Source organism: Pelecanus crispus, chromosome 1, assembly GCF_030463565.1.
Source record: "Pelecanus crispus isolate bPelCri1 chromosome 1, bPelCri1.pri, whole genome shotgun sequence".
NCBI classification, from domain to species: Eukaryota; Metazoa; Chordata; class Aves; order Pelecaniformes; family Pelecanidae; genus Pelecanus; species Pelecanus crispus.
The window spans coordinates 91550613-91622701 of NC_134643.1; the positions used below are offsets into that span (position 1 = coordinate 91550613).

General features: G+C 42.7%; 2 protein-coding genes across 3 annotated transcripts in view; one reads left to right on the plus strand and one right to left on the minus strand.

Moving 5' to 3' along the window:
• The first annotated feature begins 8807 nt into the window (after positions 1-8807).
• CLCN1 (chloride voltage-gated channel 1) lies at positions 8808-56013 on the plus strand. Its single transcript, XM_075709906.1, has 24 exons — positions 8808-8897; positions 11188-11430; positions 17631-17784; positions 18313-18444; positions 20064-20192; positions 20295-20428; positions 20785-20862; positions 27250-27328; positions 30099-30224; positions 38273-38357; positions 41460-41561; positions 42616-42700; positions 43106-43255; positions 45883-45952; positions 47561-47671; positions 47798-48011; positions 48753-48886; positions 49414-49640; positions 49763-49868; positions 51534-51616; positions 52376-52414; positions 53054-53158; positions 55072-55158; positions 55615-56013. Exons 1-24 carry the CDS (start codon positions 8808-8810, stop codon positions 56011-56013), a joined length of 3162 nt encoding a protein of 1053 aa, XP_075566021.1.
• A 15188-nt stretch (positions 56014-71201) lies between these two features.
• Positions 71202-72089, minus strand: part of FAM131B (family with sequence similarity 131 member B) — a 6501-nt gene continuing 5613 nt past the window's right edge. For both annotated transcript variants that reach the window (XM_075726259.1, XM_009491420.2), the window contains 2 exons: positions 71570-71746; positions 71202-71476 (listed from right to left, as the gene is read on the minus strand). In XM_075726259.1, coding sequence (XP_075582374.1) covers positions 71202-71476; positions 71570-71746 — 452 coding nt within the window. The remainder of the gene's footprint in view (positions 71477-71569; positions 71747-72089) is intronic.

Genomic DNA, 72089 nt, shown 5'->3' on the forward strand with positions numbered 1-72089 from the left:
TAACCACATTAAAGAAACACCACCCTTGAAGCATGAATCACAATGGTTTAAACATATGGAAAAGAAGGGGAAGGAATTCATATATCCTCAGTTGGTAGCGAGAGATTCACTGAGTATAGCTTGCTTATTACTTCTTGATGCGCTGTTTCTTCCAGTCTTGTTCGTTTTATATTCTACTCAGCCACCTAACTCCTGATACCTCATAGAACCTCATACCATTATAGAAAGTACATACTATAATGTTAGTGTAATGTATTAACAAAACACCCATAATTGAAACCACTGCTTCATAGTGACCACAATGTGCTTGGAGTAAATACCCCTGTGGAAGCAACAAGGGTCAAAAAACCTACTGGAATGGATCAAAGAGAAAACCACATAAAAATGAAGAAGCTTTTTAATCAATTAAGAGACATGACCAAAAAAATGAAACATTTCTAGAAGACATGGAGGTTACTGAAGGTCACCATATTGGTATCTAAAGAGAGCAGGTCCACATAGAAAGCCCTCAGTCCTTTCATCTGCTTCAGATCCTTAAAAGGAGTGCTGTCCTCTGCCAGGATGCAGATGATATGCTTCCTAGAACCCTCTTTTTCTCCAAGATGTAGAGGAAATATGTGGTATGATCTGTCTCCCAAAGGAGCTGCATGAATGACCAGAAAAAAACCCACACCAGGTCAAGCAAATTTCCAAATCCTACAGCTTATCCCGCTTCTCCCAACACTCACTGTAGAAAGATGGATCACAAGACAGGCAAACACCCATCCAGCTCCAAAACCTCCTGTTACAGCTCCCCTGTTGCCACATCCTTCTGCTGGCGGTCATCTCTATGTGTAGCTGTGGCAAGACAGCCAGGCACACACCATTTCCCAAAGCCTTTGGCCCTGTCTTTTCACAGGTCCTACAATGCCCGTATTAAAATGGCCAGTAGTTCAGCAAGAAGTGACAGCAGCCCTCACAGAGAGTAGATGGTTGTCTGGGAAGGACAACAGTTCAGTGTCAGAGGCTGTCTGTGAGATGTTCCAGTGCAAGATGCAGGTTCTGTCTAGTCAGGAGTGGCTCAGCCTGATCTCTTCCACTTGATAAGTTTTTAAACTAAACTAAAGGAGGATAGATTTAGACTGGATATGAGGAAGAAATTTTTTACAATGAGGGTGGTGAGGCACTGGAACAGGTTGTCCAGAGAGGTAATGGAGGCCCCATCCCTAGAAACATTCAAGGTCAGGTTGGATGGGTCTCTGAGCAACCTGATCGAGTTAAAGCTGTCCCTGCTCACTGCAGGGGGGTTGGGCTAGATGACCTCTAAATTCTGTGAAACATTCAAGGGTGTAGGTGAAAGAAGTACTATCTGGTTGGAGGTGGTACCAGGTACTCCTTTAGGGAGTGCTGGTCTCCTGCCTTCCAGATGATATAGGCCTCTTATTTCCAATGCAGCTCTGTGAGCAGGGCAGAAGCAAAATTCACAGCCAGGGCCAGACACTCCTGTGGACAGATACTGCTGAGGAAGGCATCCTGATAAAAATGACATTGCAGACCTGGTATCAGAACACAGATATTAAAGACATTAATACACTTCCAAGCAGATCTGAATGTGCAGCACCTGATTTAGTACAATGATCATGTTCCCCAGCATTCAAGACTAAGGGCGAGAGGACAGGGCTGTAACGGTAAGTGTGGCAAAACTCAGTATGAAATTGTATAGACAGGCATGTCTGTCCAAGTGGTCTTGCCACAAAGTACAATTAGATTGCCAAGGTGAAGGTCTTCTGCAAGAACACAATGGAGAACCCTCCTGCCCAAAGCAAAGAGAATACACAGCCCCTGCAGAGACATTCCCTCCATCCCATGGGGTTTAATGTTGGGATTTTGAGCTGTTTGACTTGGAGGGAGAGAGAAGGGGGGTGAGGAACCTGCTGGCCAGCAGTGGTGGTGGCAGTGGTACCAACAATGCTGTATACCAGCAAGTTCTATAGCCAGAGCTGTGGTCCCTGTGGTACAGGGAAGAGCTCTGCCCCCTGGGTTCCCTCCCCTCCTTGAATAGGGCCCTCACTGATGAAGATGAGGTTGTAGCCTGCCATGGCAAGGGTCATCTGCATCTTCTTCCCAGAACAATGAGTCTTCAGCAGGTGGCACAGCTTGTCTCTCAGCATGATGGGTCTGAGGAGCCTGCAGACTTGTGTGAGCCCATGGTCCTTGTAGTGCCCAAAAGCCTACGGACTGCGAGATTTCTGTCCCTCTCCTACTGAATAAAGGTCCCCAGCCCAGCCAGTCCACCTGGCAGAGAGCCAGCTCTGTCCATGATGCAAGGACAAGCAGCAGGGGGAGTGGAATTTGAAAAATTTCACAAGGACTGTCTCTGGGCTTTTTTTGTTTTCTGACTGATTCCTACCAAAATATGCTATAGACATAATACTACTTGTGGAATAGAATATGACTCTGATACAGATAGGCAAAAATTGAGTTACACCCCAGACCAAGGGCAGTGTCTGAACAACATGCCACAAATACTCTCGATGACTTTTGTTGACTCTGAACACCAAATAATGCACATGAGCAAGACTGTAAGCAATATTATTAAACACACAGACAGATCCAAAAATCAGTAATTTCTCATAAACAACCTGAGTTAGCAGCTTCTAGAACTTATTTCAGTTCTCAGGTTAAATGAAAGACAGCACAGTTTCCATCACTTATCCTCTGCACCTTCTTTTTCATTGGCCCATTATCCCTCCACCACTCCTGACTGGTCAATAGCTTCTAATGTTCATCTACAGCCACTCCCTGGATTCCTGTTCCAGGTTTAACATTTTTTGATGGCATAGACATTAAATGTCAGCCCTGGGACACAATGCTATTTGTGGGGCACTTCCCAAACTTTCTTCTGCTGACTTACCTTGTCCTGGGTTTGAAATACTAGGCTACCTGTCTCTTTGACTTCCAGAGACTGTTGCTCCCTCATGGCCCTGGGGTACTTTTTGCACCTTTTCCCCCTTTGTGACAGTCAAAATTGGATCTTGCTGGTAAGTATACAGCAGCTTTAGTTTAATGAGTTCCACAGAGAAGTCTTTCTGCAGCCTTCATGCCAAAGTGTGACCCAGTACTTCAACCTGGATGCACTTGCTCGATGCAGTCTTCCCTTCCCCCAACACTTTCCTACAAGTCAAAGCAGGGGGCTGATAAAAGGCGGAGGGAGTCCAGTGAATGTCCTGATGACTCTCACTATCATCCCTGTATCAGCAGCCAGTGATAAGAGGAAAGGTTATTGCCATAGGGAAATTGCTTTGCCCTTCTTTGTGATGGATTTATTATTATGGCTGCCAAGAGAACTAGTATCTTCCCTTTGTTTACCTTCATCTTTATCTCATATTACTACCAGGGATTGTTTTATGGGAAACAAGAGGCAAGACCTCTGCTGTGCGGGAGGGTTAGGTGTTTTTGTATGGGTATCTGCATTTGGGTGGGGGAAAAAGGAAAACAGGAAGCTTAGTCAAAGCTGTACAAGATTTACTAGTATAACTTTGATAGTAAATAAGGCATTTTAAAAATCTTTAATGGTAGTGATAACATGTCTGTGCTACAACTTTTATATTGACATCATTTATCTCAGCTGAGACAGGACAGGACACACTAGTACAGTCAGCAACTAGTACTTGGCAACCATGGAGTTCATATAAGTAGTTTATAGCATTTGCTGTAATAATGGTGAAAGTCTGAAATGTAAGCAAGACTCAAGTGTTACTGAGAAAAGATTTATGGTTGCTTATGTCTCCGCTGCAATCAGAAAACACAGTCTCTTTCTGCATTTCTAGGTGTGTTCCTGACCCCTTCTTTTCTAACATGAACTAACATTCATGTGGCCATGCATCAGCTGGAATGGAGAGCTGAGCTGGCTGAAAAATAATTTTTTGTTGCATCAAGCTTCTTGATCACTAGTTCCAATACCTAACAAATTAGGACTGTCCTTTTCAACCAGTCTGTTCCTTAAGTCCCCTAAACCAGTAGTGTGATCACCGTCTCAGAGAGATCAATAGATTCTAGGGCCTTGAAGGAGTGACTTTTCAAGCATTTGAAAGCTGAACATGTATCAGGAAAATGAAAAACCTTCACTTTTCAGCTCAGTCCAAATAATTTTGGTTCATAAGCCAGTCCTCCTCCTAAACTTTTCAGCCATGATCCCATTTTTCCTACTTATCCATGGCTTATATAAAAGGCAGCATTCTTCTCTTGAAATTAGCCAAGTCCAATACAAACCAGGAGCCCTAGCACAACCAGTGCCAGCCCAGTTCTACACAACTCATCACTGCATTTTCTTTCCACCCTTATGTCAGTCATGCTGCTGTGTAATTGCATGATTGACAGATTGAATGTGCAATTTGAATTATTAGTTTTACCTGTGCAACAAGCAATCTACAGGGAGAAGGGGAAGAAAGGTGCAAATTATCTACCAGGCACTGCCTAACATCTCTCAAGGATGATTTTAGCTGAAAACAAAATACAGGTCATGGTGCAGGTGACTTATTAGGGAACATTCACCATTTGGAATCAGAGCTCATCATTTAGATGCACAGGTAAAGAACAATTTCCCAGAGAGTCCATAGATTCTCTGTCTTAGAATAATAGCAAATTCACAAGCTTAGAAGTATCCCTAATATGTTTTGATCACTAGGGATGAATCTGTATTTCCTAGATGTTCCTTAGTCTCTTATACTAAAAATGTCTTCAAGCTGATTACTTCAGAGAATGTTGTGATGCAACACTATTCTCACAGAAAATAAGAAATCCACTGAACTGACTTCAAACAGTTCACTGAGTGCTTACTAGCTCTTAGCTGCTTTTGGATGCATAATGCAGTTATAAAAAGTCTTCTGCCTCTCAGCAGTCTAATTTTATTTTTTATCCCCCTTTTTTTTTCCACTTTAACTTTTTGATACTTGTATACACACTGTGCCTATTTGATTTGTTCTCAGTTTATTTTAAGACAAGACAATCAGATGTCCACCCCAACAGTAAGACACCTCTTCCTTTGGAAAGCCATTGAGCATATGCAAGGAAGAAATTATTTAATAGAGGCTATAGGGTGCTGTAGGATAAAGAGTCACTGAGGGAATTGAGGGTTGCTATTTAAGAAGAGGAACAGCTGTAGGAGGGGAGCCATCCAAGCTGTGGAGGTGCAGAAACAATCTCCTAGGCAATAGAGTGTAAGCACAAAATTGTAGCAGCTCAGAAGGTCACTGAGTTAATTGCAATCAAGGGCACAGTGGGTGGGGGACAGTTGTGTATAAACTACGTATTTATTTCTGTGCTTCCTGACTTATATGCTTGAAGTTTTCTCTATTTAAAGAAAATGAAAGAATCTTATTTTTATTCTAGTAAAGACTGTTCTATTTTGAGTTTTAAAGCCTGCTGGTCTTGACTGGAGAGCTCACCAGGACATCTAGTCAGAGCCACCTTAAAGTTCTGGATGAGCTGGGATCCATTTATAAAACCTGATTTTGCTATCTTCTCTTTCATCTGATTTTCTGTGTCTTGCTCTTGCTGCTGGGTTTCTTTAAGTTCTCTCTGCTTGTTCTTTTTGCTCTGTTCAAAACTGTGACCACACTGATCTAAGACAAGACAACCTCAAATTAAGAAGTAATTTACCTTAGGTACCAACATCAACATAGATATGGTTTTGTTTCCTTTGATTTTGGGGTGAATTCGCAAGGTGCTCTGTGCAGACTGTCACAGTTGGGTTGTTTCTGGAACTAGGACATAACCCCACCCCTTTAAAACTCATTTGGTTTTTGCCAAGTCATGGCATATCATAATGTCATATCGTGTCATACCACAATGTCATCATGTCATATCATGATCTGTTCAAGTTTCCTTCCAAGTTAATCTATTCCAACATCTACTTCAATGGCTCCTTCATGTCCCTGTGTTTCTAGAAGTATTTATCTGCTTTCAGTTGTGAGATCTATTTTTTTTCCATTCTGCCTCTCCTCTGATAACATCATCATCTTCCTACTTCAGTTATCAAAAGCTGATGATTCTTAAAATCTGCTCTGTTTCTGTCAATTCTGCTCTATTCAGTCTAGTATTAGTCAGTACATATCCTCTTGAATACCATCATATTATCTTGTTATTTCTCCATGATCACAGCCCTTAAACTTTCTGGACTTTTTATTTCTACTTTTTGCTGTGAACTCAACCCTTCTTTGAAGTGTTCTCTGAGAGTTCTCTGTCACCATCTCTCCATATTCAGCCTTGCTTGCAATGTACACCTGCACAGCTTAAATTTTTGTCTTTTGCTACTGTTCAAGCCTTAGTCCATGGTCTATTTCCTTCTTTCACTATAAAAACTGTTTCTCCCAGTCTCCTTCCCTCTTCCTAACCCTTTTCACAGCATTCTTTCTCTCCCAAAGCACCAATTGCCTCCTGTAGCTCTTTGAATTCTCCATGGGTATCTTGTCTAATAAAATGTCCCATTCAAGCACCTTGTTCTCACTTACAAGACGTTGTCTTATCTTATGCCTACTGAAGTCTTTTTCCTGCCTTTTCACTCTTCTTTTTTCTCCATCTGAATCTATTGTTTGAGTCAAGGTACACTTGCTGTGACTTCTTCCTGTCCTGCATCTCATCCCCTAATATCCTTCTGTGCATTCTTTGTCTCTTATTGCCTCTGTTTATCTCTTAGAGCCTCTGTTACTGTTAAGCAGTCCTCCTTTTGTCACCTTTCTCCTTTTCCTCCTTCAAAACTTCCTTTTTCCCTTTCACCTTTACAGTTTCTTTTGTCTTATAGCCTATCTTTTGTATTATCTCCTTCACAGCCTTATGGATCTCTTGGACTGAGTTTTCTTAAGCACAGAATATTATTTTTTCTTTATTCATAAATGACTGCTTTTCTCTTCTGCATGCATGATTCTGAGTAACAATAACTCTGCCTCCACAAATTCAACTCCTTTCAGTCTGGGGTGGTAGAGGGCTCTGCATTACCATCTGCTATAGTGTCTGTGTATGCAGTATTTGTGGCAGCTGAAAAATAGTTGTTATGTTTCATTCCAGAGGAGGCTGCAGTCTGGTGGTGGGCCATAAGGTTTGTATACAGTGACGTCATGAAGTGGTCTAGATGTTTTAGGATTAATCTGCTAGAGAAACCAAAAAAAAAAAAAAAAAAAACGCATAAGCACAAGGCTCAGAAGTTAGTATGATGTCTGATAATTGTGTGGGCAGGGCACATTAAGCTTGTCACTGTTGATTAATAGCACTGGGATTTCAGGTGATAAATCTCCTGAGACAGGACTATGGGAGAAGTGCCAGTCTTCAATCACCCCTCCCCCCATACTATCAGAGCCTTCACTATAAAGGCAGTAGGATGGGAAGGCTAGGAATTATATTTCTGCATCCTGAAAAGCATTCAGGAGGAAAAAATAAAGGCAGAGAAAGGGACGCCTGAGAGAAAACTGGGAAGAGGAGGGAGAAAGATAGATGGCTAACTGGAGGAGAGACCCATCTTGGGTGAGAGTTCTTCTAACTTCTATTGCTTTCTTTTTCCTCACCTAAGATCCTAATTTGGTCTGTAGCTGTAGTTTCATCTGTCATGAAGATGTCCTGCTTGAAGGAAGTACCACAGAAACACACTTTGGAGTCCCTCTAGGGCCTGTAATGCATAAAGAAAAAAATGATGTATGAGCAGGTTGTATACTTTTCCTCTTGTGTGCTGTGGGGCAGTCTAGAAACTTTTGTGAGCCCTTTCAAGAGGCTTAAGTGCACCTGAGCAGTCAAGCCATACGTACGGGTCATCTGTGTTTGTGGCTAGTGTAAGATGGTTATTACATCTTCCTCTTTTTTGACATCTTCCTCCACTTCTGTGCTAATCTCCTGAGTCTGTTGGTAACCTCTCAAGCAACAGCAGCACTACATTGCTATGTCCTGGTAGAAAGGCAGAGCAAGGCCCTGGTAGGACAGATGAGCAATAAAGAAAATATATAAAGAACTGTGGCAAGAAATTACAGGAAAAGTGATAGGAGAGATTTGGCAGCAGTTGCTGGGCAGCAGCAGTGCAGAAAGGCAGATCTTTTCAGGGTGTGCTCAGTAGTCTGTACTTTGGCACTCCACTGATCTGAAAACATGGACAAGACAATGGGTAGAGCTGGAACAATACCTTTCATTAGGTCAGCTGTGCCAGCTGGAAAAAGTGGACAAGCTGTTGAGTCTACAAGTTCTTCTTTGAGTCTGAAATAGAAGCAGCAGATCTCAAAGCAAATACAAGTTGAGAGTAGCTGCTTTGAATTTAATTAGACTAGTGTCAGCGAGGCTGTGACAAAAGATTATTGGCACCTTGTGGAATAGAGAGGATGTTAACAGTGCCCAGAGAGCTGACAAAGTGCTTTCCTCCTAGGGGAAAGAGAGAGACAGGTGATTTATAAGGTGTGGAGCATGATAAGATTAGCGTTCAGGACACAGGAAACAACATGACTTAAACTCAGTATCTCTACAGATAGCATATATTTTGTTATGCACTGGAATGGTGAATTTCAGTTCTCAGTCTTTTCCTTGGTGAACAATATCTGGGTATAGAGATCAGACATAGAGACATTGTTGATGAGAAGTGCTCTCCCACTGGCAATTAAATAAATGCCAGGTCCTTATCTGCAGATGTCCTTAGAGCTAGGTCCTTAGAGTGCACGCAAGTGCCACTGTGTGCATAATGATTGTTCAGTTTCATCTGTATAGTTATCAGTCTACCATTTGGTGCACTGGGTGAGGTGTATTACATTGTGGAAAGTATGAGTGAGGGTGTAGGGGTTTTGTGAGTTGTCTTCCTCATGAGGATAGTAAAGGTTTCTTGTTCGAGTAGCATCTACAGGCATTTGGTGAATGTTGGCCTTGGAGTCCTTCATGCTTTTATTGATGAGGTGAGTGAGGCTGGGGCCAATTTGGAGGCTGAGAGGGACAGTTCTTGGAAAATACCTTTCAGGGTAGGATCATATTATTTTAGGCTATAATTGTATAATTGTTTTCCATTGAAATTCCACAACAGTGTCATACAAGACAGACAGTAGGGTTTGATTAGCTGGCAGTAGGGGGTTCTTTTTTATACTGAAGCAATTTCTGATGTGCTATTCTTGTGCCTCTTGAAAAACAAGAGCTGGAAGAGTGCGCCTTTGGGTAAAGTTTCCCATCAGTTTCCTCCGGTGGCTGTGATGACTGTTCTTCTCCAGTAAATGTAATACTAACTGAAGATCTGGTGCTGTATTACAGTTTTGATGCTTGCTGGGGCTTACTGTGGTTGCTCTTTAGGTTTTCTATATACTTATATTCTATACACTTTTTTATGTTTTATACACTATATAGTATATGCTATGCATCATTTTTTAATGTAAGCCATAGTGACATTGGTCTTCCAAAAGCATCTCAGGTTGGGAGCAATTAATGCCTTCAAGATGGAAATCTATGAGGATATCCAAATGTTCTTCTCTGTATGGTCACTTCTCATGTATGACATGGTCACTTAGAAACTCTTCTTTAAGGTGGTTCATTACAAGTTTTGCCCTACTGATGGGCCACAGTCTTCCTCCAGGGAACATTGCTTATTGACAGTAGAGTGCAGGTGAGAATGAAACAGATGAGCCTATATGTTTTTAGGCAGCACTGATCTTGCTTTTTAAATATTCAGAGCTTGCCTGGCATGCCACCAGGTGTGGACTGTACAGACTAACAATATCCGTATGGATATTATTGCTAATGGATATCCATATGGATATTGTTAGCAGAAACATTGGAGGAGGTGGGGAGATGGTTTATGGAGGAAATCAAGTGTCTTCCTCTTGGAGACTGTCTTTTGTACCCTGCTCTGGAGGACCATGCAGGCTGAGAAACAGCAAAATGAACCTCCAGCAGAAATGTTTTATAGGGGGTTGCAGAATGAAATAATGAGACTACTGTTCTGGACCAAAAAAAGGGGTGTTTTGCCCCTCTCTCCCCCTCCCATCATGCCTGCAAATCTCTTATGCTGTAGTGTGAGAAGCTTGGAAACCATTATTCTGGAGAGGTGTTAGTGTGCAAGAGAAAGAAGAAGGAGTTAATAGCAGCTCTTTAGTGACTGTTTGAGGCACGTGGGGTTTTCTTTTCATGTACACAATTTCTAGGATCTTGAACCCACTGCTTTTCATTGATTAATAGCCATCAAAAGACATATGGTTACAGGCAGCACCTTGACAGCACTGGGAGGTGTCTCTAGATCATGTTGCTGGAACATGCTCATTCCTGTCACTGGCTGGTGGCTCACTGGTGTTGGCTGAGCTCACTGCTTTTTTGCCTGGCTGAGAAACAAGTGGTATAGTGGAGAGGAGAAGCTGTTGAATGCTCTAGCCTGTGGAAAAGTGAGCATCAAGAAGAATAAATTTCTGCATATACCCATAACTGAATACCCACAGAGAAGTTTGGTGACATTCTTCAAAAGTGTAAAGTGTTCCCCATAAGGGCACATGGAAATGCTGAGCTTAAGCTGTAATGCTCAGCAGTTTACAGGGATGCCTGACTTCTCCATTAGAGCTTGCTGCTTCTGTTGTGGACCACAGACTTAGAAAAAATTGTCTTGGGGCAGTGGGTGTGCACCCATCTTGTTCTATCTCACCATAGTTTCTGGCATCTTTATGACTATCACCCAGTCTTTTGGACACCTGGTATCTGGGGAGAGAAGGAGGAAGTCCACTGAATTTTGTTCTCATTGCAAATATGGCTTGGTCAGGAAGGGGAGGTGTGAAAGAAGAGATCTCCGGGATCATAATTTCTGCTTCCTCCTGTCTGCTTTCTGTCTCTGTACTTCTAGCTCTGTCTGTCTTACCACCTTCTTTTCTCCTTCCTCCCCTCCCCCTTCCTTCTCCTTCAGAAGTTCCCCTCTTGCCCACACCCGATATTCAATCCTGGCAGAGCTAGTGCCTTTTGCTGAGATCAGACACAGCACTGGGGAATCATGTGGCAGAGGAAGGTTGCTATAAATATAGTTAAACCCTGCAATCACTGCCTTTGTGCAGGAAGGGGAGAAAGTGAGAGAGTCACAAGGAGGAGGAGGAGGAGGGGTAGAGAGAAAGTGTGTGCAGGAACAGGACAAGTCAGAGTGGTTGGAGGAGAGAAAGAAAAGAAGGAGGGAGCAGAAGAAAGTGCGGAGGCCATGCTCTTGGCCAGAACTTGAGGTGGTTCTAGGAAAGGCCCAGAGGGGCAGCTCCATTACAACTGAGCGTGAGGAAGAGTAGAGGCATGGAGAGCTCAGAGACCATGACGCAGGAACCCAGATCAAGGTCAGCTTTGTGGGGGGGCACACCACAATACGACTATGTCTGCTTTGAGAAATGCACCCGTTACGGGATACCTTTGGAGGCAGGACGCGAGGCCGGGGGGACAGGGGACGACCCGCACTACCTGGAGAACTCCCTCAGCTACCCACAGGTAGGGCTGGACCACTGGGACATTTGTGGTAGCACAGGTCTCCCTGGGATCACATAGGCTCTTGGGGTTCCTAGAACGGTGCTGTAGAGCACACATCCCTCTCCATTCCCAATCCTACCAACTCTCCCCTTTGCTTGTTGACTTCCAGGTCAGGCACTGATTTTCATGGTTGTACTTATATCCAGGAGTGCTATAAGCATTTTGAGTCAGGGGTCATTTTTACCTGCCATGGACACAAAGAGAGTTAGAATGGTCAAGTTGGGATGGGGAAAATCAACCACACCATTAATGTATGTGTGACAGCAAAGAGAAAATGCAGCTGCCTTCAGCTGCATAGTGATATTAAGTAGAGCAGAAAAGTGAATAAAAGCAGAGAACAGTGACGTACATAGATGGGTATCTATCTGCACAGCTGTATAGATGAAGTCATGCAGAGCTCTGTTCTGACTTTGACCAAGAAGCAATTCATGGTCATAGACCCATATATGTATACTGGTTGTTTTGGTAGCTCTTAGGGGAGCTGTAAATGAGGGATTTTCTAACCCTTAAACTTGACCTGACTCTTGCTCTGGTTAATACAAGCAGCAGTTCAGAAAGATATCTGGGCCATAGATGTACTCTGGCTATGGCTTCTTGTTCCATTACCCTCTGTATCTCCTTTACTTCTCCTTTTGGGACAGCCTCCTGCAAAGGGGAGGTTTTACAGCAGAGTCCTGGTGTCTTATTTCCTACTGCTCAGCTTAGACTAAGCTGACGTAAGAGGGCTTTAGAGTAGTGAAGGATCCAGTCAAATAATGAGGGAGAGAGCATGTGAATGTGAAATTCATACAGAGTGGATGTTTCTCCTTACATGCATACGAATCTACTTATATGAATACTTAGATGAATGGTCAGGGGATGAGGGAGGGGATGCATTCATCATCTCCTGAGGGCTTTTGTGATTTACTGATAGGGAAAAAGCCACATTTGCCACCAAGAAAATCTCTTCCAGTAGATAGGCATCCCCGTGAGGATTATATGTGTCACATTGCAAAAGATTAGAGAATCAGTTCCATGACCATATTCAGGAATTTCTCTTCTGAAACTAAGACATGAGAGTGTGCAAATGTCTCCTCCACTAAACTCTTCCAAAACCACTCCCTGGCTGATTTGGAAGCAGCAGCCCAAGCAGGGAGGTGTCTGGACAGAGGTCTGACTGGAGCAGTTGATGCTTTATTTACACTAATGCAAGGCAATATTTTGGCTGCAAGCAGCCGTGCTAACGGGGAGAGCACGGGGTGGGACGGGACGGAGAGGTGCATGCACCCAGCTGGAGCTGAGCTCTGCCGGGATTCAGCCTTCGAATCGCTGCCCAGTGCCACATCCACCCAATTTACTGTTCCCACACGTCTAAAACCACTCTCACAAATGGATGACACAGTGAGGCAATACAACCTGCCTTCATGCTCCTGCTACCTGGCACTGGAGCGTCTTTGTTCTCAGCTCCAGAGGCACACTGGTCAGTGCATGTAGATAGACAACTTCATGCACAAACAAGCAGGCCATCAAACGCATTCCCGTGCGTATCTTCAGGGAGTAATATCCCCAGGCAAGCATGCATTTGTGAACACAATTTGCAGTCTTAAAAACAGACAGCCATATTCATAGATTTAATGAAAAATATGCCCTAGGAATACTTTTACATAAACAATCAAACATACATGTATGCATTTAGGTTTATGTATGAAACTTTGTATGCAGGCATATTCTGGCAAAACCAGGCTTGCTGTGCATATGCATATTTTGCTAGCCATTCATGCATATGCAACTAAAGTATAAATATGCATGCTAATGTACACATCTTGTACAAACATGCACACATGTTACTAGCATGAGAAACAACCTGCTGCACATGTTTTCATCCATTTCCATGCAGAGTAACCATTAAGTTTTCTTTCCCCACTGTCATGTGGAAAAACGGTTGGCAGAGAGGGATTTTGATTCTGTTGTGCCCTTTTCTTTTGCTAGCTGTTGCCTTCTGTTTTATATGTAGGTAGGAAGCCATTTCAGACTGGCTCTGTGATTTGATTGGGTTTACACAGGCCCCAGAACAGTGGAATCTGGGTCTTTGGCCTGGGACCTTCAGATAATTGATAGTTAAAAAACATATAGTGGTTAATAATAATAATAGTAGTAGAATAAGAATAGTAATATATAAATAATTTTGGACAATTAAGATAACAGTAGATATATGACAGATGATGTAATAATATACATTGATAAAAATATACATTCTCATACATTGTAGGATTTTGTGTTGTTTTCTTTCTGCATGAGAAACCAGCTCCAGCTGGTGAGGTATTTAGAACCTGTGTTATTCGTGACTATGGAAAGGGTGTTCATGGCAGGGAGCTCCCTCAGCAATACACAGATGGGTGTAGTGGGAGGGATGTGTAATGAGTAATTAGCAATGCAGTAATACAGAATAACAGACTCACAAAAAGATGTAGGTGGGAGGGGACCTCTGGAGGTCTCTAGCCCAACCCCATGCTCACAGCAGGGCTGACTCCAAAGCTAGGTCACGTTGCCCAGGGCCTTGTCCAGGCAAGTTCTGAACACCTCCAAGACTGAAGATTCCCAGCCCCTCTGGGTGGTTCCTGTGCTGAACCACCCTCAAGAGGGCTTGGATGGGGCCACGTTTTCCTTTTGCACAGCCTTTCCTTTCTTGCAAGTTACGCCTTTTTCCTTTCACTGTGTCCCTCTGAGAAGTCTCCCTCTGATGTTTCTCTCCAGCCTCCCTCTCCCTTCAGGTGGTAGGACTGCAGTAAGATCTCCCCTTTGCCTTCTGTTCTTCAGGAAGAACTATTATTTTGTTGCTGACACCCACTCCTTACATGTGCCTCATTGGCTCTATATCTAAGCAGTTGAGCCTAGACTTTTTATTGGCATTTAAATTTACTTAAGTGAGTTTTGGGAGGTTTCACCTTTGAGATCAAATATGGCTACTCTTTTGTGATCCATCAGAAAAAAAAAAAAACTTAAGGAAGATCATTTCAGGAACAGCAGGATGGCTACAAGGCAGGAGTGAGAGGGATGAGCAGTAGAGCCCAAGGCTGCCTCAATGGCCAGGAGCAGCAGATTAAAAACAGTATGCACTGGCAGCACTGGGGGAAGAGATTTCAGGGTTGGAGTATGCTGTGGAGAACTTATTGTTGAGTCTGAATGTCATAGGAAATAGCTTAGGCTTTGGACTGTGAGAGGAGGGCAGTTTTATGCAGATGCTGAGCTCTCAGAAAATAGCTCCCAGAAAATTCTTGAGATTGTGGTGCTGTACATATTTTTCCCCTGAGATTCCATGCAGCTTTTCCTCCATTACTCAAGCAATGAAACTTCCCCATCTTTTTTGGAAAAACAGACCCTGCTGGTTTACAGTTAATCATTAATAAATGCTTCCTCCCTGAAAATGAACTTTACCCCAGTTGTGCTTTCTCCCTGGATGTTTTTTTTTTAGGTTTCCAACCCCTGCCCCCCCTTAGCAGTATTTATACCTTCAGCTGGTTTTGCACCATTATCATGTTCTCACTCAGCATTTAGCCTAGGCATGATAGTACCTTTTCTGGCTCAACCCTTTAGGTGGTAATTGATATCTTTTAAAATTCTCTCCAGTTTTTCTGGTGCTCAGAAACCTTGTTTTAGAGTTCCTTGTGTTAGAGACGGAGCATCAGAAGAAGGAACAGTCTAAGTCCTACTGTGTTATATTTTTAGTTCTACATGTCTTCTAATGGAGTGAATATTTCTTAACTAACCCAATTTTGCTTTAAGGTCATTCTCTAATTTCCAGATTCTTTCTCTGCCCCACAATCTCCTACCATTTCAAATAGTGCCAGAGTCCTGGAGGAACAAAGCACATGTATGAAGTATTCTTTAAGTGAGTTGAGACTTAACTTTTTCTCCAGGACAGAACCTTCATTTTTGTGTCAGGAGACTAACTCCTTTTTTCCACATCCTGAGTGCCCCATTTTTCAGCCAGGTAGAAGCAGTGAACTAGAATGCCATATGAGGACTTTTACCATTCATACTATTATACTGTCATGCTGTTCCATCTGGGCAGAGGGAAGACTCTGATCTGAACATCAGACTTGGCACAGGTTTGAGTTCATAGTTTGAATTAAGCTGTATTTGATATAAATCCATCCCTCATGACCATGTAAAGGCAATGAAACATTAGCTGAGATGATGTGAAGATGCATTTGTCTAAAATCTATTAGTACTTGGCATTTCTGGCTGACATAGACATAGAGAAAAAAATGCTATTTAGGACTGGATTCTATGTGTGAGAGCTTACCTTGTGTATGAAGTCTGGCAAGTCCTTCATCCTGATGTTTCACTGTCCTGTGTGTATTATGGGGGTCAGAGCATGGCCATTCCTCACTGCAAAGAGCCTGCATTGCTTAATTTGCCTAGAGCACGTTGATAATCTCAGGGTTAATAACAACATTAAATTTGTCAGCTTCCAATACAGTGATGAATGGAAGAATACTTTCAGATGTTCAGGTAGGATCAATTTCTTTAAGAGACAGCAGGTAAACCACCTTAAGAACAGGATGATTTTAAAAAGCCTAGATGTGTGTTCTGTGAAAAAAACACTAGGGATTTCAAAGAGAGCTATTGCATATGGTTCAAGTGTCTCTTGAGGAATATATGCAAATAAATAAACTACTTAGGACCTTCAGTCATATTTGTTATGTGGAAATATGAATTGGTAGAGCACTGAAACAGGTGCTCAGGGAAGCTGGGGAATTTCCACCCGTGGAGATGTTTAGGAGTTGTCTAGACAAGGTCTTGAGCAGCCTGATCTGGCTTTGGAGTTTGCATGCTGTAAGCAGAGGCTTGGACTAGAAACCTCCAGAGGTGCCTTCCAGTATAAATCTTTCTGTGAGTCTCTGAATCTGTTTGACCACAAATTCTCTTACAAATAGGTCAGCTGCATTATCCCTATTGTACAGATGATGTTTCAGTTCATGGAGATCCCAAGGGAACAGGAGCAACTTCTTCTGTGCCACTTCGGAAGGAGGAGATGCAAAGCTGTCAAATAGAAATGTCTCCTAAGCGTGTGGTAGTGCTTTATATCTCTCTCATGTCTTGTCAGTCTCCAGCTAAAGTGTCTGATTTTGCTGATTGAAGCATTGCTCACTCTCCTCCTGCCACTCAGAAAATCTTAGAGAAGCAGATGTTGGACTGGGGAGGAAGCAAAGGGTCACATTCTCACAGGCGGGAAGTGCCAAGATCACAGGCCGTGCATCAGGTGGTAACCTGAACTTGAGTAAAGTCAAAGCTGGTTAATTGAAGGGCATGTGATTAGGAGAGGCTTATCCCCTGCTTCTCAAATGCACACCTTCCCCACCTATACTCTGAAAGAGTGAGGTAGGATAGCTGCTCTTGAGGGAATGTGATAAACAAGGGGGCACAGTCAGGATCCTTCAGGTTCCCCTGAGATCTAGTTGTTGACAAGATGGCACAACTGCCAAGTTTACTACAGATCTATGTGTGAAATGTCATTGGTAATCGCATTTCAAGATTAGTATCTGAAGACTAGATCAGGTAGTTAGGAAATTCACAGGAGCTGGAGATATGTGAGTACTTAGTATGATGATTTGGGTAAATAATGGGCTGCTTTTCCCCCCGCAGGCGCCATCCGTGGCTGTGTGCCCTGTTAAGCATTCCTTGGCAGCAGGACAAACAGATGCAGGACCTTCCTGCAGCCTGTTTGATAGTGTAATACCTCTCAAAACCTTCAGAGATGTTTCACAGTGCTGCTGAAGTCTATGAGACAGCCCTGAGGGTGGCAGCCTCATGTGAACTATTTTGACCTTCTTTTGTACCTCCAGAAAGCCTGCTCAATTTCTTCAGACCAGAGCCAGCTCTTTCTCAGGATGTTAGAATGAAATTAATACTCTGTGATCATATCTTCTACCCCCAAAAATGAGATGAAAAGATTTTTGAGAGATTGGGAAGAGGGAACCAGAAAGGAAAAAGAAAGAAAAAAAAAAAAAAAGCTGCATCTGTCTGAGAGTTTCTGTGTCTCTGTCTCCCTGCTTGGGTACATTTGGGCCTGCACCTCTGACTGTTAGTAGATCTGCCTTTTCATCTTTAATGCTATTTGTGAAGCAGCATTTGCCTTACCTTTTCCTTTTGATCTCTCTTTCTTTCTGCTCCTCTAGCTTTATGGACAATACACAGACCAGATAACCGACTTTGCAGAGAAGGAAGCAGGAAAACTACTGAATGAGAAGCAGGCCCAAAAGAACAATGAAAGACACCTGAAACGTGAGAGTCAAGTAGAGATCAAAGAAGAGCACTATTCCAAATGTCAAGGTAGGGACAATTCATCTTTCAGTTACCCTATGACCAGATATTCAGCAGGCCAGCCAGAGAGACAGAATTTAAGCAAGGCAAAAAGACAAGAAAATTGTGACTGGGGAGATGCAGAGAAGGAAGGAAAAGGAATCACAGTGGATCCAAAAGACTTTTTAATGCCAGCTTTCATCCTAGGAAGAGCTGAGATCTGTTTGGAAAAAAGACCAGTCCCAAGCTAATTATTTTTTCCACAATAGATCTCTGTAACAGGAGGAAAAAGCCTGAAAAGGACTTTCTTGTGTCAGAATTTTGCTGCTAGTGCACAAGATGTTAAATTCCCCCTTTCCTTTTTTTTTTTTTTTTTTTGAAACTGCGTCAGATTTTGCAGGACTCTGTAGGAGAGGGATGGCTGCCAGTCCTTCAACACTAAGCCAATGATGCTTCCAAATAAATACTTGTAGTTAGTTCTCAGCACAGGAGAGGAGAGACAGAAACAGCCTTCATCTACGTTCCCTCAGTTTTTCTGGTTCACTCTTCCCTCCACAGACTGTGCTAGACGCATCCAGAAATATGTTACCAAGAAGCTTGGAGAGGACTGGATTTTCTTGGTTCTGTTGGGTCTGGTCATGGCGTTGGTGAGCTGGGGAATGGATTATGCCAGTGCGAAGAGCCTACAGGGTGGGTACCATTCAGGTGTTGCAAAATCACACCGTAAATGGTATGAATGTTTTACAAAGCCCAGTGACCAATGTTCTTCCTCCTTTAACATCAGTGTCCCATCCTTGCTGCCTGGGAATTTTGAAGTATTTGCAACATAGTAGAGAAAAGGTTAACTAGGGAGAGGTTCTTTAAAGGGATGGCAGGGAAAAATTTGGATGTAAGCAGGCAGAAACAAAGGATATGTGTATGAGTCAAAGACAAACCATTATTTTGACTCCCTTCCCCTCCTGCTCTCTTGAATATGTAGGGGCACAGGGAAGTGGTACTTTGGTCCTTCCTGTTATACTGGTTCCCGTCCTCCCCAGGTCTATTGAGCACATGGGGGGTGGGGAGGGGAAGAGGCTTAGATACCCTCCTGACACTGTTTCTTCTTTTCACCTCATTATTCTTCTTTCAATTTTTTTTTATACAATGCCTTGCAGTTTCCTGCTATCTGGCCACATAGTGCTCTCCTTTGGCTCTTTCCACGAAGATCTAATCACTATCTTGTATCATAGAACCATAGAATCAGTTTGGGTTGGAAGAGACCTTTAAAGGTCATCTAGTCCAACCCCCCTGCAATGAGCAGGGACATCTTCCCTGCATTTTTCCTGTGGTCCCTCTCCCCTTTGCTAGCTATAAAAATTACAAGATCTTTCAGTCCGCCCGCCCCCCATCTCAGTGCACACAACATTGCCCGCATCCTGTTAACTGCACTGTTCTTTACCCTCAGTGTCCCAGTCCCTGACCCGCACACAAGCACCAATCCTTTCCTCTCAGTGCTCTTGGTTGCTGATGTCCACCAGGCACTGCATTTCCTCAAAGGTCCCAATATTCCTTCAGCCCAGTGTTCCTCCCTCTAGAGCTTCCCCATCTACCAGGCATCTGGCTTACCCTACCAGTCTCAGAGGACCCCTGTCCTTCATATTCCCTGCAGCTGAGTTCTTTTGGGTTTTTTTTTCTTTCCCTCCACCAAGTCTCAGCCTCCTGCTGTGTGGGGAGCCAGCTCAGGCAAGGAAGATGAACTGCACGGGAGCTGCAGTTCAGTTTGGATTCTTGGCAGCTTGTGCTGCTGTACCTGGCTGAGAAATGGTACCACTGCTGTTTCAACAGTTGGTACAGCTCCCTTTATACTGCTGTTCTAAAAGGAAAATCATAAGCAGAGCTTTTAAGCTAGTTGTTATGAAGGAACAATTTTTCATGTGATTGAGGTGGAGGAGAGGGCACTAGCTGTTGGTGGACCACTTTATTGTCCTTCAGAACCCACACAAGGCCCTCAGGCTGTCAAATGAAAAGACCCCATATGGTAATTCATCCTCACAACTGCATGTAACACACCTCTTCTTACACCACATTTGGGCTTAGGTATTAATAGAGTCTAAGAACAGAGTGCCACTTCTATCCATTCTTGCAGAATGCCTGTTTTATTTGGGAACTCATACTCAAAATGCAACAAGGCTTGTCTTAGAAAATGAGGATAGCATTTTTCAGGGAGATTTAGTATGGGCAGATTTAGCAAGTGTGTGATTCTTTGATGTCTACCAACATGTTTGGAGCAGCTGTGGTTACTAAAAACTTCTTTGTTTGTCTGCCTACAGCCTACAAGTGGATGTACAGAGAGCTGCACCCGAATGTTCCTATGCAGTATCTGGCGTGGGTCACATACCCACTTGTTCTTATTCTGTTTGCGGCCATTTTCTGCCACCTCGTCTCTCCACAGGCTGTTGGTGAGGGCAGAAGGCATGGCAAGATCTGTTTCTGTCTGTCTCTTTTTCTTATTCCATTTGCCTGTGGGTTTTGTTCATCCCCTGCTGTGCTGTTGTTTTCAGGGTCTGGGATCCCAGAGCTCAAGACCATTATGAGGGGAGTGGTCCTCAAGGAATATCTCACTCTCAAAGCTTTTGTGGCCAAAGTTGTGGGCCTCACAGCTGGGCTTGGAAGTGGCATGCCTGTAGGGAAAGAGGTAAATATCGCTGTTTTCATGTGCAGTAGTGGCCAGGGTCTGGGAGGTGAGAGGGAAGAAGTGTCTATAAATGTTTTCTTTCCTCTGCTACCATTCCTCTTCTCAAAGCTCTGCTCTTCCCAGCAACATTTGTCTTCTGTTGGCCATTTTCCTTCACTTTGAAAGGCTTGATATAGAAAACATCAAACAACTCAAGTCAGGTAGTCTTTAACAGGGGGGGGGGAAAAAAAAAAAGAGGGAAAAAAAAAAGACTGGCTGAGATAGCCAAAGAGAAATTACAAGATCTGCCATGGCTAAATGGTTGTCAGTAACCAGAGGGTATCCCTCTCTGATTTTCTTCTTCTCGTCTCTTGCAGGGTCCTTTTGTGCATATTGCCAGTATCTGTGCTGCAGTACTCAGCAAGTTCATGTCAATTTTCTGTGGTGTGTATGAGGTAAGGCACATGTCTCTGCATACAGCTCTTCCACAGGCTGAACTCCTAAGACACATAGGATAGGTAGTATTGGTAGGCCACAAAACACAGAGGAAACATATGGATTGAAGTTCACTGTACTACTGTAGAGCAATAAAATACAAGCCAAAGAAAATGGTAGTGGGAGGCCAGATATACAGTCAAATAACCATGCAGGACCACCAATGTTACCTACCAATTACACAGAGGCTGGTTAGGAATATACATCTGATAAGTTTTCAAACTTATGATGCTGATGATACCTTTGCACTGTGATCATTGTCTGTATAAAAAAGTAGCTGCAGATAAAGATCAATTTGTCTTTATGCCAAATTTATACAGCATTGCTAATTATAGACACTGACACTATCTCTAGGCTTTTGCTGTCACAGAACAGCCTCTGCAGGCTGATCACTGTATTGACTAGCTGTATAAAAAAATCTATTAACTGTATATATACCTAAGTGTAGGAACTGCTTTACATACAGGCTCCTAGCAGAAACAGGCTGTGCAATACAACAATGGGAAGTGCTGTTCTACTTGAGTAGATGCTGTCTGTGCATAAGGACCAGATGTCACTGCTGAAGACCAGCTGACAGTACTAAAGACTGCACTAAAGTGTGTAGAGCCTGCTATTGTAATAGCAATGGCTGAATCTGTTGCTGGCTGTCGCTTTGGTTCATTGTTCTGGATCCTAACCCCTTGGCTTTGCTCCCTCTAACCCCAGCATGCCTGTCTCTGGCTGCACTCTCTGTTCCAGAATGTGCATAGGCAGTTCGACCTCCTGGTGGCAGCTTGCGCAGTTGGAGTTGGATGTTGCTTCGGGGCTCCTCTTGGAGGCAAGTGTCTTCCTATATGTGACATTTAATGTACAACTCATTTAGCCTCTTGCTGTGAGATCTCCTGCTCTCAGGCAGGTTCTCCACACATACCTTTCCACTCTAGCACAAGAGTTCTTTCTTTTCTCATATAACCGGTGGCAGTGAAAGAAAGGGAAGGTCATAGGAAAAGTGACACCTATTAATGCGCTGATTTCTAATGGTACAGCTTGTTCAGTCCCTGCCAGCCATAGACATTGTTCAACCTGGAGAACACTAAGGTCTGTCCAGAAAATCAGTAAGGATTGAGTAGAGAACAGAAGTTAAAAAAAAGTCATGTAAGGAGCAACAATATCTAAGGGCAGGAGATGATGGCAAGCATGACAGGAAGTGATAATGTGAACAGGAAACTACTATACAAATACTTCATCAGTGGCCTGAGAACAGAAATATCAGTGTGTAAAGTTTTGGGTTCCTCATATAAGACATGCAAAAGGCCAATAACATGGTTGGGAGGCTGGAGTAATGGTATATGAGGAGAGGCTGAGGAGGCTGGGTTTGCTCAGTCTAAGGGAGAAAAGGCTAAAGGGGGATGGTCTAACTGATGTCATCAACCATCTAAAGGGGGGTTTTAGGGAAGATTGATCCAGGTTCTTTTCAGAGCGGCATAGTGTAAGAGGCAATGGGCACAACTTGCAACAAGGGGAATTCTGACTGTGCATGAGGAAAATATGTTCCCCTCCCCCAAGGGTGGTTTGGCACTGGCACAGATGCCCAGAGGGTCTGGGGAATCTCCACCCTTGGAGATGTTCAGGACTCATCTGGACAAGAACCTGATCTAGCCTTGGAATTAGCACAACTCTGAGCAGGGAGTTGGAGGAGACACCTCCAGTGGTCCCTTCCCACTTTTCTGTGATCCTGCTGTGAGGGAAAATGTGGAAATTTATCTCTGTCCCCTCACATTTGTACTAGTCATCTGATTCATGGAATTTCCTTAAAGAGCACATGTACCAGAGGCACGTGGTAACATCTTCCTAAAACAGTGGAAATGTATTCATAAATCATTTGTCTTAAAATGGTCTCCATTCTTTGTTGTGCCTTCATTTCACTTTCCCCCCATGCACTGCTCCAAACTTTTCTCCATGGTTATTGTGTCCAGAAGTTTAAGGTTTTTTGAAATGTGATGTTTTTTCTAAGTTGGCTTTATTTCTTCCATGTGCTACTTTCCTGTTAGTCTTCAAATGGATGAGTTAGCTGACAAATGCAGCATGGTGTTGCAAAATGATCTTTACTCTCATCTGCTATTAAATAAAGGAAGGAACATAGTTTATCAGCTACAAATTAGAGGCTCTTCAGTTGATAACCTGAGAAAAGATGTGCCAGGAAGAAAATCAGATCCAGCAAGAGAGAGGCTGAGAGCTGTGTATATGTGGGCAATAAAGCAAGTTGGAGACAGCCTGAGCTGAAGCCTGAGGCTTCAAGGCAAAACTTTTAAGTCTTATAAGCCACAAACTTGTAAGCCAAAAACCTTGAGAGAAAGAAGGTTCAGAACCAAGGATTAGACCATAGTCAGATGGAACCATTGGTAATATACAGGAGAACAGGATATCTCTCTTAATGGCAAAAAAACAATGCAAAAAACAAAACCAAAACACCTTCCATAACACAGTCTACAGTTCTTGTTTCTTTCTCTGTACCTGGAATTAATATAGTCTTAGATACTTCAGGACACATTAAACATAGTTCACTAGGAGAGACTAGAGAAGAAAAGAGAAGGCTAAAGGGGGATGGTTTAATTGCTGTCTTCTGTAGCTAAAGGAGGTGTTAGACAAAATAGCCAAACTCTTCTCAGAGAACAGTGAAAGGACAAGAGACAACAGGCACAACTTGCAACAAGCAAAATTCTTATTTATGCATTAAAAAAAAATTCAGGATAGCACAGGTGTTAAGAGAGGCTGGGGAATCTCCACCCTTGCAGGTGCTCAGGGCTCACCTGGACAAGATCCTGAGCACCCTGATCTAGCCTTGGAGTTGGCCCAGCTCTGAGCAGAGAGTTGGAGAAGAAGCCTCCAGAGGTACCTTCCAGACTAAAACTTGCTGTGAGTCTCTGATAACTTTCAGTTCGTTCCCATACCACAATGTTATCATAGCTTTTGTGGCCCTAGTTGGGTTCCTCTTATGGCTTCACACCAAATTGCCAAATGGAATTTCCATTACCTGGAGTCATGTAATCTTTAGATGACCTTAGTCCAGGATATAGTTTGCAACTTCAGATCATATCGCCCATGGTGTATAAATTCTTGGTGGTGTTGCTGGTGAACACCATTCTATGTATTAATGAGGAGCCCTCAAAATGGATTTGAAAAGCCAGTTTAGCCCATAACAAGCAAAAGGTGCCCGGCCTACGTTTTCTGAGTGCACTCTGGTACTCTATTTGTGTATTTGTTTTGGTCTATCTGGCTACTCCTGTGCTGCTAACACAGCACCAGCACTCTGACACAGTACTGGGTCCTGGGAGATGCTGTATGCCACAGGCTGTTCTCAGTGGTTGCTATAGGTGTGTGTCTCATACTGTTCTTCAACACTGTCCCATCAGGCTTTGCACCTTCAAACAACTCTACCTTTTGCCATACTGCAGGCCATGTCGCATATACCCTCAGTTTCAAGCTGTTAATCACCATGCTGGTGGGCTATAACACAACCCTCCCACTATTCCATGCACTTTGAACTGAAACATAGTGACAGAGGATGAGGAAAAGGCTGAGGTACTTAGTGCCTTCTTTGCCTCAGTCTTTAATAGTAAGACCAGTTGTTCTTGGGGTACCCAGCCCCCTGAGCTGGAAGACAGGGACAGGGAGCAGAATGAAGCCCCCATAATCCAAGGGGAAATGGTTAGCGACCTGCTACACCACTTAGACGCACACAAGTCTATGGGGCTGGATGGGATCCACCCAAGGGTACTGAGGGAGCTGGTGGAAGTGCTCACCAAGCCACTTCCCATTATTTATCATCAGTCCGGGCTAACCAGGGAGGTCCCAGTTGACTGGAGGTTAGCAAATGTGATACCCATCTACAAGAAGGGCCGAAAGAGGATCTGGGGAACTACAGGCCTGTCAGCATGACCTCGGTGCCAGGGAAGGTTATGGAGCAGATCCTGTTGAGTGTCATCACACGGCACATACAGGACAACCAGGTGATCAGGCCAGTCAGCACAGGTTTATGAAAGGCAGGTCCTGCTTGACTAACCTGATCTCCTTCTATGACAAGGTGACGTGCTTAGTGGATGAGGGAAAGGCTGTGCATATTGTCTACCTCAACTTTAGGAAACCCTTTGACACTGTTTCCCACAGCATTCTCCTGGAGCAAGTGGCTGCTCATGGCTTGGGTGGGTGTACTCTTCACTGGGTAAAAAACTAGCTGAATGGTTGGGCCCAAAGAGTTGTGGTGAATGGGCAGCTGGTCACAAGTGGTGTTGCCCAGGGCTCAGTACTGGGGCCATGTTCTGTTTAATATCTTTATCAATGATCTGGACAAGGGGATCGAGTGCACCCTCAGTAAGTTTGCAGACGACACCAAGTTGGGCAGGAGTGTTGATCTGCTTGAGGGTAGGAAGGCTCTTCAGAGGGTTCTGGACAGGCTGGATTGATGGGCCGAGGCCAACTGTATGAGGTTCAACAAGGCTAAGTGCCGGGTGCTGCTCTTGGGTCACAACAATCCCATGCAATGCTACAGGCTTGGGGAAGAGTGGCTGGAAAGCTGCCCGGTGGAAAAGGACCTGGGGTGTTGGTCAACAGCCAGCTGAATATGAGCCAGCAGTGTGCCCAGGTGGCCAAGAAGGCCAACAGCATCCTGGCTTGTATCAGAAATAGTGTGGCCAGCAGGAGCAGGGAAGTGATCATCCCCCTGTACTTGGCACTGTTCAGGCCGCACCTCAAATACTGTGTCCAGTTTTGGGCCCCTCGGTACAATAAAGACATTGAGGTGCTGGAGCACATCCAAAGAAGGGCAACAAAGCTGGTGAAGGATCTAGAGCACAAAGTTTTACAAGGAGCAGCTGAGGGAACTGGGCTTGTTTAGCCTGGAGAAAAGGAGGCTCGGGGAGACCTTATTGCGCTCTACAACTACGCCAAAGGAGGTTGTAGCGAGGTGGATGTTAGTCTGTTCTCCCAGGTAACAAATGATAGGACAAGAGGAGATGGCCTCAGGTTGCACCGGGGAGGTTTAGGTTGGATATTAGGAAAAATTTCTTCACAGAAAGGGTTGTCAAGCGTTGGAACAGGCTGCTCAGGGAAGTGGGTGAGTCACCATCCCTGGAGGTATTAAAAGGCATGTAGATGTGGTGCTTAGGGACATGGTTTAGTGGTGGACTTGGCAGTGTTAGGTTAATGGTTGGACTTGATGATCTTAAAGGTCTTTTCCAACCTAAACAATTCTATAATTCTATGAATCCCATCCCTGTTCTGGACATGATTATGTCTTAAGGCCACAAGGGGACTAATAGGGCCCAGAAGTTACCTAGGACAAAGCTGTGGATAAGAACACATTGTTCTGGGTCAGGAAATGGCCCTTTTTTGTTGGGCTGTGCAGAGATAGCCTTGAGACACCTCTTGGTTGAGGCTCTATCAAACACCTGTTCAGTTAAACAGGAATTCATGGCCTTCTGGCCTTAGAATTCAGCCTGGCTACTCAGATTCCCACCATAACACAAGATCACCCTTCTCAAAACTCTCACAGGAGATCTAACAGGCTACTTTGGGAACACGTGATAATAGAAAGTACCAAATACACAGGCTTTTAACACTGGTGTATTATACACCACCTAGGATTTAGACAAAAGAAAAGAAAACTTATCTGATCAACTTTCACCATCCTCAGACGTTTCAGGGCCAAATCTTGGAGAAAGAGTGGGAGAGTATTTTCTCCCTTTCAACAGCTCTATGTCTTCTAAAACTGTCTCAGGAGAGACTCTACCTTTTATACCTTCCATTTCCCTTTATTATCGTGACTGTTTTCACCAGGACAGCACAATCCTTTACTAGGTGATCTGTTACCCACTCATCTACCCATGGTGACAGGACCTTCAGCATCTGTCTACACTCATTTCTGGATATGCATGTGCTTTGTGCACACAAGCTCATGGGTTGGTTTTTTTGAGGCACTCTCTGGCACATGTGCATCCTGAGATTCCCTGCCAAAGTAAAAGAAATGGAGTAAAACATATATATGTGCCCTCCACCATCTGGAGGATTTTCCGTGAGGCATTTGTTCTACAGTGACAGAAATGTGCATGTTTCAATGAAAGATGAGATGCTGCTTTCTCCACATGTCTTGAAGATGTGACTCCAGGTATATGCCTATCTTGTGCCAGGTCTTGTCTTTTGGATATTTTGAAGCCATCCAGAAGGGAGAAGTAAGATAAATATAGCTGTAACTCTAAGACTGGTGACAGAGCTGGGTGACAGCATGTGGCCATACCTGCCAATTCTGTTACTCACTCTCTGCTTTCTTTCCTTTTTTCCTCCATTTGTCTGTCTGTCTCTTTCACCAGTAGCAGCCATATTATTACACAGATGTCCTGACCGTGGGTTGCGCTGTGGGGGTCGGCTGCTGCTTTGGGACACCACTTGGAGGCAAGTGGCTGTTCTGTTTCCTTTTTCTCAGGTACCTCCTTCCCAGTCCTCTTCTCCTCTCCCCCTTTCCGTATTTTTGATCTGTCATCTACCTTGAACAAAGAAGCTTACCTTTAATGTTACCAACCTCCCCAGCATCTCTGACACAACCTTTTTTCCACATATTGTCAGCCTTCTGGAGGCAAGAGGGGAAGGCTGTCTAGAACAGTGGTCTCCAAATTGGGGTGTGCATACCCTAGGCGGTGCACAAGATGATCCATTGGGGTGTGGGAAGAAAATATTGGAATTTCTATTTATTTTAATCTAAAAAAAATAAGAAATAAATTAAGCTTTACTAATGGCTCTGGTGCCCTCACTTGGTCCATATGTCAGATGGTCACTTGTCACATATAGTGCATGAGGTGTCCTGGGTTTAGAGTTGCTCACAACACGGAAGGTTGACAGTGGTGCCCTCACTCATTTGCTTGCTTTCAGCATATTGCAATGTATTGCAATCAATGTGTGCCCACTTAAGTGGTTTTACGGATTATATTATCTGGTGTTAACTAAACTAACCCTTATAAAATGGACAAGTGGCTTAAAAAGATTCCTGCAAAGAGGCCACAGATTGAAGATAAAACTAATAATGTGAGCACAGACAAATGACAAGAAGATGGCAGAGCTGACACTTCTCCTACTCCTGGTACAAGCTCTTAATCAGCCGCATTACAAGGTAAAAACAATGACAAGCTAATCCGGTCTGAAAAGAAGTTGGCCAAAAAAATAAAATTATCAAAGACTATTTGAAGTATGGATTTATATCTGCTATCATTAACAATGGACCTCACCCTAAGTGTATATTGTGCTTTGAGACGTTAGTGACACTGTGAAGCCATCAGAATTAGCAAGACATTTTAAAACTAAGCATCCAGAACATGAAGACAAACCTCTACATTTTTTTCAGCAATGTTTCAAGCTATGTGGTATTTGATCCAGTACTTTACAATATTTCACTGAACTTAATGATAAATGTTTAGAAGCCTCCTTTGAGGTTTCTTACTTCATAGCAAAAGGCAAAAAGCCACATACCACTGGGGAAACATCTGTTCTTCCTGCCACACTAAAAATGGCTGAAATAATACACAGAAAGCAATATGGAGGCAAACTAAAAGGCACTCCTTTGTCAGCAAACACTGTTGGAAGATGCCTTGCTGAAGATTTGAAGAAACAAGTATCAGTACAAATTACACAGTGTGAGAGGCTTGCTATGCAGCTGGATGAAAGTACAGATGTTTCTAATATGTCTCAGCTTATGGTATTTGCTAGATTCTGTTTCCATAGCGAAATACATGAAGAACCCCTTTCTGTGAGCCACTAAAGGGAAGATCTACCAGAGAAGCTATATTCTCAACAGTAAATTACTTCTATAATAAAAATGTTTTATGGAAAAGATGTGCAAGTGTAACGACCAGTGGAGCAGCTGCTTTGACTAAGAAAAGTACATAGATAGCACCACACCTGAAATTCATTCACTGCATTGTTCATAGGCAAGCTATTGCCACAAAGAAATGGGAGCCAGATGTGCGCAAAGTGCTACAGGATGTCATTGATATGGTTAATTTCATAAAAACAAGACCTTGAAACAGTAGAATCTTTACAATACTTCGTAATGAGATGGGGAGTGACCATGAAAATCCTTTGTAGCATACAAACATTTGCTGGTTATCTTGTGGCAATGGGCTTTTAAGAAAGTTGTAGAATTTAAAAACCAGTTACACTTTTTTCTTTTACAAAAAGACAAGTGTTCTGAATTTGCTGATCTTTTCTGTGATGACAAGCGTCTGTCAGTAGTAGGTTACCTAGCAGTTATTTTCAAAAAAATAAACACACTTAATGTATCCCTTCAAGGTGAAAGCGATGTTCTAACAGTGGGTGAGAAAGTAACTGCTTTTCAAAAGAAACTTGTGGAAATTTTGTGAATTTGTTGCCAAATACAATGTGTCACCTACAAAAACTCTCATACGTGTACACTTAAAAAACTTGCAAACAGAACTTTCTAACCTGTTTAAAAATCTTCCAGATTAAGAGTTTTAGTGGGTTTTGAACCCTTTTGTTCAAGAGATAAAAATTCAACACCTTCTGATTAGTTTGCAAGAACAACTGATTGGCAACAGGGAAGATGGAAATTTACTATCCAAATTTCAACAAAAATCTTTGCATAAGTGGTGGATGGGATTGAAAAAATAGTATCATGATTTAGAAAGCACAACCAATGATGCATTTCTTGCATTTGGATCTATGTATCTTTGTGAGATATCTTTTTCAGCTATGACAGCCATTAAGACCAAGTATCGAAACAAACTGAACATAGAACCCAGACCTTTGAATCGTCATATCACAAAGTGTTAAACCAAGATTTTCAAAAACAAAGAATACAAATATTTTAGTGAGAACAATTTTTTTTGTTCCATTAATAAACAAAACAAATTATTTTAAAAATTTTATCTCATCCTTTTTTAATTTCTATTTTTCGTGTATGTTTCATATTGTACATAATATATTATGTAGTATATGTATACTACATATTATGTAATATATAGTAGTACATGTATATAATTTTTAAATAAATATATATATATTGGGGGTTAGGTGCTCAAAAATTTTTATTGATAGGGGTGCACAATCAAAGAAGTTTGGAGACCACTGCTCTAGAAGACTATTTAGAAGCCTCTCTCATGCTAGAACATTACACTTCTGATTTTAACTTTGCTCCCTTTGCAACTCTTTCTAGGGGTCCTTTTCAGCATTGAGGTCACTTCTACATACTTTGCTGTGCGCAATTATTGGAGAGGTTTCTTTGCAGCTACCTTTAGTGCCTTCATTTTCCGAGTTCTTGCTGTTTGGAACAAGGATGCAGGTAAGCTAAGAACCATTCCTACTCTCTTTGTACAAAGGTTGCTCTATTAATTTATTATTTTCCATCTTCCTCAAAAGCACAACTTTGTTCAAAACTTCTGCCATGACATGTGACTTCCAATAGTACAGAAGGAAAGAGAAGGGGAAGTATCTTATGTCATCCATTGTACAACCCAGCCTATTCCTAGGTGTGCTGAGGATATGACTGAAAAATGACTAAATATGAGTCCTTGGCAAGTAAGAGAGCCCCTGAGGTGGGATTTTTGCCTCTACCCAGCATAATGTCAAGGCTGCAAACATAGAGGTATCCCATCACAGAGGATGTAATACATACTACAGTGCATGCTGCTGCGATCTGCTGGAAATGCCGTGGTCTGCTTTGGTCATCTTTTGACTACAAGCATAAAAACCAAATAGTCTAGAAAATGTAGATGGTAAAATGATTAGGATGCTACAGGATTGGTAGGGTGTGACTGAAGATCCTGAAAAAATAACTGTCTCAAGCAACTTGTCTCAAGCAACTGAAAAGCATGAGGGCAGAGAGAAATAGCACAGAACAAACTTGGTCAGGAGAGCATTAGCAGGACTACTAGTGTGGGAACAGTGACTTTCCATTTGCGGATGCTGAAATTGCAAGGGACCAGCTGTTTCAGCTGAATATTCTAAAGTCCCTGGGGCCTGATGGGATTCATCCCAGAACACTGAAGGAGACAGAGGATGTTATGGCAGGACCCCTGTTGATCATCCACCAAAGGCCTTGGGTGTCTCGGGTGGTTCCTACTCACTGGAAGCTAGCCAATGTTATTCCAGTCTGCAAAAAGGGCATGAGGGAAGACCTAGGGAACTACAGACCTGTTAGTCTAACCTCAGTTCCTAGAAAAATTGTGGAGAAGATTATACTGAGTCCTATTGAAAGGCATTTAAAGAACAATGCAATCGTCAGGCACAGCCAACATGAGTTCACAAAGGGAAAGTCCTGTTTAACTGATTTGATATCCTGCTATGATAAAGTCACCCACCTAGTGGATGAAGGGAAGGTAGTGGATGTAGTTTTTCTGGATTTTAGTAAGGCTTTTGATACTGTCCTTCACAGCATCCTTCTGGACAAGTTGTCCAACTGTGGGATGAGCATGTTCCAGGTGCACTGGGTGAAGAAATGGCTGAAGAGCAGAGCTCAAAGGGTTGTAGTGAATGGGGCTACATTTGGCTGGCAACTGGTCATGAGCAGTGTTCCTCAGGGCTCAATTCTAGGGCCAGTCCTGTTCAATATATTTATCAGCGATCTGCATGCAGGAGTTGAATGCACCATTACCAAGTTTGCCGATGATACCAAACTGGGAGGTGCTGTTGACTCTCCTGAGGGACAAGAGGCCTTGCAGAGGGATCTAGATAGATTGGAGCATTGGGCTATGATTAATAGGACAAAACTTAATAACTCCAAATGCCAGATTCTGCACCTGGATGGAGTAATGCCGGGCACAAGTATAAACTGGGAGAAGAGTGGCTGGAGAGCAGCCCTGCAGAAAGGGTGTGCTGGTCAACAGCAGGCTCAATATGAATCAGCAGTGTGCCCTGGCAGCCAAGAGGGAAAATGCATCCTGGGTTGCATCAAACACAGCACAGCCAGCCGGTCAAAAGAGGTGATTATCCTGCTGTATTCAGTGTTGTTGCGGCCTCACCTTGAATACTGTATGCAGTTCTGGGCCCCACAATTTAAGAAGCATGTGAAGGTTCTTGAACGCATCCAGAAGAGGGCAACAAAGCTGGTGAAAGGGCTGGAAGACATGTCCTATGAGGAACAGCTAAGGACTTTGGGCTCAGCTAGTTTGGAGAAAAGGAGGCTGAGGGGCAACCTCATTGCTCTCTACAGCTTCCTGAGGAGGGGAAGTGGAGAGGGAGGTGCTGATCTCTTCGCCCTGGTATCCAGTGATAAGACACATGGGAATGGTTCAAAGCCACGCCAGGGGAGGTTTAGGCTGGACATTAAGAAGCGCTTCTTTACCAAGAGGGTGGTCAAACACTGGAACTGGTTTCCTAGAAAGCTAGTCGATGCCCCATGACTGTCAGTGCTTAAGAGGCATTTGGACAATGCCCTTAATAATATGCTTTAACTTGGTCAGCCCTGAAATGATCAGGAAGTTGGGCTAGGTGATCTTTGTAGGTCCCTTCCAACTGAAATATTCTATTCTATTCTATTCTATTCTATTCTATTCTATTCTATTCTATTCTATTCTATTCTATTCTATTCTGTTCGATTCGATTTTAGATACTGTGGGAATGGCAGAAGGCTGCCATTTCTTTGTAAACTTCTTGCTTATCATGTCTTTATCTTTTATTCTTGGAGTTATATCTATTTTATTTATCTCAGCTCCATGTGGGCAGTTCCCTCTTATTTAAAACTGCTATAACTTATGTCTCTCGACTTCACAGGGCTGGATTTTTTTTGTGCTAAAACATTATTTGGCTTGAATATTCTCTTGAATGTAGAAGTGACTGCACTTTCTACTTGAATATAGAAAGTGACATCTTTGTCTGTGAAACACTACCTCATATTGAAGGGTATTCACCCATCAGATCTGTCACAAAAACCACACCTTTCTGTTCTTTCCAGAGGAAAATATAAGAAATTCAAAGACAGATGACAGGAGATAATCTCCTATCCTTCACTTTATCTACTTAGCTCCCTTGCTGATTTCTCAAATCATTAGAAATCAGCTTAATCCTGAAACATCTTAATTGCTGTTCCTTCTTCAAAATCATCCAGACAACTTTAACACCCACCTTAATGGCTCCTTACAGTCTGCTTCGTTGACTGTGTGGGTTAAAAAGTCCCATGATCAAATTGCCCATGAAAAATAGTTCCTTTTCATAGTTCTGAATTTTCTTTCTCTGTGTTGCCAGTCTCCTTGTCCTTGTATTAAGGAACTAGAAACTTTTGTCTAGCTACATCATTCATTATTTTATGATCCTTTATCATGCCTGCTCTAACTTATCTTTCATGTCTTTTCTTGCTCATTTCCTTCTGAAAGTTACAAGCCAGGTCTTTTCAGTCTTTGTTCATGCAAGGGTTTTTCTCAGGCTCCCTCTCTGATATCTTCACAGTCTCTAAAGTCTCGTCTACTCCCAGAAGTTATGCACTTGGTAGATAAGTGGGCGTCTTTGTGCTAGTTTCCTGTACGGCTGCTATTATCATGTAGTAAGAAAGCTTTTGTATGAGGTGGGTTAACGTACTTGAAAGTGGAAGAAACTGCTTCCCTTAATGTGCACTATGTACATCTACCTGTAATGTTCATGTGGAACATGTAAACTTGCAAATTCATACATAACATGTGAACTAAGTTTTCTGCTTAGGCAATCATTTACCATCTTCTTCTAGAATGTTTTTGAGACAAAATGATCAGAGTTCCAAGCAGATGTGGCTATCAAATGGATTTACTGGAAGGCATTACAATACTGCAATGCAATACTGTGCATTATAATACCATATTTATGCAGCTTTTACACATTTCTAGCAGCTGCAGTTAGGAAAAAGGTAAAAAGACCATTTTCTTTTTAGTACTGTCTACACTGATACAAATCTCTTTCTTGAAATACTATTGTTAAATTAGATTCCTTTCTAATGTATCAATAATCTTCCCCCACTGTATTACTTTGCATTTATCAACACAGAACATCGCCTTTCTCATGCAGTCCTCTCTGCTTCCAACCAGGGTAAACTGATTCAGTATCATGTTCAGATTTTGCTGTCTTCCTCAGAAATTCATAATCATAGAATCATAGAAAGATTTAATTTGGAAGAGACCCCTGGATCTCTCTACTCCAAACTCCTGCTTACAGCAGGGACAACTTTCCATTGCCTCTCTGGGCCTCTGGTCCAGTGTTGAACCATCTGTCCAAAAAGAAACATTTGCTCATTATATGTAGGTAAAATTCCTTTGTTGGAAGTTGTGTCTTCTTTCCTGCACTGTGTCATTCCACCTTCCCCATGAGGTAGGGGAGACTGCTGTTAGAACCCCCTTGGGCCTTCTCATTTCCAGGCTGAGTAAAGCTAGTTCCTGCAGCCTCTCCCTGTGCCTATGCCCTGGACCATCTCAGGGCTCGCCACTGAACTCTCTCCAGTTTTGTAACATTTCATTTGTACTGGGTTTTCTAGATGTGGCTTCTTCAGTGTCATATAGAAGGAAAGAATCACCACTGTCAACTAGCTGGTTGTGCTTTTGCTGATGTGGCCCAGTATGCGGTTAGCTTTCCTTGCCACAAGGGCACATATTAAGCATCGTATCCACCAGGATCCACTGGCATGACAGCAGAGCTTTTCCTGTTCACTAGGCCACCAAACTGTATTGATGCATGTGCCATTCCAGGTGCAGGACTAAATATTTGAATTTATGATGTTCTTCATGGTCAGCTACTCCAGTCTGTGGAGACCACTCTGAATGAAGCCCTCCAAGTGACAAACTTGTCTCCCTCCCCAGTTCAGTATTGTCACTGATGAGTGAGTTCCATCCTGTCATCCAGGACATTGATGCAGATGTTGAACAGAATCAGCTCCAATATTGACCTCTGAAGAAATCCATTCAACACCACAGGGCCCCAAGACAAAAATTAGCAACTCCTGCTACATGTATACTACGACATGTATCATTACATGTCTGAAATGATAAACTCACTTTTTTTCTCTCTCTGGGCTAGCTTCTGATCCATTCCTATTCCATCCAATATTTTGCCTTTTGCTGTTTGTGATCATTGGACCTCCACATGAGTCTCCACAGCCTCATGTGGGACCTCTCAATAATCTAAATAAATACCATTCCTCTTAATCTGGTTTTACTGTTTTATTAAACAAACTCCACATCACAAAGTTTTTATTAATTTGAATTATCCTTCTGAATTTTTTCTTTGGCTTTGAGGTTCAAAACATGTATTTCCAGTGTTGTGCTTGCTTTTAAAATCTATATGAATTTAACCGGTTTGCGAGGTGCTAATGCACAGCTCTCTTTATACTTTACCATCTTGCTCCACAACCTTCTTAAACACTTAAGCTACCCATTGGTCCCCCTCCAATCCCTGGAAGCCCTGATACTCATTAGAGAAGGTGAATTATTTTTTTAAATAGCTCATCCACTTCATTCCTAATCTGCCTCAGATCTTAATGCCTTTTAAGTCTGCAGCTTATTTAACACCTCTTTTATTGTCAATTTTTACATCCAAGCTGCATCATTGCTATCAAGCAGGTAGGGAAGCAATCACATCAGAGTAGATGGGTGCAAATAAGTTGTGTAGCATCTCACCAAAATTCTTTTCTTTCTTAGATCCACAAAATCTTTGCTGGCTTCTGGATATTGATGGCTTTGTTGGCTGGTTTTACACCATTATCTGTACTTTCCAAATAACATCTGGCCCATTCTGGTTGGCAGCTGCAACTTAGGCCCCTGTTTGCTAATCATGGAAGACTGGAGTTCTGCAATTTGCAGGATTTCTCTTTTACCAGACAGAGGAGAGGTGGGCCTGTGTGAACCTCATGAGGTTCAACAAGGCCAAGTGCAAGCTCCTGCACCTGGGACGGGGCAACCTCCGATATCAATACAGGCTGGGGCATGAAGGGATTAAGAGCAGCCCTGTGGAGAAGGACTTTGGGGTGCTGGTGGATGAAAAGCTGGACATGAGCCAACAATGTGCACTTGCAGCCCAGAAAGCCAACCGTATCCTGGGCTGCCTCAAAAGAAGCATGGCCAGCAGGTCGAGAGAGATAATTCTGCCCCTCTACTCTGCTCTGGTGAGACCTCACCTGGAGTACTGCGTCCAGCTCTGGAGCCCTCAGCACAAGAAGGACATGGACCTGTTGGAGCGGGTCCCGAAGAGGGCCACAAAAATTATTTGAGGGCTGGAGCACCTCTCCTATGAGGACAGGCTGAGAGAGTTGGGGTTGTTCAGCCTGGAGAAGAGAAGGCTGTGGGGAGACCTTATTGCGGCCTTTCCGTACTGAAAGGGGGCCTATAGGAAGGATGGGGACAATCTTTTTAGCAAGGCCTGTTGTGACAGGACAAGGAGTACTGGATTTAAACTAAAGAAGAATAGATTTAGGCTGGCTATAAGGAAGAAATTTTTTACAGTGAGGGTGGTGAAGCACTGGAAGGGGTTGCCCAGAGAGGTAGTGGAGGCCCCATCCCTGGCAACATTCAAGGTCAGGTTGGATGGGGCTCTGAGCAACCTGATCTGGTTAAAGCTGTCCCTGCTCCCTGCAGTGGGGTTGGGCTAGATGATCTCTAAAGGTGCCTTCCAACCCAAAGCATTCTATGATTCTATGATTCTACCATGTCTTGAGTCTTCATCTTATTTGCCATAGTGTTTTACATCTTGCCTTAGTCTTGCTCTTTCTGATCACTTCTATACATGGCTCAGTGGTGTTTTAAAGTTCAAAGGTTTTTTAAGTAGACTTTCCCATTAGCTAGACTTTCTCATTTCTTTTTACTTGTCTTAACTTTCACCTTGTAGGAGTTAGACAGCTACTCTAAACTAGTAGAGTTTGTAGCCAATGGAGAGGAAAGGGCTTAGCCATGCAGTTTCAGGATGGCTTAGTCACTCAGGAAAGAGGATGACGATAGGTGGGATGAATCTTTCTGTAGGAATCTCTTTCTGTCTTGTGGGAGTAGAGAGGGAACCTAGACAGAGTCAGACTAAATGCTGTGACTATTTCCTTTTGCCCTGGTCGTCTTTGCTTCCCTGTAGCAAAAATCTTTGAAAGTGAGCCCTACTATACATTTAATGCACTGTCATTTAGTGGCTTGGACTGTCTGTTTTCTAAAACTAAAATGATGATCCCTTTCTTGGGTTGATTTCAGAAAAAATAGGACATCCTGCTTTTCACCATCTTCCCTCCCTGACTATTCTTCCACCTCTCCCTTGTACCATCTCTGTGTTCGTTGGACTCCTCCATTCAACTCACTTCCCTGGCAGAGGACTAATCCAGAAAAATAGCAGATAGGTTTTCTGGTAGGTTTTAATGAGGTGAAAGAACTCAATGAAGGCTTTGACATATGTCAGAGTGGGCCAAATGGGAGGGGAGAACAGTGCAGCCAGGAGGGAAGGAACAGGGTGAAGAGGCAGGGGTAAGATCTTCCCATTTTGGATAGTAGCATGCTGTTAGACAGGTTTAGCTATCTTAGGTAATGTAACCCACAGACATCTGATTAAATCATCTCTCTAAACCTGGTCCTGTCTGACCAATTAACAAGTAATTAATGCCTCCTGTAATTATCATGTAATGCTAGATTTTCACTGCTTCTTTTCTTTCATTATTGTGCAAATAATTCCTTCATCCAGGGCAAGTTCGGATTTATATCCATCCTCATTCAGCTGCATTTCCATGCTGCACTAGATTTGTAATTTGTACTTCACCTATTGGCATACAGAAACTTACTGTTTCCACACAATTAGGTACCTCCAGGTAAAAGCAGGACAGGTTTCAACATCTGAGTCATTTAGCAGTGGAGCACTACCAGGAGAGGTGAGCTGGAGAAGATGGGGCTTAGGTCATCTTTTCCATCTCTGATTTCTAAGACTTTCGTTCTTTTGGTACCAGTCAAAAATTTTGCAGATATAACTTCAGAGGGGATCTGAGTTTTGTTTCTAGAAGGCAATCACAACTGTGCATGAAACAGCTTCTCCAGATATGTAAGCACTGCCTGCCTTGGCAAAGAGAGTTTTGAGAGTCAGTGAGTATAGTGGGAAGAGGTTTTATTTCCTAAAGAACGGATGGTAGAAGAAAAGAAATAAAAGAAAACCCTTTAAAATTCTGTGATTATAGCTAAAAAAAAATATACATTCTTTGAAAACAAACCTATACCATCTAGAGTGCTAGGGTTGCAAATGCTCAGAAATAGGCACTACTAAAATCAGAGCAGTCTGCCAATCTGTAATATTGCATATAATGTCATGAAACCACACAGGAGCATGAATATAACTAGTTCCCCTGTCCCTAGCTTTTATGGCATTTAACTTCTCACCTCTTTATTCCCTTTCCTGCTCTACCTCTTTCTTCTCTCACAGTTACCATCACAGCCCTGTTCAGAACGAACTTTCGCATGGATTTCCCCTTTGATCTGCAAGAGCTGCCAGCATTTGCTGTAATAGGGTAAGTTCCCAGGAGCCTGGCTCCTTGCTCTACAAAGGTTGTCATGTGAGCTCTGTTAGGAATTCCTCTGCAAAACAGTTACAGCTCTTTTAAACAGTTTGATTATCACAATTAAGGCCTCTGCTTGTTGGGATTCCTCCTTCAGAAATGGTGCCCATGTAACACAATGGGTAAGGAAGGAAATGTGGGTATTATCAAGCTATTTGTTGTTTCTTTTCAATATGTCTTTTTCAGAAATTAAGTTCTGGAAAAAAAACGTAAGTCTGACTTGGTCTAGGTTCTGGGTATAGATTTACTGAATGGCCCTTGAACCATGTTGATGGTGTCCCCAGATGAACTGACCCAACAAGTATGGCCTTTTCACTTGACAAAAATGGGACAAAAGATTTTACCAGGAAGTTTCCCTTTTACAAGGTCAGAATGGTTACCCTTGTCAAGAGAGGTTGGTACACTTGACGTGGTGGCAAGGGTAACTGAACCGTAATTGGATCCAGCGAGAAAAACAGTTACTTTATTAAGATTAGTGTCAGTTTTATTTTATTTATGGTAATATCTGAGTCGGTTTCATTTGTGGAGGAAATTTTGGAAAAAAAAAGAATGAACTTAAGAAAAATGAGAAGAGAATTGGGAGATACTAGAGAAAAACTGAGTTTGGAATTGCTGTGAGGAAAAGTCTTGGGTTAGAGCTTCCAAGAGGCTCCAGGGAAATCTGCAGAGCAGTAGTGAAAGGAATACACTGTAGGAGCAAATACCCGTGCTGGCATTGTGAACATACTCTGTTGCAAGACCTGGGTCCAAGACCAGAAATAGAGCTGAGGTTTTCCAACTCCTTTTAGTAGGCTGCTCTCATATTTATTTACTTGAATATGAACTCAAGTGGGATTTTTTGGAAGACATCAAATAAATTGAAAATCTATGCATATACAGGAGTTTTTGCTAGTAATCATATGTATCCATGTTGTTGTTCTCCTTAAATAGACTTGCATGCTGAACTCGGGGGGATCTATTTGTTTAGATTGGCAAGGACAAAGGTAGTCTTTATAATTTACAGCTGATAGAATGCAAAACTTCTTGTCATACTGTTTTGAATGGAGTTGGCAGAGCTGTTCTTTTTGCAGTACTGCACATAGTCTAGGAAAGGAGTATACGACAACTGTGAAATGCTTTCAAATGCCTGGGTGTCCAAAGTGGTAGTTTAAAAAAAAAAGCTGAAGACTTGGATAGTCTTGGATAAAGTCCTGATGCCAACTTGGAATGCTCCAAATTCTCTTAACATTATGTCTCAAAATTGAACTCTCTTTCTGTCCAACATATTTCTTCACTTTCAGGTAGGACAAAAAAACTGAACCAGCCAAAGCACTATCAACAGGTAGATCTTGTTCTTCCGTGTCAGCAAATGTTGTTGATTTGCAAAATGTATACAGGAAGAGCACTTCTATTTTATTGACAAACTGATAGGCAGGAATGGAGGGATCTATTTTTTAATATAAAGTATTATAAAGAAATTCAGGTCACTGTGCATCCCTTAGGCTTCTACTGCCTAAGGGACTGGTCTGTTTTAACAGTAGTGCTAAACAGTGCTGGTTTGAAATATTTAAGAGAAGCTCATTGGACATATTTGTCTTTATATTTAGTTTAAACTTGTTTCTATGCAATTTTTAAATGATCAAGCAGGATTTTTTCAACATACAACTTTTTAAGTAAGCTAAATTAATCTTTGAATGAGATTTGGCAAAGGCCTCCATAACACATAACAAAGGAAGAGTCCATTAATTTTAAAAATTAATAGAACGAAAATGTTATGTTTATCCTCAGTATTCTGTGGGTTAGTTATTTGCCACATAAAGTAACACTTCCCCTTACCAATTCTACATGCACTCTTTTTTCACTCTTTTTTTTTTTCCTTTACCTTTGAGTATTAGGCCCTATTTATCCAGGTCTCATTAAGCTAGAGAGTACAAGAATCAAGGCCAGTCCTTAGACAACTATATTTTTTTGGCTTTATTAGGATCAGGAACATAGGCCTAAGTGATTAAGATCATAGAGATGATGTACTTTTCTTTAGGCACAAGAGTTGCTATTACTTTTAGTATTTGATGTAGGTATATAATTTTGCTGAATTAAACTCCCTTCATTTTCACTATCTCCTGTTCCAACCTGATATCTAAGTTCCAACAGTACTGGTCTTTGCCCAGTTACTCTTCTCCAGCCTCCACTGAGATCTGTCAGTCCTTTTTTGTGATTATTTTTACAGATTATATGTTGTCATGGTTTAGCCCCAGACAGCAACTAAGTACCACGCAGCCGCTCGCTCACTCCCCCTACACTGATGGGATGGGGGAGAGAATTGGAGGAGTAAGAGTGAAAAAAACCCACTCCTGGGTTGAGATAAGAACAGTTTAATAATTGAAATAAAGTAAAATAATAATGATAATAGTAACAATATAATAATAATAATAATATACAAAGCAAGTGATGCACAATGCAATTGCTCACCACCCGCCGACCGATACCCAGACAGTTCCCGAGCAGCGATCACTGCTCCCCAGTCAACCCTCCCCCCAGTTTATATACTGAGCATGACGTCATATGATATGGAATAGCCCTTTGGTCAGTTTGGATCAACTATTCTGGCTGTGCCCCCTCCCAGTTTCTTGTGCACCTGGCAGAGCATGGGAAGCTGAAAAAGTCCTTGACTGGCATAAGCAGTACTTAGCAACAACTAAAACCTCAGTGTGTTATCAACATTCTTCTCATTCTAAATCCAAAACACAGCACTATGCCTGCTACTAGGAAGAAAATTAACTGTATCCCAGCCGAAACCAGGACAAAGTTTTTATAGATGAGATTTCCCCCTTTAAGCAAGAGAATATTTAAGTGGTAAAATGGCATTGTGTGACAAAGAGGTCCAAAATAATCTCTTCCCTTTCATCAGGGAGTCAATGTCTTCAAGTGAATTGCTGTAGGAGTAACCCTCTAGGTGACATTTAAAAGACTTCATAAACAGCTGAAGATGAAAACCACTTAAACTCAGTTTCTTGGTTGATGGTTTGTGTAGTATCCATTATTTGGTATAATTTTATTTCATTTTCCCCACTTCAGGATATGTTCTGGATTCCTTGGAGCATTTTTCGTTTATCTCAATCGCCAAGTGGTCCTATGCATCCGGCGTCATACAGCTCTGAGCCAGTTTCTCACCAAATAGTGAGTGCCTTTGAAGATATTCTCTTTAGGGACCAGGTTTTTATATCTTACTGGTACTGGATAGTAATAAATGCTTTCTGGAAGACAGCAGAACTATTTCAAGTGTAAGAGAGTAAAAATATGGGAAACTGAAATTATATGAGAATAAGATACCTGCAAACATCAAGATAATTTGTTCCGAGCTGCATTTTCTTCTTGACCAGCCCCAATAGTTTCAAATAGCTTCTTGATTTAGAAGGGACGCTCTGTAATATTCATTAAGAGGTGTTGTGGTTTAACCCGTCGGCAACTAAGCACCACACAGCCACTTGCTCACCCTCCCCTGCCCCCCCGGTGGAATGGGGGAGAGAACTGGGATTAGTCCAGCATGTGGAGGCAGCTTAGTCTCATGTTGTCTTAGTGCCCATGAATTGTCACAGTGTACCTGGATACCCATCCTGGGTTTGGACACAGCAGTAGGAAAACACAGATGGCTTCAGCCTGCTGTCCAGCTATGTCCCACTGGCCCAGCACAGCTAGACTCACTAGCCACCAAGGACACTTTCCCAAAAATTGCGACAGTCAGCAATTCAATGGAAAGAAAAGCAGTTTTTCTTGTAAGAATTAATGCAATGGAGAAGGCATGCAGAAACCTATGAAAAAAGCCTACATTTAAATACACTAGGACAGGATTCATTGCATGGAGGATGAAGAGGCAAGACTGGCATAATTAGGACAAATGGAGGAGGTGCAGGCTTTTGACAATAGGTCAACACATCATTTTAAATACACGTGCCCCCTGTGTATTCAAGTCTGTGCATTTTGTACATCCCTCTCTCCCTCCATCCCTCCCATTACATTAATTCTGATGGGAAAAATGGCTTTGCTGACAGTTGTACTCTCTATGAATAATGATGATCAGTGGAGCAGGGCATTAAATTGCCAGTAACTCCAAAGCAATGGATACAGATGGGGCAGAGAGCTTTCACAGAAATAGCATTCATAGTCCTGAAGTGATAGTGCTACGAGAAAAAAATGTGAGGTTATAGTTTAATAAGCTTTTCTTTCTTTTCAGCCGCCTCATATACCCTGGGGTTATAACCTTCCTTATAGCAACTGTGACCTTTCCTCCAGGATTTGGGCAGTTCATGGCAGGAGAGGTGAGAGCAGGATGTGTATTTGCAATTCTGGGCAGTTCTGTGGAACAATCTCCCCTTATCCGGTGCCCCAATAAACCATAAGGTTTTATGTTATGGAAAGGGGAAGAAAGATTTGGGAGGAGTTTGGACTGAGGAGGGACTATATTCTGAGACTTACGGTCTCTGATATCTCCTTCATATGAAACTTGAAAAAGGTCCACTCTCCTAATCAAGTAATAAAGAAGATGTTACCCCATGTGTGAAAGTAGTTGTCCTTTCACCAGTTCAGATAAAGTCCCATCTCTCTTCCTGAAGATTAAAAATGTGAATTACCAAAGTAAACATGCCTTCCACTTTCTTGGAACAGAGGTAAAATATTTATTCCATCTAATCTCATGGCTCATGCCTGGTTTTTTTGCTGTTTAGTTGATGCCACGGGAAGCCATCAGCTCTCTCTTTGATAACTATACCTGGGCAAGATACACAGGGGACCCTCAGATCCTAGGGAAATCTGCTGCCTGGATCCATCCCAAAGTCAGTGTTTTCATCATCATCCTGCTTTTCTTCCTCATGAAGGTAGGAAACCCAGTTCATCATAACCCTTCTCCACTCGGAGTGAATGTTCTTGATCCTTTGTAAAATAGTTTGTGAACTACCAGTGAGGACTTGCTGGATATTGAATGAAGCACTACAACTGAAATGGGGTCTTACATCTTTTGAAGTGATTGTTGCCCACCTTGAATGCAGGATTACCTAAATTATTAGGAAATATTTCCTGGACTTAACATAGTGACCTTTTTCACTGCTCCCTAGGTCATCTTCCTCATGCATCCTGCTGAATGACCTTCTGTACCCACTGTGTAGTAGTGGGTAGGGAGGACTATGTCAGGAAAGATTTCTCAGCTTCCAGAAAAATAAGTAGTTGAGTAAAAAGCTCTCAGATAATTTGTATTTGGTCTAAATAAAGTCTGATACTGTCTACTTAATATTCCTGATTACAGATAGGAGACAAATAAGAATACGCAAGCACAACCTATAGTTGCGTGAGGCTCAAGGATTTGTTAGCAGTACTGTAACTTGATGGAGAAATGCAGCTGAAAACAGTTTTGCTCACTTCTTGGAAAGCAACAGTGAATTAAATGTTCTGAGCTGACGTGGTCTGTGGAAGTTGCAACTGTTCAGCCTCTGAAAGGATCAGCTGTATAACTGACACATGACAGAGCAAGAGAAGAGATTTGAAAGAAGAAAACATTATATTCCAGTATTTAAAATACAAGTAGCAAGAAAGAGGTTTTGCTAAGGGGCAGGGGTGGAGATAAAAGGGTAAAAATATCATAGAAAGTGTGGGTTTCTTTGTTGCAAAGGAGCAAAAGAGGTGAGGCCACCTTGCAATATCAGTTGAACATTTCAGTAGATCAGGAATGGACATCAATGATTGATTGACACAGCTGATTCCACCTAAAGTAAAACACTATCAAATTTCTGACAGACAGTTAAAGGTTCTGCTTCTGTGATAATTCTGATTGTAGAGTACCAAGTGGATAAGGTCTTATTTAAAAGAGGGATGGACCACAAGGTGTATCTATCCTTAGTCCATCTGTTCTCCTTTGGAAGAGTTGTATCCTCAGACACTAGATTCATTGGCCTTGTCCATTAACTAAAGGCTTCCTCAACTCACTAGATAACTGCTCCAAGCAGTTTATTTTCTTCTGGGTATATTCAGAGTTGGGATAGACCACATAAAAAAGAAACTGTTGTTTCGACTCTGGGCAAAGACTTGGCCTGATTCACCACTGCACTATAGTCCCAATTCTTAGCTGCATTTGGCCTGGGTTTGGTAGTGCAAAGACAGAGCTTAGTTAGCGGTACTCCACTTCTGCAGCTTCCTGGCCTCTGTAGCCAGCCAGGAACTTCTCCTCTGGAATATTCAAATGCCTTATGGAAGGAAGCGCAACAGCCAGTATCAAATTGATGGTTCAACCCATCCTCCCAGCATGGTCCTCTACCATGAGCTGAAAGATGCTGTTCTGCTGACTCTTTGTTACCTTTGTAGAGGGCTTTCCTAAATGGAAGGCTACATCCTGGCTTCATTTTCCCTTTTATGCCAACCATCCTATAAGAGTTACAGAGGAAAAGCTGTCTCGGGTGGATTTCCTCTCACCAAACTGACTGTCTACAGATTAGTATCTTGTCTACAGCTACAACAATGTCTGCAGAGGCATCACCTCCTCAGAGGTGAACATTGAACAGGAAGGATTTGCCCACTCTGAGGAGCATATGGTCCTGAAATACCTGAAAGTATTGCTGAACCATGGCTGTCTCTCTCCCATGGATGATACTGCTGCAGCAAGGGATATCTTACCACTACACTTCTTTGTACAAGCTTTTGAAACAGCAGCATTTTCTGTGTTTCCCCCAACTGTGAAAATCTCATCATATTGCCTGAGAATGTCTGAGCATATTGGTCTTTGAGGTGTTTGTAAGATTAGGCTGTTGCCTCCGGAAGAAGTCTATATGTGCTGGGCTAAGTGAGCATTTGAATTGGTCTTAGTAATACCAGGACAGGTTTCCGCATTTTGCCCAACATAGTGAGAGGACAAGAGGCAACAGACACAAGCTATAATAAAGGAAACTTATGACAGTGGGACTTCAGGAAAAAATTCTCCCCAGAATGTGGGGTCAGCAGTGGCACAAATGCCCAGGTGAACATTTCCATCCTTCAAGATGTTCAGAACTCACCTGAACAAGTCCCTGAGCAACCTGATCTAACTTACGAATTAGCCCTTCTGGGAGCAGGGAGTTGGGGGAGAGAGCTCCAGAGTTCTCTTCACACTGAAATCTGAGTCTGTGAAATTCTGATAGCCTTGTTCTATGAAAAGCTAAGTTGTCTGGAGCAGTAGGAAATGTCAACTTCTGAGGTCCAAGGCAAAGGAGTTCTCACGTTCATCCATCCCCATGGTGATTCAGCTTCCCTGCCACCACAGCAGTTGCCCAGAGGTCCTCTGCATCAGTGTTGGTGTGTTGCCAGAGTTCCTCCAGCTCCCCTTCACACCCCACAGCCCCTTTACCCTTCACTTTCTGGCTGAACTGCCAGATCCATCAGAACATGTCTCCTCACACATTCACAGGCTGGGCAGTAGAGTGGGGCTGCAGGAAATGCTGCTGCTGCTCAGTAACAACTGCACCCTCTGCCTCTGTTCTAGTTCTGGATGTCTGTCATTGCTACCACGATGCCAATCCCCTGTGGAGGCTTCATGCCTGTTTTTGTTCTAGGTGAGTTTCAATTTTGTGTTGCAGCATATAGGTCTGACAGGTGGAGAGGATAAGAGAGACGTTGCATACATACCCAGTAGGTTTCTTCTAGTGGATGAGGAGTCATCACTTGATGTCTATGACAAGCTCGGTTAACAGTCCATATACCCACCTTCGAGTCTCTGCTTTTGTCATTTTCCCACCCCTCAAATCCAAATGTTGAGGAGGAAATCCCTGTCCTTTTATGTAAGGAAAGCCACACTATGGGGAGGCATGCTGAGCCATGTGCTTCTAATTTCTCTGCCTCTTCACCTACAGAGACACTCTTATCCTGCAATTAGTAGTAGTTGTTCCTTTTGCCTCTGAAGGCCAACTAGAAGAGATAACCTCAAAACTAGTACCTGCAATGTAATCCACCACGTATTCATTTCTTCTGACTGAAATATGGTAACATATGGGAATTTATTGTTTTTTAACTGGTTTTAATTCCAAGACCAAAAAATAAAAATAATATGATTCTAATGTTAAGAAAGAGAGGCTATGTTAGACTAAAGTATAGAAGCTCATGAAGTTCAACATTAAGTATCCAGAGCTCTTAAATGAAGTGGTGTGCACTATGTGTGGCCTCTGGATTCTGGCAGGCAGCAGCTGAACATAAGTCAGTAGCATGCCTTGCAGTGTTGAAGGCTAACCACAAACAAGGCTGTATTAGGAAAAGCCTAGCCAGCAAGGCAAAGAAATCAGTTATTTCCCTGCATTCAGCATTTTGGACACAATTCTGGAATATTGTGCCATTCTGTGTCCACCAATACAAGAGATTTTGACAAAATGCTGTGAGTCCAGTGGAAGCCACTGAGATTGTTGGGGAGCTGGAACACAAAACAAACAAGGAGAACCTGAGGAAGTTGGGCTTGTTCAGCCTGCAGAAGAGAAGGCCAAGAGGGGAATCTAACTGCAGTCTTCACCACCTAATGCAGCAAGGGATAGAGAGGATAGAAAGACTCATCCTAGATACACAGAGTAAACAGGAGGTAAAGGCACACGTTGCAACAGAGGAAATTCTGATGGGACATCAGAAAAAAATTGTTTCCTTGGTTAAGGTGCTCAGAAAGGCTGGAGAATCTCCATCCTTGCAGACTTTTAAAGGAAAAGGCCCTGGGTGACTTGATCTCACTTTGAAATTAGCCCTGTTGTGAGCAAGGGGTCAGAACAAGACCTCCAAAAATCCCTTCCCACCTAAACTCTTCTGTAAACTGTGATTCTAGTGTTTGGACATTCATAGAATGAGTGCGTGAAGGGCCTCAACTGTGATCTGGACTGACATTGTACATATTCTGAAAATATTTCCTCCTACCTGTGAATCAAAAATACCACTGTGCGTGGTGCGCCTAAGTGGAAGAATGAGGAGTCAACTGTATTTACATATCTTAATACCAATTTGTCTTCTTGGAGTCTAACTTCTATATTTTGTAACTGAGAACTATTCTTTAGTCCCCAGTGTCATTTTAATGTAAATTTTAATTTTGTTTCTGCTAGAAAATACTCAAGTGATTGCCCAGCATAGCTACACAGCACAAGACTGGGTGTTCCTTAGATGTTAATTCCATAATTATCAGTGATATTTTCCAGGTGCTGCATTTGGGCGTCTTATTGGGGAAATCATGGCATCACTTTTTCCCAATGGGATCCTCTTTGATGGTATTGTTTATCAAATCTTACCTGGAGGGTATGCTGTCATTGGTGAGTCTCTGTGTCTTTCTTTTTCTTTGCCCGGTCCCATCCCCATGACTTTCCTGGTTGACATGACCTGCTATTTCTATATGACAGTCTTCTCTCCCTATTCCTTTTCCACCCTACCTGGGAAAGGTGCAGCAGCTCTGACAGGAGCAGTGAGCCACACTGTCTCCACTGCTGTGATCTGCTTCGAGCTGACAGGTCAGATCTCTCACATCCTCCCCATGATGGTGGCTGTCATTCTTGCCAACATGGTGGCCCAGAGTCTGCAGCCCAGCCTCTATGATAGCATCATCCAGGTGAAGAAGTTGCCCTACCTGCCAGACCTCGGCTGGAATCACATAAGGTATAGTAGTAAAACAGAGGTGGAGGTGGGGAGTGGCAAAGAAATAAAGCAGAAGAGGATGAGACCATGGGAGAGACCATAGGAGAATAAAAGGTCATGAAAAGGGGATAGTACTACAAAGAAAATTAAAAGGCAGAATAGGCCTGGAGCGAGAAAAAACAAGTGGTGGAGTAGAATTAGGGTTCATACAAAGAAATGGAGAAAAGTCCTCTTCTTTTTTTCACTGAAAGCACAGGTCTGAATAATCTGCAATATTACTGAATTTGTATTAATATTACCAAATTGGTTCAGTTTAAAAATTTTTAAATTGTCTCATTTTCCATTTTTTCCTGAATTCAGTGGGGTTTGGATTTTTTTCTCCAGCAAATGTTTAAAATATTATTTTATTTGGATATTTTGCTTAAAACAAAATTCAGTTATTCATATACATTTCTTCCTCTCTCTAGTATATATAATATACATAGGTATGTGTACATAAAACACCTATACATATATGTATATATATGTGTGTATTTTTATGGTGAGGAGTAATGGAGTGGAATACAACTGTAATGAAAATCCAGTTAATCTGTGTTCATCCTGTTGGAAAGTCCTCTTTGGTTACCCTCACAGAAGATTATTTAGCAACTGTATTGAGAACACTATTTAAAGAAATGGTCATTTATATATTTATTTAAGGAATTTATCTGCTAGACTTTTTTAATATGCTAACTCTTCACCTTATTGTCCATAAATTCACAGCAAATACAATATCTTTGTTGAGGATATTATGGTCCAAGATGTGAAATTCGTCTCCTCCAACTGTAAATACCGAGACTTGCAAACTCTACTCCAAAGCACCACTGTTAAGTCTTTACCTTTGGTGGACTCACCAGGTAAGCAATGTGGAGAAACTGGTCCTTCCTGAAGACTTTCTCAGCTTAAAGCGCCAAAGAAACTAGCTTTCAAATTACTCGCTGTGAAGGAGACAGTGTGACCACTACATAAAAAAAATCATCCTAAAAATCTTCCGCTATGGATGATGTATGACAGAAGGCTGTTTCAGCTGGTCAGACAGGTAAGCTGGAGTGTGGGCAGTGAAGCAGATATAGCAGGTAAGGGAGGTGTGGGGAAAGTTTGTGGACTGAACTGTGACAAGGAGGGATTTTGCATACGTAAAGAGCCTGCTTCTGACATGGTGCTGAGGAGTGGCACAACTCAGGGATGGTGAGCTTCCCACAGCCCCACAGTGTATTAGCAGCAACTAGCAGGGCTGGTCAATGACTCCTGCATAGATCTAGATAGTATGAGTCCGAGCACTTTGAAGAGGTTGGAGGGAGGGAGGGGGCAGTGTGTGGCAGGGGACATTCAAAACCTTGAAGTGGCTTAATGGCTTCTCTGCCATGTTATGCCTGTTATGCAGAGACCATGATCCTTCTGGGGTCTGTAGAGCGATCCGAACTGCAGGCTCTCCTCCAGAGACATATAAGCCCGGAACGGCGACAGCTCCTCAACAGAGAAATGCAGCAGAAGCTGTCTGAGGCACCCTACGATGGGCACAGCAAGGGACCATGGGCAACCCTGCCAAAGCTGAAGCATGAATCTTTTGCTTATGTTGATGAGGATGAGGATACAGATGAAAAGGGAGAGGTAAGGGAGAGAAGCGGAGAGACTGCAACACAGAGACTGCTTAAGAAGCAGTAAGGCATTTTGGAGAAGCTGAGAAAGAAATGACACAGAGTGAACTTTATTTTCTCTTCTTTTTGTAACAGCTGCCTCAGCCCCCAAGTCCCACTCCCAGTTACCCAGAGGAGCCCAATGGCCCAATGAGTCCTCTTAAACAAATGCCTGAAACTTTGGAGCCACAGCACCTCCCAGGTATAGTAACTTCTGGCATGCCTCAGCCACATCCTAGCCAGCTTTTGGAAGCTTTCATGCTAACCGTGTGTACATGCCTGTGCGAGGTATTGATTTCCCAGAGACTGAGAGGAGGAGCTTTCTCTGCTGTTCCTGTATTAAAGGTACTTTGTTAATGCACCTCAACATCAGTGTAACGTACCTGGAAATATCTTCTGTTTGTGATACCTCAGAGAGCATGGCAAAAGTAGGCCCACTCAGGCTGCTCTCTCTCTGTCAGTACTCCCCACTCCATCCTTTGCCATAACATCTCCTTGGACATTTTCTGGAGATCCTGAATAGAAGGGTCCCACCTCTTGCCTCCTTCACCCCGTGAATGAATTTCCCTGGGAAAAGCAGCCTGAGAGCTAAACATCTGTACTTGTTTTTTGAGTAGCTTAGGCTGTTGCTCAGCCATCTCCAAAACTGAACAGCTCCTCCCTTGGACACACATCCCTTTGGTTCAGCTACATTAATACGATGGACAAATACTGATGTATTGTGTTCTTTGTGTGCCACGCCAGCCTATATTAGCTTTGCTTCCAAGGCTCATTTCTCGTTCATATATCATGTATATTTGATGCAGGATGGCAGGGGTTTTTTTTTCCCCCTTTATGTGTCTTGAAATATGTTGAGAGTGAGTAAACACAGAGGTGTAGCCCAATCTTGAGAATGAATACAGAGGCTAGGGCTCTGGCTCGTGCTTTTAGGCACCCAAAGGTTAGCATATAATATAGCATATAGCACGTTCTGGTTCCTTCACACACACCACTCATGTATGACTAAACCTCTAAGGTATAGGAAAATCCACTTTATGCTTACAGGGCAGTAGAGTGGTGGAACAGCCATCCACCTTCCTTACCACATCAAAAGAAGAATCATATCAAAACAAGGACAGTGTGTGAGACATTTTACATGAAGCTAGCACTGAGTGATCCAGAAGTGACAAGAGGAAGTGGAGCAGGGGTGACTTCATGAGGCTTTCCCTGCCATAATTTTTAGTTTGGCTCACAGCTGTCATTGTTTCTGACCAGCCTTCCTCCACAGTCTTGTTCACATCACAACAGCACCTGACTGTCCTGCCTGAGAGAATAATTCTGCAGTCGTCTTCATTCCCACCATTACACTGCTGGCACAATCCATGGACTCCTCAACCCTTTGTACCTGCCACATTCAGGCTGTTGATATGTTTTGTCTTTGAAGTAATTTCCAAATTCCCACTTCCCCTTTCCATACTCATCCTCCAGACCACATCCTCTCTGTGGACTGCAGAAGCCTCTAGTCACAGCAGTTCATCCCGTGTATCAGATTGTCTGCTGTGTTAGTAGTCTTGCTTCTAGTTTTTTTTTTTTTTTCTTCAGGGACACTGATATATGAATATTATCTGCAAGGGCTACTTTGTAATGGTTTGTTTCCTCTCCTTAAGGAAAAGGTATTGCATGGGAATGTTTATTCTGGCATATCCCAGATGCCATCTTACAAACTGAATGCTAGATTGTGACTGGCTCAGCCCTGTTATATACCATCTACTATGTCTCTCATGTTATTTCCCAGACTGTCTTGGGCAAGCAGATGGGCATGGGGCTTTGTATTTTTGTCTCTCACTTGTTCTTCTCTCTTATCCACGTGTTTGTTTTCATCCTTCAGGCAATTTCAGGAGTCTGGGGCAACTGATCCAGCAGCTCTTGTGCCATTACAACCGTCCACTTGAAACAGAGAGTACTGTCCAGGTTAGGGATACAGAAAGCCTAGTAGTACTCTGAAGAGGGAAGGGAATGCAATGGAAATAGAACCTACTACTCAGAGTCATTCAGCATTTGGCCAAAGCGTGGACACACTTATGGTCCTGAACTCTGACAGCATCAGTGGGGAACTCTCTCCAAGGAGAAAGGGTGTGATTACTATAAAGGAGTGTGCATCTTCCCAAAGAGCCATCTGTGCTCAGGTGTCAAGGCTACCATCGCAACTGAGTGTGGGCATCTTTTTCTCAGTGAATAACTTAATGCTGTTTTGGCTAACCTGGAATAAAGTGCAGTTCTATTCCATTTGACAAACAGTTCTGGCCAGATAAAAATGAAAAAATGCTTTTGCCTTGTGCCATGTTAGATGCCCTTGGGTATCTGACATATCTGCACAGGGTTCATGGATATCATACAGAGCCTATGGGACACCCATGCACTCTAGGGCAGTGGTTGGACCCTATGTGGGATATCTGAGAGCATCTAAAGCAGTACTAGATGACCATGTTTAAGCACCTGATTTGCTCCATCAGCATTCCATAGTCAATCTTCATTGGCAAGGGGAAGCACAGCAAGTACAGAGTACACCTTATAATGTATGAGTATAAAGAAAATCTAAACACTCAGTAATATACTATTTGGAACAAAAAGGGGACGGCATGGGGTGAGGAGGCTATGCAAATTTTTCCTTTCTGTACTCTTTGAAACTGTGGGTTCTTTGTCTGTCCTGAACAGTGTTTTCTCCTACAGGAGCCGGTGGAAGTCATTGACACAATGAGGCCAGAAGAGGTAAGACTGGATGCAGAAAAGGAGTGAGGTTAATTGGGCTTCTTTGCCCATTTCCTATCACTTGAAATACTTCCTGAACTCCAACTACCTCAGTGATTGCCACATAAAGCCATAGCTAAAGCCATTTTCTTCTTAGAGTTGCACAGTGGGCAAGTCTCACCCAATAAAAGAAGAGATGGTTCTGCTAGATGTGCTGAGTAAGGCTCTGACTAATCTAGCTTTGAAGTCAGCCCTGCTGTGAGCAGGGTTTTGGGCTAGAGACCTCGACAGGTACCCCCTCACCTAAATCCTTCTGTGGGTTTATGTTGTTCCTTAATTTTTACACAAAGGATCTATTATCTTGCAATGACAAGATGCACTCAGAAAGGAAAGCTAAGAAGTTCACTCCATCTTTAAGCAGGAAGGAACAAAACCTCACCTCAGAAAACCTCTGAGGTACTGGAGTTGCTCTGTTTCCATAGGGTCTTGGCATCTGGCAAGGAAGGGATGGGAAACCTGAGGGGTGTGATATAATAGGCAAGATGAATGATCTGCATAGGAAGGAAGAAACATTAACAGGAGAATGGGGCTAGTTTGGGTACACAAGACAGCAACACTGCTGATTACTGTAAGAGTGATTCCTCTTCTTTGCTGTGACAGATAGATGCTTGGGAACAGGAAGAGCTGAACAAGAATGTGTGCTTTGACAGCTGCCGCATAGACCCTTCCCCTTTCCAACTGGTGGAGAGAACTTCCCTGCACAAGGTGGGTGCAGATGTCTCTCTGATGCATACAATGTTTTTCTCCACCCTATCTATCATTGTACGTCTAGTGTATGACTTACTTCTTCTCCTTGTCTTCACCTACAAGTACTATTACCAGCTACTTCCACATCCAGCTACAGAAGACAGCTTGTTCCTATAACCTTCTGTGTGTACGGCCAATCTCCTGCAAAATGAAAGGCTACATGATAAGAAGTCTGAGTGCATTTATTAAAATAGCTTTTGGACACCACATAGGATTTTCCAGGCACTACATTAACAGAAGACTGTATGCCTCGCTCCTGGGGGCATTACACTGAGATTTACACTCTGCTTTGTCAGTGTGCAGCACTGGAATGAGTACTCCTCTCAGGGTGTTTCTCTCAGGGTATAGAGTCTGCGTCTGCATGAGAAGAGTTGCTTGAAACCATCCTATATCATAGGCTCTGCATTGAACTGAAGCACAAGGAGAGAGGAAGTTGGATCATACAACTTCTGGAGTTAGCACAGGATGACTGGGGAAAAAAGCAATCGTATATCAGGAATAAGAGAGGACTGGGCTTTCACTCAATGGAAAGGGAAAGCAGTCTACTGAAGCAAAAGTGCACAGTGCATGTTTTCATCAATATTCATTTAATGTGAATGGTCAGCATATGCCTCTCACAAAATTAATTACCGTTATCAAAGGTGTAAGATCTCAGCCTTGAGCAAAATAACAAAAGCTTAGCATATACTTAAGATGAGTTTGATGTTTTCAAACATGTTTTAGGGCTGGCTGAAGTAATCTGAAAACCACTAGCGTTTCTCTTTGAGAATATAGGGGTTACAAGAAATTATACCTGAAGACTGCAGATGGCGAAATTTTCATACCTCTCGTAAAAAAGAGCAAACAAGAAACTCTGAAATAACAGACAAGTCAACTTAACTTGGATGTACAAAAAATGCAGGAAAAAATAATCAAACTCTCTGAGGTATGCATAGTTAGAGCTAAATGTGAGACTACTGACAATGGCGAGAATATCACAGCTTATCATGATCAAATTGTATTTAACCAGTCTGATTTTCTTTTACATTAGGGTAAAATGTCTTGTTCCTGAGAAATGAGATTTTCCCTAGTTTACACTTGAACATGGCATTCAATATCTCATGTGATGTTAAAAAAAAGGCAAACACCAGCAGTGAAAGAATGACTTCATGTACAGCCACACGTAAAGTCCAGCTAGAGCTCAGCTTAAAGAACTTGGAGGTTGGACATACCCCACAGATGGGCACTGAGAATGCTGGAAGTTTTAGAAAGCCTGATCTATGAAGAACAGTAAAATAATGGGGTATATTTAGGCTGAAGAAAAGAAGACTGACAGCAGTGTGATATCTGTCCTTTTAAGAAGGCTTTGTAAGAGAAAGGGAATAACTTGTTCTCAGTGTTCCCACTGCACTGGATAAGCAGCAACAAGCTTAAGTTTTGACAGGAGAAATTCTCGAACAAGAAAAGAGAAATCTGCTAGTGTTAAAGAAAGCACTGGATGAAATAACCTAAGCAGGTTCTGACTTTGCATAGTACTATATGATAGTTTACTTTCTAGCACCAAAATTAAATAGGACCTGCATAAGTCCCCAGATACACAGGGTATTGCATGTGAATCTCTGTTTGCCAGATGCAGAATGGGAGTGACCTTGAGAATGTGCTCTCCATCATCAACACACTCCCAACTACGGCTCCACAGCAGAAGGACCAAAGGGTAGTATTTGCTGGCTACAAAAGGGGGAAGCGAAGAGATAGTTTCTCACTGGGATGACTGCAGACTTGTGTGCTTTTGTGATTCCCATTTCTAAATCCCAACTCCCAGCTCAAGCAACAAGTATCATGTTAACAGCTTCCAAGGTCCCTGACATGGTCTTTTGTGGTTTTGCTCATAGACACATACATTGTTCTCATTACTGGGCCTCAGCCATGCCTATGTAACCAGTATGGGGAAGCTGAGGGGAGTGTTGGCTTTGGAAGAGGTAAGTACAGATCCTTTCATCTCCTCCTAATCAACTGTGGATCATTGCAATGACTTACAGGTGTTGGAGGATCCAGCTGGGAATATATATAACTGTAATTGCTGAATACTGAGTCAACCCTTTGGAAGCCACGTAGAGGAATGGATGACTGTATTTCAGAGGAGGCAGCAGGTCTTGTTTACAGGGATGTTAGGTGGTTCACCCTTTTCATGAACATAGGGCTTTTAACTGAGTGGCTATTACTGTCTCTGAAAGTGGTGTGGAATTTGTTATTTACTGTGGAATGAGAAATTACACTACCAGCATAAAAGATGATCTCCACAGGCCCCAGAGGTAGAGCTGTGCCTCTCTCTCTTTGTGATCCCTTTACCCTGGAGAGTAGATGAACTTCTGCTGGGTAGGCCTGGGTCAGCCTCCCTTTCATCCATTTTTTCTGAACTTTTTCTCTTCTCATAGCTTCAGAAGGCAATAGAGGGCTCCACACGCTCCGGGGTTCGCCTCCGCCCACCCCTTGCCAGTTTCCGCGATACCAACCGGACTTCCATCAGCAGTGAGAAGGACAGCCAGGCCACTCAGGTGTGGAGCCGGCAGGACAACTGCACAGTGGCAGCACAGCAAGCAGCAAACTTGAGCACAGAGAGCCCACTGCCTCCCAGCTCACACTCCCCCCAGCCCTCACACTTGCATAAAGAGGGGGAAGCCCTGTGTTCTACTTATGCCACTGATACTGAGTTGGAAGAGATGGAGCTGACAGGGCCAGTTGCTGAAAACATCTCAGACATCCTCAAGGACATAAGCCTACGCTCCACTGACCTGGATGAGGATGAAGATGAGGATGAGGATGTCCCCTTATAGCTGGTGTGAGGGGAGTAGTCCATCACACTCCTCAGCTGAGCCAGTCTTCTTGTGTTTGCTCCTCAAAGAGAAGCTTTTGGATGTTCTTTGCAATCCCCACAGAGGATTGATTCAGCTGGGAGAAGGGGCATTGGACTGACCCTTTCTTCAGCTGCTTTCTTTCTGTGCAAAGACTGTTAGGCTGTTGGACTATATAGGTGTGTGCAGGAGTCAGATGTGGACTGCAAGGTGGCTAAGGGCAGGCTCATAATGCTTAGGCTTCTGCCACGTCTACGTAACATGGCAGAAGGGATTGTAACAAGACATGAATACTGCTGGACACAGTCAGCATGCTCTGCCATGTGTAAAGTGGAGAAGGAGCAGCTCTTCTCATTCTCCATTGGTGTCATCCTTCCAGTCACACCTGGCCTGCATGCACCAGTGTAAACACAGCGAGACCTCCAGCCTAGAAGCATATTGCTGCTTCTGACTACAATCCTGTCCATGTTGCTGCAGGTCCTTTTCATTAGCTCTTATCTTGCATACCCCCCAAACATTCCTATGTAGAACATTTTTCCTCTTTCTCAATTTTTACTCTGGAATTTTCCTGGATGGGGGTGCAGTTAGGAGCTTCTCCTCTGTTCTTTAGCTGAGCCGTGCCCTAAAAACAGGTGGGAAGAAAATATTCGGTCTATGTCTAATGTCTTGAATTCAGACAGGGCTCTAAGCAAAGCCCTGGAAGGGAGGAAAGCCTCTTTGTTTTCCCATCATCTCTGGAATTTTTAAATAGAATGGGAAAATCTTAAGTGGGGGCATCCTCAGTGTCGGAAGGAGAGGAGTAAAACAGCATGTGTGCACCTATATTTCAAGTAGTTGTGTTTGTCTCTGAATCACTGTTCACAATTTTTACAAAGTTATAGTCTTAAAATATAACAACTCAAAAAAATTATGGAGTGTTAGCAGGCTGCCAAGAAATACAGCAGAGGGAAGCCACATTTTCTACACTTTAAAACCAGGTTTCTCTCTGAAAACTCCTGCTCTCTTTCCTGGTAATTCTACCCTGCCTACTTTCCACATATTTCTGTATACCTCAGATCTGAGAATTCCAGCTCTCACTTTTGCCAGCTTGTCTCCCTTGTGACTAACAGCAGAGACCTCAACCCTTGTCTGCAGCATCCGTCTCTATTCCAGTTCTAAATCTGGAGCAGATCTTGATCTGTATCTTGCAAAAAGATGTCTTGTCAGTTTGTCATGCATGCAAAACCTTAGCATCCAAAGATAAGATGCTGCTTTGTTTAAGTCACTGTCCTTGTGAGGTTTTCTCAGTAAATAGGCAAAAATCAAATTCTGTGTATTCTGCAGCTTTCCTCTAACATTTTACATCTTTTTCTATTATATTTTTGATCCAAGCAGCCTACTGGGTGTGTTTCCACTTATCAGCAACACAGAAGAAATCCTGAGAATATGTTCTTGGGGGTATTCTCCCGGATGTTGGGCCACATCCTCCTTCCTGGTACTAGTAAAGCATTATTGAACTTAGAGTGACCAGTTTCACCTTAGCAGGTACTTTTCCATAAACTGTCTCAGCAGCAAGTAAAAAATATGGTTACCTCTAACCCAGTCTCCCTAGGAAAATTCCCTCCTGCCTTTAATTCCAAGGACTGACCTTGCACCAGTTCCTCTCTGATGATGCTCATGGGTGGGGGAGTCTGTGACAAGCTTCTAGTAGAGGGAAATCTCCCCAGCTAATCTCTTGAAGAGGGAGAGATTTATTTTTGTTGTCTGGAATTCAGAGCCCACCAGGTCTGTATTGTCTTTCACACGTGAATCCCCTCTATAAGCTAACTGGGGACAGCCTTTCCCTGCCAAAGTGATCTTCAGTCCTCCGAGAGTCACCCTGTCCTTGTGAGAAGACAGTGGTGATCCAAGGGCAAGTCTCTTGTGCGCACCAGCTGCTTGCCTCCACCAGAGGGTTGTGGCACATTTCTGGCTGCCAGGCATTAGCACACGGCCTCCCTGCTACCTTTGTGTCACCTTCCCCTACCTACAGAGAAGAGGCAAAAAAACTGCTATTTTTTTCTCAGAGAACTGTGATAGTCCGTTAAATAAGCAGAGGATGAAGGACATTCCTTTTAAAAACCCATAAATGTGCGGTGAGTGGCAACACTCTGAAACCAAATCTGATCTGAGGGTCCACACACCCTCAGGAAGGACAAGTTTCTCCAAGTCAGCCCCGGCCTTACTACTGGCAGGTACAGACTTACATTTTGCAGCTTATTGAAATGCTTGAACTGAGGCAGATGAGACAAGAAGAAACTTTGAGGCTGGGGTCAATACATGTCCCCCTCCTCTCTCCCGAATACAGATACATATTTTGCTCCAGTCCCACACTTCTCCTACGGTGTGTTACAGAAGAACTGGGATCTGACTGGCTGAGAAAACAGATGGAGTCTAAATCAAAGCCAGAGAGTGTGTGAGTCATGACAGACAGATTGTGAGCTGGGGGAGATTGAGCTGGAACAAAAATGATACACAGGGGGAGGCTTGGGGAGCTCAGAGTAAGACACAAGCTAACCTGGAAAGTTTCTTGAGGTTTGTCAGCTGAGGGTACAAGAGCACACACGTGTGCGCACACATGCCCACACATGTATCTCTCCATTCCCATTGCCTTTAGCTGTCCCAGAGTTACCATGAGGAGCTGGACTGCTCCCTGTAGGGAAGCAGAAAGGTGGATGTTACTTCTGCTCTTTGGAGGCATTACTCAAGATCCATCCCAGGTATGCCCCCACCTTTTGAGCAGAAGCAGCATTCATCTGCACCATTTTCTCACCTGGGAAAAAGTATGCATACATGAATGTGTATAGGGAGCCAGGAGGGGACAAAAACATACTGCAAAGATGGTTTGCAATGGCCGAAAATGTTTCCACTTCCATTTTACCAATAAAATCTTCACTACGCTGATGCCAAATACTTTAGTAGGTGTGAAATGTGGAGTAAACTGACACTGAACCTTTGTCAAGAGAACTCTAAGCTTGCACCCTCTCAGGCAATACCAGGATGGCCCATCAAAGTTTAAACTTGAAACCTTTGTCCGGCAAACAAAGCCACACTGATCTGTCACTCTAAAACCTGCATCTGTCATCCTATCCAGGTAGCACAGACTTGGCTACCTATATACAAAAATAATTTTTTTCCCCAACCCAAAATATCCCCAGAATTTGTATCAGCACCGAGGCCTTCCTATTCAGCTAGAAAGTCAAATCTCAGATCTGCCCCAAAAAATCCAAGCACAAGCCTTGAGAAACAAGAAGCTCTGAGGCTGGTTTGAACCACAGAAGCTTGCTTTTCTCCTAAATAGCATGTGCAGTTGCTTAGAATCATTGTTTTGGGCAGAGATTCATGTCACACCAAGCTTGTCACTACCACTCAAAGCACTAAAATAGAGCTCATCTTGTTCAGCATTTTCAACTCCAAGCACCTGCTGAACTACATTTGGTACCCAACATACAAGGAAATACTCTGAGAAGAACACGATAACGAAAAAATCTCCAACAGAGCAGAAAATTCTGAGAAAACACCACCACCACCAAAAAAACCCTAAAAAAATCCTTTGACCTTGTATCTTCAAGATAAATGTAGTCTTAATCTCAGATAATTGCCAGTTTACTGATATTCATTTAATGAAGGGAAGAAGTTATCTATTGAATTTTAATCTAGCAAAAAGTTGAACTCATCCTTTTACATGTCATTTAAACATGAAAGCAGAAGTCTCATTTTTAAACTCACCAATATAAAGAAGTGAAAAAATAAGGAAGACTTAACATTGACAAGATGACAGATAGGGCTTTGGGTAGTTATGAAAAGGCTAAGAGACTTGCTCATGATTCGGATGAAGGAGAAAACACATGGAAATGGACTACTGGACAACCAGAAAAATTTGCCTGGACAATGTAACTTTTTTTGGTTGGCAAATTATTTCAGACTAAAAAAAATCTAGTGTGTTAACCCTATGGACAAAACCAGTTAGTACAAGCAGGAATACAGAGAGCGCCAGAATCAAAAGTTCATAAAAAATAACTTTCCCCCCTCTCCCCAGTTATGCAAACACTGTATAGAAGTGTGTGTTTTGTGGCCAAAGAGTACAAGACAGGGCAATAACCAGCTGAGCAAGTAAAGATCCCTCTTTGCCAAATTAGTCCAATCCCAGGAAGGGCGTAATTAAAAACACAGTATTAAAAATACTGTCACAACAAGCACTATGTTGTTCATGGCCACATAAACAAGGATCTGGGCACAGCTCCCATAACAATTTAATCAACACTGAAGACCCATAATTAATATTTCCACACAAAAGCCATGCCTGAGCATTAGTATTCTCAAATAGAGAAAAACATTTTTTTTTATCTTAAGTCATGTGATGCAAAACTTTTTAAGGCTTTATTTGTGGCAGGCAAGCTTAAACTGGTCCTGACTGTAAACCACAGGCTCGCACTGTGTGCCTCCCCCATACTGGACAGACAACCCTGTGCACGTTTCCACACACAAACACACACCTCACCTTTTTCAAATCATGGGTGTGCAATAGTAGATATCTCTGCAATTGGGTTGCCTGTGCTTTGAGCCACATCTCCCCCTCCCTCAGCTTGCTGGAAGTCACTAATACCTGATGCAGCCTCACAGTGCTAAAGACACTACTGTGGACATTGCTGGGATTAGTGTGCTAGCTAAATGAAGCCAGTCTCAGCCAAACCCATTACTAGTTCAAGCACTGGCCTTTCAAATGAGCATTTGCTCACATCCCAGCAGTTTTGGTGTGCTGCTTGTGCAAACATCTTGTGCTCCATAGTAAAACCAGTTACTGAAACATATTTAGCCAACTTGAAGGATTGCACCTGATATAGAAGACAAAGTATGTTGAGGAAAAGCCTAGCAGCAAATTTATAAAGGAAACAAAACAAATTCATAAAGGAAATGTAGAGAAATGAAAATGTGAATTGGCTGCTTTATATGAACAACAATCTAAAAGCTGCTAATATCTGGCTATTTACTAAATAGCTACTTACTTAGTTTGAAGAACAGAAAGTAAAAATACAAGACTACTAAGATATGTTCGGAATTAAAGTCACACAAACTCAAGGTAGAAGCTTTTCAGTTTTTCCACACAGAAACAAGTGCAAAAGACAGTAACGGAAGGTTTATGAGGAATATATTTGCCAAAAAATATTCATCCGCTTTTTTCTCCCCCTCAAACTTCTATAGTGCACTTCAGCAAATGGGCTGTTAAAAGAAATGGGAGCTGTGAGATGGTTGGATTATGACCAAAGATGTCACAAAATCTTATGCTTAAATAAAATTTGCAGTTTCTCTGGCACACAAGATACAAACTCTCTGAGGGACTGTATAGAAAATACCCTTGCAGCTGGCAAAGTGCAGAGCCAGTGAGGTGTGCAGCAAGAATGGTCTTATGCCCTTTTTATTTACTGTTTTCATTAATGACAAAAAAGGAAGTAACATATGAGAGCTTGTAAGACAGTAACATGAGAGAAACATATGGCAGATTTGCCATCTAGTCTCAACAGAGAAATAAGCAGAAAGTGGAGATCAGAGATTGGGGCAGATACCACGGAATGAGGTTCACATTGACGCTAAGCAGCTAAATCAGAGGAGATGTACTGAACTGAAGGATAAATCTAGACTAGTATGATGGTAAAAGAGTTCTGTTAGGTGAAGCACTCAGCAGCTGGACACCATCTTGTAGCATAATGTAAAAATAAGACAAAAAGACATTTTTCCTATGCAGAGGTATGACTTCCAGGCTCAGAGACATGTTATTCTCCCAGGGACTCAAGTCTTAAACATATGTGGAATAACTGATTTCATTTGACACACTACAAACTACAATTAAAAAAAAATAGTGACAATTTAGAGGGGGAAAAAAAAACCAAACCCAAAACCAAAAAAAGCTCAGGAGCAAGTACTAGGGGACTTACAGGCTTGACAAAAAAAACCAAAAAACCTAAAGAAGTTAAATATGTGTGTTTTCTGTAAGTCACAATTAATTATATGAACATAATTATGCAGACATACATTCCAAGGGGTGTGTGGGAATCTATCCAGAGGCAAAGGCAGGTAAACTAGAAGGGAGCAGATTAACTTCAAATAGAACACAGAAAGCAAAGACCAGCTGAATAGCCCTGATTGTGAAATATACCATGCCTTAAGCAGGGCAAGTGACACTGCTTAGCCCCTGTAAGAACCAGTGGAAAAGTGCAAGTAAGCATCTTCACAAGGAAATAGGTATCTTTCATGTCTAGAACTTAAAATTCTCATATGGTAAACAAAGCGCTACTGGATCTGGCCTAATGTCCTAAATCAGAAGCAGATGATAGAACAATGTTGGAAATGCAGAGATGCTCCTTTCCCTCTGGGTCAACCAATTCCCCAACCTGTTATGAGGACAGCAGGCTGAGAAGCGCTGATTTAAAACTGAAATGTGAAACAGGAGTCTTGCTACCCAGCATCGGTGCCTTTTACAACCCTAGCATCAGACTCCTCTTTGAGTTCTAATTTGCTGTTGTGAAACTTCTGTCCAACTCCATACCAGATGTGCCTGCATGTCACCAGTATCAGGACAAGACTTACATGTATCATCCAGAAAATGCTGTTTCAGTGGAACAGGAAAACTCACTCTATGCTAAACTAGAGGGTCCTGTTGATGTGACGCTGTCTATCATCAAATCTGCAACAATGGCCTGGGATTTGTGTCATGGTAGTCACAGGTGCACACAAGATTTTAGCCCTGTATAGTCGAACATGTGATGTTCTTATCTTCTTAATGACAAATAGTGTATCATATATTTCCTACTCTGGGATGCTTCTCCAGGCCACTGTGGATCCTTTTCAATGTCCTCCATCAGACTACCTCATCGAGACCCATCCCCTCTTCCTAGGATCCTCCTTCCTCAGACGCAACTCCCCTGGAACCAGTCCCACAGAAATAAAACACTTCCACCAGCCAGGATGGCAAGACCACATTCTGTTTAATAACAACTCCATAAAGGACTGTACATGCTATTTTGAGCTACCTCCCCTCCTTTACTGTGGTTGCTGCCACATACAGGCATGGAGGTGTATAGTGCCATATAGTTTCCTAAGTCTATATGTAGTGTGTGTACATGTATGTATGTGGTTGTACATGTATGTATTTATATATATCTTTGTAGAAGTGTTATCTCATAAGTCACATTATCAAAACATGCGAAGTATATCAAACAAAAATTTTCAGGCAAACATGTTTTGGAGCTGGAAGACCAAAGGCAATTCAGACTCATTTTAGTTATTATGGACTAGTGTGGGACAAGGTAAGGATGAAAGCTTTCAACAGTGGGTCCCTTTCCCTTTTTGTTTTACTTCCATTCAGTACTTTCCCCCCAAACATCAATGCACCTCTGTAAACACTAGCTTGAAAGAATACATATAATCACCATGCAGCCTCCCCCTACAGAAAATGTGTACAGGCTTGGGGGAAGTTCTTTAAAATTGCTTTGCAGCAACCTCCGTTGTCCCATATGCTTATGCTAAAGCAGTTTCAGATACTGCGAATACAACATTTGAAGACCCAAGCCTTTAGTTACTTTTAAACATGCTTCAGGAATCCATTCTGCATGCCACCCCTGAGACTCCCATCCACCACCCTTGTACCTCCCAAACCCTGTCTGTACCCTCCCATATCTGAAAAGAGCTGAAACAAGAGAAATCCTGTTCCCTGTAAAATTACTTTTGAGTTCCAATTTTATAGTGTAAGGATTCCCAGAGACCTCCAATCATGCACAACATCCACAAATCAGAGAAGAAAAATTGAAGACAAACAAGAATATATACCTGCAAAAGAGCTTTTGGCTTGCTACATTGCTCATACATGCAGTATCTGAAAAGAAGGGAAGTCCACCTGTACTTGCCTCATGGGAGCTTGGCAGAGCTCTGGAAAAGGTTTATTAACCTTTTGGCCTCTAACTCATTACTGGATTTCCATGCCCAATGAAAACGAATCCAGAAGGCCAGTGAATTTGGACTAGATGCCTTTATCTTATTAGAAGTAAATCTTGGTGCATGGTCTTGTCTCCATAACAGACAAAAGCCTTTTTAGATGTTTTTGTCTTGCTAGCATGGATATTTGATCCCTTATGGGGAAGCAAAAACAAGACTAGGTTTCAGAGGGCATTTAAAATGTCCCCAGTCAAAGGAGATGAGGAAGATCCTTAGCAGCATTCTTTCCACAGAACGCTGCAACCCCTCTCTTCCTAGAAGACAGCAGCTACTACTCATCAGTAGGTAAGTCCTGCCCATGGCAGGGGGGTTGGAACTAGATGATCTCTAAGGTCCCTTCTAACCCAAACCATTCTATCATTCTGTGATATCTGCACTGAGAACATTCTTGAACAAGCCTCTAGAGTTTTAGTAAACATATTCTTTCTCAGAGAGTCCTGGCTTGACTAAATTTTTCCTCTTCCACAAACGTGTATCTGCACTGGAAAAATACATCACATTTTTTTTTGTGCAGACCAACACTGACAATCATAGAGCTGCTCTTGATTTCCAGAGAAAAGATAACACTTTGTTCTGCCTATGCTGGGGAAAAACATTCGTGCAAGGATGCAAATAGACCCTAATCTTCTAAGTGCAGGTCTTCCAAGTCCATTTGTTAACAAATTTGTCTTCCTCCCTACCTCAGTCAATTCATGAAGCTGGCTGTGCTGCTGAGAGAGCATAGTGTCCCCAACAGTCTTGCCCAGGCTCCATGACACGTTCTGAGACAGAGAGACATTGGTCTGGCACCTATGTCCAGCTGTTCTCTTCTCGTGTGCAGGTTCACTACTACTTAGCCTGGGAAAAGCCTATGATACAAAAGAGGCACCTGACGTTGACTTTACAGCTTGCATTCATATTTGAGACTGTGCTTTAATGACTGTAGGCTGTGCTACACATACATTTAGTTCTAATAGGCACTACTTTACTCACATTTTCCCTGTTTATTTTTCCTTTCCCTGAGCCATGGCACGGAAATCTTTCGCTGTCAGATTGCTACAGGGGAGGGGAATCAAAGATGATTTACTTATTTACATTTTTCTAGATGTAAGGGCACCAGCTGCTGATAATGTCTGTATTAGAATGTTTTTTTTTTCTTTCCTTTCTTTTCCTTTTTCTTTTGGAAAACGTCAAACAGTTAGTTTAAGGGACATGCCAGATTGTTTATAGTTATCTGAACAAGGAACATGGGAAATTTCATCTGAGAGAAATTACAAGGAAGCTTAGACTATGCCAACGTTGCTCTGCTCTCCACAACATTTAGAGGTGAATTTATTTCAGTTTGTTTCTCTTTCTAGGCAATTACCAATACAACAGTTAAGGTAAACTGAGCTAAATTTAGATATTTTGGCTTTCCAATGAGAACAGGACTCACATTAATTTCATTTGGACAATGACTAAGTTCTCATTTGGTGTACTTCTGGTATGATTCCCCTGAAGAATTAAGCAAATTGTGAACTGTTTTTTGAAGATGATGCAAAAGAAGGCAGTAGGTGCCCAAATTCGGGGAGGTCTTTTTCCTATCACTGTCTTGCAGAAAGAAGTGTGGCTTGGACTAAGGAGTACCATAAGCTGCACCAGTCCTGGAGCTAGAGCTTGTGTAGCAATTCTATACCTGAGCCCATTCTGCCTGGAGTCTGCCACGAAGCTTCCTATCTGTGTTGTGTAAACATAAGACTTCAAGGTTTTCTTGATCTTTTTCCCAAGCCTTTCTCTCCATGTCTTTCCCTCTCTGGCTAGACTTCTCCTTGCTACTGCACAGAGCACACATAATTGTCCACAAGCCTGTACTGTTGCACACTACCTTGCCTCACCACCATACCTCATCATACCCCTGTCAAATGAAGAGAACAGTTTCATTCTCTTCAGTTCTCTTCTCTGGGCCTACAACTAATATTTTTTAGCTGTTGTACACAGTACAACATGCACAGACTCTGCCTAGGTGCAAGTGCCATTCTGGATCGCACGCTAGATTGGAACTTGCTTAAAGATAGGGATAAACCTCACCTCCAGCAGCTGTGCTTCACTCCTGCACAAGGCTCTGCCTCTTGCAATTACAGGAGAAGAATTATCAGTATCCTTAGCTGCTGTAATCACTGAGTGCGTACAAAATTTGTGCATGTTAATTTTATTAATTCCATGCGTATATCAAGTTACTCATCTCCTCCTGCCCAAGTGGAAGCGATTATCTCAAAGTAGCCTGCGGAAGGGGAGAGAATAGGAGGGAAATAACAGGGCATTAAATAACAACAAAAACCCAATCAGATAAGAGCATACTAGAAATTCTAAGGAAAACACTAGGGAAGGAAGGGGGGAATATATCTTCCCTGGTACCCCAGCTGGGTTTATTCTTCTCGAACAGATATTTCACAATCAGCTTAAGCCAATTTAAGTTGCATCTGCAACCAAAGAAATATTCTTCAACATGTCCATCTGCACGTCTCACCAGCCCTCAGTGATGCTGGCCTCACCAAGTGAAACAATACAAGGAGCTGATCTTACTGAAACCCTTATTTTGACAGGGGACTGGGTTAGTTTTCAATGTGGCCAGTTCCCAAGCAGCCAAATGACTGTTAGCACTGGTGCTTCTTAGGCAGTAGAAGTATACAGTGGCAATGGAAGGGAGGAGGCACGACAGCTCCTTTTAGCAGCTTAGACTCATCATGAAGACACAATTTCAAAGAGCATTTTCACAGTTTCCCTAACCTGATACAAAGGCCAGCTGCTGAGAATAGTGCTCACTCTCCCTCTCCTCACAGCTGTTCCCTCTTTACTTTTATAGTAGGATGCATTGGCTTGCTGTGGGGTCGGCTGTGCATCAGTGCCTGCACAAGGATTGTGGGAGGTGAGCACAGTCAGGACAGAGGGCTGCCTCCTTCACAGCAGTTCACAATTTGATCAGCTTAGAGGTATGGTTAAACTCTGTTCTCTGATGCAAGCCTATCATGAAAGGTGATGTTAAAGTTTTTAAGGGGGAAAAGCAAGTGGGTGACTTGTCAGCAGCTTCCCAGAAGATGATTTAGAGGCACAGAAACTGTAAGAAGCAGATTGACTTTTCCATCCCACAACCTGAGATAATGGAGTTAAAGAGAACTCACAAGGCTTGTAAAGAAAGACTAAGATTTATATAAAAGAAAAACTTATGCAGTAGTGTAACTGATGAGATATGAGCAATCATGGGAAAAGGACTAAGAGAATTTTCTTGCAGTGGAATCTGAGATCTTTTTCAATTAGGGTCACTTGTATTTAAGCTTTCATTCATGTTCAGCACAATAACTTCAACAAGTTCCTGTTGAAGATGAAGGTTGTGGGGGCAGGGAAGATGGGAATCTTCTAGCTCCGCTGCATCAAGAAAATCCAAAATTTTTACGTAGTGCAGCTCTGCTCTACAAAGGGTTTGTGTAAATGAACAGCAGGGCTCAGTTTCTTAGTAACTGTAGATCAGTGATACTGAGCTTACCTTTCCTTCTTATTTTCAGCCTCACAAATTCAATTTGGGCTCTGAGTTATTTGGCTGGACTCTCTCCAACTCATCCCTCCTCACCAGGATAAAAGAACTGCAGGCCAAATTTTGCTCACAGAGCACCTGTGCTGTCCGTATGCTTGAATAGGTGTAGCTATATAATAACAGCTTTTCTGGGAAACGTACAGTAGGTTCCAGGTCCCTCTCTCTGATATTGGATACGCACAAGCAGCAGGCCTGTTACATAAGAAAAGGCCAGGTTATACAAACCATTTTCAAAGAGATTCAAACTGCCTTTCCAGTTCAGCTCCGGATGCTCACTCAGGTCGCAAGTGTTGATGGGCAGACCTGCTCTCTCCAGTCAAGCTCCTGGCAACTGTACAGGCAGATACATTTCTGTTTTGGATTGTGGAGGCGTCATGGACAATAGCCTTTTTCTTTTTTTCAGAAAAAGGTTGAAATTTTATTATTCACAGAAAGTCAAGACCTTTATGAAAAAGTTTTCTAGAATTTAGTAAGCTTGAAAGTTTATATAAAGAGTAGCCTTCAGACCAGTCAGAATTCCCAAAGAATGAGAGTCTATCTACAGGGTCCTGGAGATCAGGTTATGGAATTATACAGCAGGGTATAATTCTCTATCCCATTCCATAGAGGTTAGAAAACTCTACAGATAGGTTTTCTTTTCCTATTGAACTCCATAGAATTTTCTATAAGGTCAACTTTTTTTCACACTTTTTCCCATGTAGATAATTCCCTGTCACTGCCTTACACGGAGATAATGTACATCTTTTAGACATCAGTCAGACATCTTAGTAAATGTGTCTCATGTCCATATTAAAAGAAAAAGAAGCCCTGGACAAGTTGACCCACTTGTCCCAATCCTGTAAACAACACGGAGGGATCATTTGAAACTACTCTGAAAGTTACCATAAACATCCAGATTGGTCCTGGAGAGGCACATGGAAACAAAATGGTTTGAAGAAAAAAGCAACAAGCCACCCAAATCTTCTCCCACAAAGGAACATAACCAACTATTTTTGTCGAAATAGGAAAAGGTTAACACTTACTCATTAGTCATCTGCTGAGGTGCTCTTAGCGCTTGTCCCATCTACCTGTTCTGGCTAGCATGATTTCCTAGGCCCTGCTCCATGGCTAGACTCCAACCAGTTCAGGACAATGAGCTAGTACTGGCCCTGCAAGAACTGTAGGAGGTCATCTTTATCAACCCCTCCTGCCCAGGGGAGGTTAGCACCTGAATGTGTAAACATCTTTAAAGAGATATTGAAAGGTCATCATTCAGGAGAAGAGCTACCTCCTTAGAGAGATGTAAGCAAGCCCAAGCAAATGGGTAAAAAAAGGTAGTCACAAAAACTTTTATCTCTTACCTACACCAAATTACCAGTCTTACTTAAATACCCCAAAGGTCTTTCCTTTAGAGGTGCAATGGAGAGGGAAGACAGATCCGCTTGAAGTGGACTTGGCTGGAAAGACTTGGGTGTTCATAGAGGAGACCCTCTTCATGCAGCTGCCTGTGTAAGCAGGAGAAAGCTGAGTGGGGTAAAGTTCTACCTGAGAGTCCCATTCGCACTTTTCATAATTCCTGGACATCATCTGCTTTGCTTGCCGGGAGCTGTGTGAACTCTGACACTTGATGATATTACTTCAGTCACATTTTATTCTCCTCAGACATTCTTCCCTGTAAATATGCTGGGTCTAAACCTGAATCAGGAAAGAAGCACGTATTACTCTCCTGTCATCCAAAAAATACACCAAGCCTGAAGAGAAGGCAAAGAAGAGACAAATGTATCATGAATTAAACAGACTAGATATGAGTCAGAGTAAGCGAGAAAGAGTTTCACCTGGGACAGTATGGGAGTGCCCAGGCAAATTACTTTCTCAAGCTTATCAGATCTAGCATCTGATCTAAATCTATGCTTTGCTGATTCTTCCTTGCAAGAGGTATTGCAATTAAAACTCAGCACTTGGGTAATCTCTGCTGGTTCTGTTCAGTCCTCTAGCAAAATTGATAGCCTTGGACAATTTTTTCTTTTGCTTTTTCTCCCATTTATTTTCTGGTGAGAGCTTGAGAGGAGACAGTTTGTTCAATTTCCTTTCAAAACCCCTCCCTGCCAAAAGGAGGTCTGTAGAAAAATGGCGAGGAATTGCAAGACACTGAATTCCCCCTAGTCAATGAACCATACTTTTTTAACAAAAAAAAAAAAAAAAAAATAGAACCCGTACAAATAGGGAAAACTCCTGAAATCAGCTTTTTCCACTCCTAAAAAAGAGACGTGAGGGAAAAAGAAACAGACAAAGTACTGAGCATTATTTACATTCCTTGGGATAGGAAAATAAAAGAAGAAAATATAGGCAGGAAGAAGAAATAAATAGGAGGAGAAAACTTCCTCTCACCCCTTTTCCTCCAGCTGCATTTGGCACTGCAGAAGGAGTGGCAGAAATGGGAAAGGTGCAGTATTTCTGTTAAGCGATGACTGGAGTACAGGCGTTTCCCACTATTAACTGCTTTTTTAGGAACACTTACCCAGCAATATAAAAAGGTAAAAAAAAAAACCCAAAAACTGAAAACTCCAGTGTAAACTGGATATCTGTGATCTCATAGCTGTACACACTATTCCTGGATCTGCTGCCTACTCTCTAGGTCTCTGCATACTGCTGGCAAGGGAAAAAGACAGAAGGATACAGCAGCAGCACCAAGACGGACGTGTTCTCAAGCCCCCTGCAAGAGTCAGCTTTTTATGACTGTCTCTGTAGCTGAAAATGTCCTTTCCACTGGCATCCAGTGCCCAATGCCAAAAGGACACACCACCCTTGCCAGCTCCTGGGAAGGTAGAAATGTCAAAGAGAGAAACAAATAAATGAAAGATTAGAAAGAGACCAAAGCATGAATATCTGAGAGCAGGGGGTGAGATTTGTATCTGCATCCATTCTTCCATGTCACAGTAGAGCCATGCCCACAGAGCCACACCCACAGAGCCACACCATCTGTACTGCAGCACAGCCCATGCCCATGGAGTGCAGTTTGTATCCATCAAGCCTACCATTTCATATCAAGGTGCTATTGAGGATCTGGTTACATAGTGAATCTTTCATCTCAGTAGTCTGTATGAAATACAGCCTTATCCTCTGTATAAGCCACAATCACCATACTAGTGCAATCTATATTTGTAAAGCCATATCTTCATTTTAAAATGGTTTATATTCATATATTCTATCAAAGGGGACCATGTCTGCAGAGCAATTTCCATCCTGCCAGGATAGATTCTAGCCACATAGCCACTCCCTATACCAAGCCTGTCTCATTAGCCACATCCCCAGTACCAGAAGAGTTTGTATCCACAGCCAAGACTTTGTATTGAAAAGATTTAGAAATGATTTACCAATCCAGATCTCTCCAAGCACCTCACATGTGTTGCCCAGAGCAATGAAAATCAAAAACATGTGTCCATGGTGGAGGGGAAGAAGAGGTCTTCATGTGTCAATCACTTTGAGATTTTCCTCTTGTTTAAAAAAATAATTGAATGTCAGGAATGGAAGGTGTGTCTGCTCGGAAGTATGGGGAGCTGGAGAGAAGAATCCCTGTCCTTTCATTCCTTGCCACCCCTTTCTTTGTTCAGCAGTGATGAGAACTTCACAGAAAGCATCAGTTGTTTGTTTCTCCCTCTTCCTCATCAAAGGACTGCACCCCAGAGGAGGTGACATCTGAGACTTTGCGGCTCAGTGCAGCATGTTCCATCTCCTCTCGAGGAGACAGTGATTCTAGGTCCCGGCACACTGCATCATCCTCCTCTGGAGAGGGCTTCTTGTTTAGGAGAGGAGCCTTCTCCAGCCGTGGATTCCCTTCATCCTCAATGTGGTCTTCCATGTACGTGCTGGACTCAGCCCCACCCCCACCATGAGCAGTCTGCAGGGGCCACACATGGACCAGCCCTGTGCTCTGGATGAAGTTCTGCTCCTGCCGCTGTTGCTGCAGCTGTTGCTGCTGGAGAAGGCTGCTCTGAATCAAAATGCTCTCCTGAAGGTTTGTCTGGGACTCATCAAAATTCTGGCCTAAGTAGGAGCCAGTTGCTGGGGAAGCAATGAGGGACTGGTCACTGGTCTCCCAGGCATCAGATGAACCTAAGCAATACATGCCCTGCGAGACGTAGGAATGAGGCCAGCTGTCATACTGCGTCTGGGCCATATGCTCTGCAAGTAAAGGAGGGAAACAACACACAGTTAGACACCCTCTCTAGGCCAAGCTGGCTCATTCAGATAGCTTGTGTGCCTGTGCATGGCACTGTACTGTACAGGGTAGGTAAATCCTTTAGAGGGGAAGAGGGTGAAGAGAAAAGGCAGTTCTAGGCAGTAGGCAGATGAACTTGATTATACCCACAACTGACCGCAAGAGCTGGTAGCTTTCCACAGTTGTGCCCAAAAAAGGCAAAGGAACTGGGCTTTGGAGCCTCCCTGTTAAGATTAGATTCCTTGGACAGCTCCACAAATAGGTGATGCCTCTGCTAGATCCCAATCTCATAAATTGAGGCTACAG

Coding starts and splice junctions, on each gene's coding strand:
- CLCN1 (XM_075709906.1), top strand. CDS start 8,808: ATGAGGATAGTAAAGGTTTCTTGTTCGAGTAGCATCTACAGGCATTTG. Junction 11,431..17,630: donor ACTCCCTCAGCTACCCACAG/GTAGGGCTGGAC, acceptor CTGCTCCTCTAG/CTTTATGGACAATACACAGA. Junction 38,358..41,459: donor CCAGCATTTGCTGTAATAGG/GTAAGTTCCCAG, acceptor TCCCCACTTCAG/GATATGTTCTGGATTCCTTG.